The following is a 72,089-nucleotide window of genomic DNA, read 5'->3' as shown; positions in this document are numbered from 1 at the left end:
ACATTTATTTTATTGGGAATCACTAAAAAAAAACAAATGATTGACACCTAATAAAAATGTTTCCGACCACTTCCAAACGAACTGTAAGCTGCCACTAACGTGACATTCGAGTACAACGTTCGACCTTCGGAAAGAAAACTCACATTGCAAAATAAATATTTCAATATTTCAATTACCTACTAAACGAATCATGCTTTGTTTCTACACTATAGTAACTATATTTTCTTATCACGTAATCAAATTCGATAAGAAAATCTAGAAAAATAAATAAATATATCAAACATTACATTTAAGAAAAATATCTTTCGTAGTAGATACATTTTCTATAGCACTTTCGGAATAATAAATAATAGATATTATAAAAATGTCAAAAGTTTGGAAAATCCAAAAGTGCACGACTCATAATGCTCTAAATGAGCATTATGCTCTAAATGAGCATAATGATTATGAAATATAAAAAAAAAAAAAAACTTAAGTCGTTCAAAATTAATTGCCGAAAAAACAGCTGTAGTAGGAAGAAGGTACTGCACAAGCGCCCCTGGTGGAATAAATGTACATAATATCTATAGATATACAGTCTTGTAGTTTTCGTTTTTTATTAATTGCAATTAAACGATACTGAATTAATTAATCATTCGCATTCAGTGACCTACAATCGTCGATTAGAATTTTAAAAAAAAAAAAGTTAACTCAAATGATGGATTTTTTCACAAGTTACAGTATTTTCAGGTTTCACACATGACGGACAGGAAAATTTTTTGACCTATTTTGCTATTTTTTTCCAATTCTATTGCAGTAAATCAATTTTTTAAAAGTATGGAATTAATCTCCATTAAATTATCTCGACAATAGTATGCAAAATATCTTGATTCCGTGAACTATCAAGGCTATAATAATAAAAATAGCCACCAAAATGAAGCGAAAAAAATTTTTCGATCGTAAAGCACTCTCTGATGCTTCGTATCATGAGTCGTGCAAAATATGGTATTAAGAATATAGTCGTAAATATTTCATGAAAATAATCTTGGCTACAAGAACAATATGCGAATTTCGAATGTCACCTGGCAAGATTGCAGCAAAAAATTCGGGTGAACAGACATTGGTTATACGTGGTTGAAACATAGAGCAAGAATTACTGCTCGAAATAGTGAAATTGCAGAAAGCATACTCCAAATATTGAGTAGTGCGGTTCAGTGCATATCAGTTACCGAAACATCTGTTACCGAGGAAATTTTCTGAATGAAACGAAAATTTCCAAAATGTTATTAACACTGATCTGTTTCTCTTAATCTTAATACTCTTTACACATCGTATATTACATGTATGTAATTTAGCTCTCGTTATCTACTTTTATAATTGAAACAATTTATTATTTTTATCAAACAAATTCTTGTCTTTTACTGAGAAAGCTTTTTGACCCATATCATGGCCATGCAAAAAAAAACCAATAAGTATGGAATGAAGTTAATCATGAATGTATTGTCATGGAAACAAACGAATTTGTAAATTTTCAACTCAGTAACGGTTAGGTTAGGTTTTATTTACTTGCAAGATTTGACTTGCACGAACTAATGGCGATTCAATAAAAACTTTTAATAACATTCAAAGAATGAAACTAAAAAAATATATTCCTTAATTTAACATAACATTGATGAATGTGTTCAGAAACAACTGTTGTCAAACATAACAGTTCTAAATAAAATGTTATCGATCACTTGACATTGACAAGGCCAACGACCTTGACTATTAGGACTGGACGAACACGACAATGTACCCTTAGTATGAGTTTTTACGTTTTACAAAAATGACTGTTTTTGTTTTTTTTCTGTATTTCTCATATATTTCCAATCAGTTCTGATACAAACCACATTTGGGCGTTGATTGGAAATGTATGGGCAAATACTTAATTAAATACCAAAAAAGTAATTTTTGTAATGACTAACAGAAATTAGTCATTTTGGATTTATTGCTTGAAACATGTATTTCATGAGACATTTGTTTCAAATTACTTTATCCGTTCGTTTGATCGAATAATAATATTATGTAACGATATTTTCAATAACTTTGACTTTGACGATTTGACAACTTTTGGTTCTACCTACCTTTTGCCTACTTAAGCTTCCGTTTGTCATATTGCACGTATTTCTTTAAAATACATCTAAATTAGTCATTTTTGAAGTGACTAATATTAAATATAATAATGTGTTATGGTGGCAGTCGATTTTCAGGGTATCGACAGTCACGCCTGGGTTCGGGTTCGAATCTCTGAGAAGCAATAGTCGAATTCAGATGTCTATTCTGGGTTTGAGTACTTACGCATTATTTCTGTATTAAAATTAAACTGATTGCTTACAACATTTCATTATCTCCCTATAAGGGCTACAACAACATTATTTTCCGAATCATACATTAGGTACTCGTGTGCAAAATATTATGCGTAGGTTTAAGGTGTGTCGCCTGTCAGTTAGTTAATTTTATTAAGTATAAAATAATCTTGATCTTTAGGGTTGGTTTACATCAATATTTTTGGTCGACACAACTAACGTTCTTAACCAATTTTTGCCTGCCATAGTTCGAAATTTCACAATTCCGGTAGGCAACAATTGACAAATTTCGACCTTCGATAGACAAAAAAATGTTCACATAAATTATTACTAACAGACGTATATCTTATATATAAAATTCTCGTGTCACAATATTAGTAACCGTACTCCTCCGAAACGGCTTTACCGATTTTCACCAAATTTTATATGCATATTCAGTTGGTCTGAGAATCGTCTACTATATATATTTCATACCCCTAAGTGATAATGGTTGTTCACCCTTAACATTTTTTTATTTATATGGCAAAACAACGGTTGCCGGGTCAGCTAGTTTATTTATATTACTTTGAAAATAAACTTACGTTAGTCATATGTTAAGTAAGAGTAGTTTACCTAATTATTCTAGAGCATTTGGGTTTCCTAGCCAAAGAGCAAATGATAATTCATTTCAGTTGCAACAATTTTGAATTTGTATCCGCAAGATCCTATGGGACTTGTGGCTACAATCCTTCTCAAACTAAGAGGAACTTATGTATAACAACGGCTCAATAAAGGGTTTTAGGTCCATTAAATTAAACCTTTGAGCCTCTTCTAATGAATACTGAATGGCGGTAAACATGAAATGTATCACGATGAAACTTAAACCGTATCTTTGTTAGAAACTGTTCATAATTGTATTCACATTAATATCCTTGAATATAGTTTTATACGTAAGTTGCAACCCCCCATGTCACCTTATGGTAAGTTGCTATTTATATTGCTAGCAGATTATATATCTATAATCAACGCCAGATTAGGGTCAACTCAGGTCGGCCACAGATGCGTTGCTACCCCTGAGGACTAAGTTGCAACGCCTCGATCTATAAGATAAGTTTGTTTTGATAAGCATGTCTCTAAAGGGTTCTACCATCTTCGGATTAGTCACTTTGAATGTTATTGAATATATTAATGTTAGTCATTAAAAAGTAGACAAAATGAGCCTTTATTGTTTTAAGTTTATACAGTTTTCAAACAAAATTTAACAAAGCCACTTATATTATGTAGCTTTTGCCAGCGAATTTGTTAGCAAAGTGACCAATATATTAATTTCATCAGTTAAATCAACAATGCCTTTTTTGATGGAGACTAAATTAAATATAGCCTAATACAACACAGATTTTTATATATTGTTTCAATTAAAAATACCTAACTTGTACTATTTAACACTAGCATTATCTTTACGTAAAAGTCGCATCAAAATAAATTCGCTGTCATATAAGCACAAACATGTAAGTAAATATAAACATATAAGTCTTAAACGTAAAGTAACAAAAAATAAACAACTCTATAATAATTCAAATCGTCGCAAAATCGCATCCTAAAACACATTATACAAACAGCTTAACTAATAACATTATCGAAATATGTTGAAGTAGGTGCGAATCATTCTGTAAATGCAAGTCATAATTGTCTTCACCTTTAGCTTTTACCCTTGAAAGCTTGGCCCATCCCCAAATAACTTACGTAAGCTTATCTGCATTATTTTAGACTACCGAATTCGGGAACTGTCGAATAAGTTTTTAGGTAATAGTCTCATCGTTCAATATGTACTAAAATATGACGCTTTTTGTGTGTTTCCGTTTTCGTATATGTTTGTGTGTATGTAGACAAACAAAAGACCCCAAAATAGTATCTAAATTTTATTCAAACACATTTAGATATTTACCCTTCCCGGGAAGAAGTAGGAACTTTCTTTGTGCTATACTCGTACAGTGACAGCCATTAAAATATGCCACGCGAGTCGTAAAAATATCGTACTTTAGGTATTTCACAATTTTATAGCTTACAAACTCGCGATAGTACAGTACCCTTATGCCTGCAGTCTTTTGTAGTCTTTATAAGCCTCGCAGTAGAGTCAGAGGTGAGTTATGTAAAGCTGACATTTTATTTTTAACGAGCTGTGCCCCGCGGTTTCACGAACGTTTAAAGTGTAAATACTGCGATTGCATAGTTTTTAATTTTTCGAGCGGTACCCTAAGTATTTTTCTAAAATAATAGTAAACCAAATTATTCCTTATAACAACAGCTAATTGTCAATGGAAACCCAGTTAAAATCTGTCCAGCCATTAAGAAGATAAACCGGAACAAACAGACAGACGGACGAAAAAAAACAATTATTTAAAGTTATACATTTTTATAATTGTTTTTTGTTACTTTACAAACAGACAGTGGAATTTTATTTATTCTATATTACGTTACATATCATTTGAAAAGATCTTAAAAATTTTGCATTCTTGTTCTTTGAAGGTTCTTAAGCCTATTTGCATAAGCTTTGTAAGGAAATTAATTGCTTAGTTAAAGAACCATTACCTCCTTTTAATTCAGTACCTTTTTTGTTAAGCTTTTATTTAATTACTAGTTAAACGCCTAATCAGCAGTTCCACTATAAAAATGTATTTTGTGTATGTAATGTGGTTCCTAAGTTCTAAATAGTGCATAGGTAATTTTAAACATTGTCCCTGTAGTTCCGGGACTAGAATAGGGCTACGGTATCCCCTGCCTGTCGTAAGAGGCGACTAAAAGGGGGCTTCCGGGGTTGCGGGCGGCAAGAGTGGGAGCTCGAACCGTCCAGTATGCTACCCCGGGAAGGACGGCGGTATGTGTGGTCGCATACCGTCGTAATCACCAGATGTTGCCGGAGGAGCGAACGCTCCCCTAGGGCAGAGCCCGATTCGGGCATCGCGCTTGGAGGACTCCGGTTGTGTTCCGTTGGAAATCCCGGAGTTCTCCAACAAGCGCCGAGGACGGCCACCGGGGGGGTTTTAGTGCGGTAAAAATCCCACATAACCCGACGTCGCTCCCACGTCGTCGGGTACCTTTTGAAGGTTTCCCCCTCGAAAAGAAAAAAAAAAAAAAAAACGGTAATTTTAAACATAGGCTGATCCAATTATGGTGGGACATACGTCCAAATGTAAGGGAGGGATTATTTATTTCAATTTAATTTGGTTACAAAATTCCCTTTGTGGTTCGACTCCGGCGGCACCACCGCCACACCTATTTCTACGTAATAACAGCAGTGTTAGGCGCTGCTGTGTTCCGTTTTGATGGGTGTGGTAAGGGAGACAGAATTTTCCCAGGCGTTCCAGCTTAATCCTTAGTCGGTAGCGGGGCATCTGTGGCTGACCTCTGGTAGGAATATCTAATCCTATCTGGGGTTGATTACAGATGTCCATGGGCGGCAGCAGCCACTTACCCATCATGTGGACTGCATGCTCGTCTGCTACACCTCTATTTAAAAAAAAAGTTTGCTAATGTTCTTGACTATTATTCTTATAAAGTTATTTTTTAAAAGTGGGCAAAGGATTTTGTCATTGTATTTTTTTAAATATATAGTGTTTTTAAATATATACTGTTGAGTGTTGACTTTATTGTTTATTCTGTAAACATATTAATTATCGAAGTTTTGAATGCATATCATTTTTGTTTCTCTAATCTTTACCATTTATTTTTTTGTCTTTATATTTTTCTATTAAATATTAATCATCTTTCGTAGCCTCTTAAAGTACCTATAACTTTAAAGTTTCAGTATTGAATTTTACATTCACAACTATTATAGCATTTCCAGCCTTATGAATTCGATCGATTTGAATACTTTATTACCCAGGTGGTAGTTCTCAGAAGTCGGCTGACCCTTATCGATGTGTAGGTAGACAATATTTGCTGTGTAGTCGTCGTCAACCCATCACTGTGCCACTATTGGACACGAGTCTCAACGAGTGAGGGAAGATTGAGCAATAGTCCACCATGCTGGTCAACTGTGAGTTGGTAGACTTCGCACACTCTAGAAAACTCTTAGGCGTGCAGATTTCCTTAATATAATAATAATAGTTTATTTAATTCAGACAATTAAAATCCAAATGAATATGAATATGAATATGAATATGAATATGAATATGAATATGAATATGAATATGAATATGAATATGAATATGAATATGAATATGAATATGAATATGAATATGAATATGAATATGAATATGAATATATAAGAGCCCAAATTTCTAAAATTAAAAATATCCTTGGGTACCGACCTAGCGATGCAGGAGGACTGCACGCTCGTTTGTAGGGCTTCAAAGGATCTTCTACATGGTTATTTTATTTCAATAATTAGTAGATTTAAGTCTATAAGTGCATGCATGCACGCATGCATGCGACGTGGTAGTAGGTATGCTTTTTTTACTCCTTGTTACTAGCCTCTATTAATTTTCAGAGTTACAATTGTTGGAATATCGTATTTTATGTTCATATTCACCCACAGGACGATATTTTTTTGGAAAATATTTTTGAATGTTTTCGTCCATAATGTGATTGTTATTTCGTTAAAAAGAGATTACGAAAGATAAAACAACTCGTGAGTTAAGCACTTGTAATCTCCATTTATGCAGTGAGTCATAATCATGTGTAGCGCAAATGATATGAATAAATTATTGTAATAAACATTTATTGTATTAATTCGGGACATTTAATGCGCTTATGTGTTTACGCACTGCGGTAACGAGTAGTAAGTACTTGTGCTTTGACCCTGTAGTCCCGGGAATAGAACAGGGCTACGGTACCCCTGTCCTGTCGTAAGAGGCGACTAAAAGGGGGCTTCCGGGGTTGCGGGCGTAAAGTGGGGGAGCTATAACCGTCCAGCAAGCAACCCGGGAAGGACGGCGGTATGTGTGGTCGCATCCCATCGTAAACACCAGATGGTGTGGGAGGAGCCAAAAGTGCTCCCCCCAGGACAGAGCACGTTCGGGGCATCGCGCTTGGAGGACTCCAGTGGTGTTCCGTCGGAGATCCCGAATTTCTCCAATAAGCGTTGAGGACGGCCACCCGGGGGGGTTTTAGTGCGGTAAAAATCCCACATAACCCGGCGTCGCTCCCACGTCGTCGGGTACCTTTTGAAGGTTTCCCCCTCGTAAACAAAAAAATAAAATAAAAAGGTACTTGTGCTTTTTTGTAGGAAAAAATATATATTAGTACGAGTAATGCGTGGAGTTTCACTTATTTCTAATAAATACAGAAAACATATACATCATTATTATTTATCATTTTGTACAAAATCGAACCTGAGGCTATTTGACATACCGTATAACGTACACCGTGTTACTGTATAACATGTACTTTTTGACGGTATATTTAAAAGTACAGCGTTGAGAGTAAAATATGCTACTTTTTATCCGAAAAACATAGCCGCATTTCCGCATTAATATTGAAAAACTTTGCTTGGGATTGAATGTTGGCTTTTGTGAGTACGATGTAGCACCTCGATTTTTTATTTTGCATGTCAGTACCGTTCATTTATAATATTTTTATAAACATCGCAATTTTAACGCCACAGATAACCAATCAATGCACATAGCAATTAAAACTCAATTTTTAATAAAAGCAACGAGCATTCAGCCTTCAGTAAATGATCACTGTCATCTATAAATATCTATAGAACAGGTCCCACCTGTGATTACCGATAGTTTGCTACTCTCCTTAGGACTAAGGTAGAACGCTTCGTATAGTAATTTCTTATCACCTTCTTTCAAATTAGAACATAGCAGCACTTCATTGCTGTTATCAGTAGAAATAGGTGATGGTTTTGCAAACCTTCAATGGTGGTGACCGTTCACGCTTAAATCATAATGCTGAGCGGAGGTTTTCTTTTAGAGTGATGTTTAGGCCATCGACCGCACTGTCTAAGTGTAAAATGTTACACTTCACGCCCCTTTGAAAACTTATTTTAATTTTTTTTACAGAACTGTCAGATTTGAAGGTGGTTGAACCATTTGTGGTTCGACTCCGGCGGCACCACCGCCATACCTATTGCTACCTAATAACAGCAGTGTTAGGCGCTGCTGTGTTCCGTTTTGAAGGGTGTGGTAAGGGAGACAGACTTTTCCGAGACGTTCAAGCTTAGTCCTCAGGGGTAGCGGCGCATCTGTGGCCGACCTCTGGTAGGAATATCTAATCCTATCTGGGGTCGATTACAGATGTCCATGGGCGGCAGCAGCCACTTACCCATCATGTGGACTGCATGCTCGTCTGCTACTCCTGAAAAATGTGTGAGCTTCTTCAACATTGTCGTTTGCTTTTATAGCAAGCGATAAATATTTTTAATACGTACATAATTTTGAAGAACATCAGAGGTGCGTGTGGATTTGAACCTCGTTTCAATTCCACTAACACTGCATATATTCAAACAATGAACAGCCTAAAATATATTTAAAAGAAAAAAATATTTTTCTACAATTTCTAAAACGGTCGCTTAAGAAAATTATAAAGGTACTGAAAAACAGAATGAAACAAAAAGTTTTGTTCAAATAAATTTTCTTAGAGTATTGTTGAGATAGTGAAGTATCCTCTTTAGACACTTAGCGATTATATTAATTAAAATTTTGAGAAGCAAAGAATCTTTCGAAGTTTAATTCTGTATTGGCGATTATTTATTTATTTAACTAATCTATTAAGAACTTATAATTAGATTCCTCCTTTACTTTATGGCAAAAGGTGTTAAGTTGAATGCCCATTGATTACTTACGTGTTGTAGGCTATATTGTTGTTTAAGCGACCGAAGGTATGCATGTTTGATTTCGAAAATTATATGAATAGTCGAATGTAGTCGCTGAAAATCTTTTGTCAGTGGCTTTAACCACTACTTAATGCTAAAGTTATTGTAATGAGCGATCAGCCAAAAGATTTAGTCGTCTTTTTATGTATATCTAATATATTTGAGCCTAACAATAAAGCAGACGTGCTACCTGATGGGAAGTAGTCACCATCGCCTATGAACATTTGCAGCACCAGAGGAGTCGCCAATGCATCGCCGGCTTTGAAAGAGAGCTCTTTTTGCACCTTTTTTGAAGAGCCCCATGACTTAGGTCTACGGGATCTATTTGACCCTTGATTTTAAAATGGGAAGAAAATGGATGTGGACTACAATGATATATTTTATATAATGTGATATTTAAAGTGTAACACATATTTTTTATGTATTTTGTAATTTTTTTGTCGGATATATTTTATATAATGTGATATTTAAAGTGTAACACATATTTTTTATGTATTTTGTAATTTTTTTGTCGGAACCACTGCGCTTAGAAGCGTGGAATTAACATGAAAGATCCTTTAGAGAGCTTAAACAACTTTCTGCTAACTAACTTACCAGCTAACTGTTGCAAAGTAGGGAATTTAAATTTACTTTAATTAAAATCAGTCGTTAGAATTGGAACCATCTTAAAATTAGCAAGCCAAAAACATTTTAATTTATAGATACATGCAGACTATTGTATTATTTTTGTCTGTCAGCAGCAGAGTATGTTATTTAAAGACAGTGAGTAGTCAAATTTGCGTACATGGAACATTATAGATTAGTTTTTAGCAGCAGTTTTTGTGTTACAACGCAGTCATCATCATCATCATCATCATCAACCCATTATTGTCCCACTGCTGGGCACGGGTCTCCTCTCAGAATGAGAAGGATTAGGCCATAGTCCACCGCACTGGCCAAGTACGTATTGGTGGACTTCACATACCTTTGAGATTTTTTTTATAAATCTCTTAGGTATGCAGGTTTCCTCACGATGTTTTCCTTCACCGTTTTAGCAAGTGATAATTAATTCCTAATACGCACATCATTTCGAAAAATCAGAGGTGCGTGTCTGGGATTTGACCTCAGACCCCTCGATTGAGAGGCCGAGTCTCTTAACCATTAGGCTATCACTGCTTTTTACAACGCAGTAGCTAAATACAATAACATACCCATTATTTGTTAGGCATTCCTACTTCCAGTCTTCTAGGGTAGAAGGCATTGTTCATCTTTAGCACTATTCTTGGATAAATTGCCTTAAATCTACTTGCATTCCGTAAAAAACTGTAGAATTTATGACGTAATTTTGTGCTATCACAAGAACCCTGAATCCATCTGATTCTAATATTCAGCCCACGGTCAGTTCAGTACCTATGACCCATTGACCTGCGATTTGCGTCAATCTAAAATTAAACATACTCAATGTCACATATGAAAAGTATTTTATTTAAAAACTGTTTGTTTGCGGTCGATTTAAAATCTTCCGAGTATTGTTATTTTATGGAAGTTTATATAGGGACGCAACATCAGAAGAAGAAATTTTGAAAGTGCTTTTTTAGTAATAAAAATATATGATGTAGCCATGTCACTGTAGTGCACTCACATGCTACGGTTCAGAGATTCTCATATAAAAGTACGAATCTTAAGAATAGGTAGAACCTCTGTATATAAGTACTTATATGATGTACTTGATATCCTTCATACCAAATTTTAACAGCAGTGTTAAAAGCACCTGTAATTCAAATCCTAAGGGATACTTATCCGAGGAGTTCCAACTTAGATCTTAGGGGTCTCTCAGGGTTCTTCTCAGCACCGCATCTGTTCCAACGAACGATTTACAATTTAATCTCATCTGGGGTTCACCTGATTGCACCACCACTTACTAACAGATGGACTGCATGCTCATTACTATTTCTTTATTATAGGAACTAAAACAGGATACTGTAATCAATCAGAAATATTTACATAAGTATTTATAAAGATACAGCAGCGCTGCCAATTTTAAATACGCTATTTACCATCATAGCTTTCTTTCTTTTCGTGTGTTATGGATACTATGAACAAATGCAAAAATACACGTAAACAAATAACAATACGCAAAACAATACTCAACAATTACTACCACACGCTAGCACACTACACACTAGCCTCTTAGTTCTATACCATCTCAGAAAAATGTGTTATTTGTTAGTTCCTATTGTTTGTTATACATGAAATCAGTCGCGTGCCGACCTCTGTTTACCTTATTACAATGCTACCTTAATTTCAGCAGACTCAATACATTTCGTTGAGGTTATGGTCCTTAAGGGATTTGTTTGGCCTCGAGCGAGGAGCTAATTGAATTACGCGATAAATATCGATAGAGGACGTTGTATTTGATGAACTATTGGTCAAACAAAGCAAATATTAGTTTACAATTATGTGAGTAATAGATAAGCAACAGTATATTGGACAAATGATTGTTTGTTCTGTCAATTTGATTCTAGACGAGGATAAATTAAATTATCTCCAAAACATAGTCACAAATAGGTCACTGGGCTTGCTATTTATTGAACCAAGATAATTAAATAAACACCTGATTTCTCTACAGAGTGCGTAATAACAATAAACACTATAAATGAAAAATTCAAAATGAAGATTGGGCCCTTACAAGAAACCGGTATTTTTAGTGTTCTTCGTTTAAGTATTAAAGTTTCAAAATAACTGTAATGATAAAAAATACTAAAAATATTACTTTGGAAATTATAGTGTTGATATGTAATGGTGGTACGGTAGGTCATTCCATAAAGGAACTCTCGTTGGGTGGTGAAGTTATATTATATTTATAATTAGTATATGTATGTATGGCACACTTAATTCACTTCATTGTTATTAAACAACTCAATTTATAGGTTTTTCCATAGTTCAAATAGACACAATAAAAATGTTATTTTAAATAAATATATGATACAGAAGTAGCAGACGAGCAAGCTAGAGCATGTCCACCTGATGTTAAGTAGCTACTGCTGCCCTGCACCTGCCTTCAACCCAGACCAGATTATTACCTGAGATCGCCGCTATGCCGCTACCCCTAAGGACTAAGCTGGAAAGCCTCGAAAAATTATGCTTCCATTCTTTATTCATTCTTCCACTTAACACTGCTGTTATCAGGCAGAAATAGGTGTGGAGGTGGTGCCGCCGTGGTCGAACCACATAGGGTTCCACCCCATTATCTTTTATCGTTTATAGCTTAAGCTACGACAACTATAAGTCCTTTCAAAACAGTCACGACATTTTAACGATTTGTGTCAAGTGACTTTACTTATCAGTGGAATCCAGACAAAATTAAACTTTATATCAAACGAATAAAGGCCAATAGATGTTACAGGTTTCGTGATTGTATACATAAAATTATTTTCGGATTGATTCTTATATAAACATCCTGTACTTATTGGATTCTTGAGCGATTCACAAATAATTAACTCAATAGTGAAATCACTTATATTTTGACTGTATTAACTAAAAATAGAGACATTTTCTTATTTTTGAGATGCCGTAGGTATTTTTGTATGAAAAAGCCACAAGCGGCTCGTATTTTAGCTGGAAAATTATTGCATTAGAAACACTTTTCTCTCGCAAATATTTTTGAGTTTAGTAGATTTCAAACACTATTGGGATATTAGAGGATTCTCAGGTTACATACCTGTCCCTCACAATATTTTTCTTTATTATTAAAGTTCAAAAGAATAGGGTTTCTATCTGAGGCCAATCACAGATGCATGGCCACTCCTTAGACTAAGATAGTAGCTGCATATGTAAATCAGCGGGTATCTGCACCTTTTAACTGAAACGCAAGAATTGCTTCAAGTCAGATGTGGATATGGCGGTGGGAACTACCGGGTCGAACCATATTTAACGGCGCTTTAAAAAAACTGCTGGGGCTGCCATAGACAAATACATCCACGAATACACAAACACTACACTCAGAACAAGAATCTAAATTAGCATTTATCTGTCTATCCGGAGATGGAACCCGGGACCTTCTGCGCGTCAGACCGGTATGGTGGCCCTCCGCCACGCGGGTCAACAATATTGGTTCATTACCTTTCTGTTCAAAGCCGCTGCGTCACACTTTGTAGCAATTATTACACGAAAATTATTTGTAACAAACAAAAGCACGCTTTCTTTACAAAATATTGTATAGCTAAAATCTTGATATTAATATTTAATATAACAAATATGAATAAGCGAATGAAATGGAAATGAAGTAGCGAGTCATATTAAAAGACCATTTCATTCAAAATAAAGTTTTCATTTAGATGTAAATTGTATATTTAGAATAGAATATTCCTGAGAGATAACATTTGAAACAATAATTTAGTTTCTAAAATGATTTGGATATAGAATTAGAATGAAAATAAATTCTACTGCGTTTGTATTGCCGCCTCGTCTGCTTTATAATTAGAAATTAAACGAACTTACCTAAGTGAAGTTCCATTTCAATTGTACGAACTGCATAGTCTCGAAATGATAATGTTGACATGTAGTACACCGCCAGTCGCCAGCCTTGTGTCACGTATATTCAGAGCTAAAAACCTCGAATTCAAATAATTTAAAACAATATCCAACCTACTTATAGCGCCCCCTACCGGTAAATGTCATTAAGTTTAGAGATCCTGGGGTCAAGATGTAAGTTCATTAGCTCGATTATTTTACAACATAGATGATATTATGGGTAATACTTATCGTATATAAGTATGGGTGGGTGGGTTATAATATCATTTCGAGACTATGCAGTTCGTACAATTGAAATGGAACTTCACTTAGGTAAGTTCGTTTAATTTCTAATTGTACTTCACTGCATAGTCTCTTCAATGATAATGTTGACATGTAGATGTTTAGAGATTTGTAAAATAACGAGCGTATTAAACAAAATACAAAAACATTTAAATCCTACTATTTTTAAAATTCCTAATTTAATATATCTATTTAAATATTAATTACAGTTATCAAGTATACGTTTGATGTAACGTCTCTACTACAAAATTGAACTTAGATCTGATCCATTCAGATATCCTTCTAAGAGGGTCTTAACTGACACTCATATGTTTAGACGTCAGCGTAGCAGCGTGGTAATGCGTGCTCTCTAATGGTATGTATTGTAAAAAATGATATATCAATGCCATCATCTTCCGTGGTTGATAAAATCTAGAAACTGTCGTCTGGAAGGTCACTGTATTATGAGATTACATAAAAGAAATAAACTTATTCTTGCAACTCTCAAGTGTTACTAGGCCTATCTAGGTAATTTTATTAAGGATGTGCTGGACAAATACTATGATTACTATGAAATAATGGTAATACTAGATTGTTTGAACACTGGTTATAGTAAGGTTTAAATTGATGTGGCAATTTAATATACAATATCTTCCGACAAGCAATTTGGTTAATATACAATAATGTTATTATTATGTTTATGTATACTTTTTGGAAGTCTCGACTCAGATGTAGGCGAATCGGTAGTAATAATGGCATTCACGGGCTTACACCAAGTGAACGTCATAAAATATACGATATCTATTGTTTTTATATATTACTTATATATTATTATTGTTTTTTTTTTTTTTTTTTTACTTTATGAGTAATTACAATAACCAAAAAAAGTAAATAGTATTTTTTCTTCATCTCCATTAAATAATATAAAATATTTTACACTTAACTCGCTAAAAATATTTATACATCAGATGTAACTATCCCGAGTAATAGCATACTTGGGATATGGAGGATAGAAAACCTAAATATGCATTTTAAGAACAAAAATAATTCTAGATATATATATATCAAAATGAAAAGAATATTGTAACCAGTCTACAGATAGATCTAGTTATTTACACTGTTTAGGCCAAAATATTATAAGCACCAGCATCACGTTTTCATTATTGTGTCTAACATTGCTTGTAGAGCAACAAAATCTTGAGATTCGTGTATAGAAACGAAACGCTCCTCGAGGAAGCGAGTAACATACAGGGTAAAGCGTTGACGAAAAACAAATGGATTTAGATCGTTTTTTTTTTTTTTTTTTTTTTTTAAATTCATATGAGACCCAAAATGCAACCCTTCCAAAATGAAAGGTTTATTTATTTATTAATTTTTTTTTTTTTTTTTTAATACTATTTTTTAGGACTGTCTGGACCAGTCTGGTACTACCACAAACTCCCCAACCGTTCAGAGATAATCTTTAACAACAATTATTTTATTAGAAATAAAATGAATATTTCCATTTAAATAGTATAACCTTAGTCATGACATGTAAATAAATAAATAGTTTCCTAGTAAATAAATCTATTTAAAAAACCTTCAAAGTGTTAATTCGCAATGTATAATCTTGATTTAGTGATATTCATTCTGAATTCAAATTCATTCTGAAATTATTGAATGTATTAGGGAAATAAAAACATCTTTTGGGTATTCAATAAATCCAATATGTGCCTTGACATTACGGTTAAATGTGGGTATTAAACACCATGCTGTTTCTATATGAAATAACTGTGGAGTTGCCTACACGTATTAGGGTTTCACCGTGTTGAAGATGATTATTGAAAAAATATCTTTCAGCACAAGTAACGCTGCATTTAACTTTAAATAGTTGATCGGATTTGTTATTTAAATCAAATAACAAAAATACCGAGAATAATGACCATATGTTACATAACTGATTGTGTCCCGATAATAAAAATAATATGACAACTACCACCTGTAATTATATCTATCAGTAAGAGGGATAGTATTTTGATAAACATTATTAAAATTGTTATATATATATATATACATATCTTTGCATTTATTATAATTTTTATTTTTTAATATTATTATTATATATCTATATTTTTTTCTTTTTATTTCACCCTTGTGTTGATTTTTAATCTTTTATCTAATGGTAAAGCAATTTGATTTTTTATTTATTTATTGCTTGTATAATACAATGAACAACCTTAACAGTTGTATTATTTCCAATTATCAAACTATCTTTTAAGTAACCAATAAATCCTATAGAATGATATAGCTTATTATGTCTATGATCCTAAATTACTAAGTGTCGTTATTGTTCCTCCATTATTATGACATTTCAAATAGGAACTATGTTATATAAATATATAACTGACACAATGTCCCTAGATCTTAATCAGTTATGTATGGTCTTGTATCTTTTAAAAGGTTAGTAAAAACATAAATATAGTGTTCTGCTCAAACCAAAGGAAAGAACTTGAAATGCATAGCATTTCCATTTAACCATAGACATGTAAACACTGTTTAAGGTAATCATGAATTAGTATCCAAATATGCATTCTTGAAAACAATAGTAAGTAGTGAGTGGAATGCCAGGCTTTATTTAAAGCTCAAATTCAAATTCAAATCTCATTTATTCAAAATTGATTCATATAGAATACTTTTTGAAAGTCAACAAACTACCACCGCTTCGGAAGGTATTTCGCTATGGAGAAGAAGCGGCGCAAGAAACTCAAGCCAGCTCAAGATTAAGACCAAGATCTTCAATATAAACTAACATCACCATCATCAGGTGTTGGTAAAGTAAAAATATTGTAAAAAATTGGTTAAGAGTAAACAATATGTTACCACTGATGTGAGAAGTCTTTCTACACACATACCGAGTATATTTTGAAAAAATCTTCATTCCTTGAGAATAATGAGTTTAAGTGTTTATACAATTAGACTCTTAAAGCTAACCACTTGCAAAGCTTGGTTCAATAGTTATTTGTTACAACTGGTCTTTAAAATTATAATTATAATCGACCACATTATTAACCACTCACCTAAAAATCTGTTGTGATTGAAGATTTATTCCAAAGGAAACTTCGATCAAGCCTTTCTGTGACACAGATATTTGTGCATGAGGCTTGTTGTAAGTCAGATAATGACCCTATTTGGTATGAGTATCTCAAACTTTTGGATGAAGTTTATCATAGGATGAAGTGTAAATATCTTCGTTATATTTGTTATTATAAAATATTGTACTATATATATATGAATTGAACAATCATTGTTTCTTAAACCATTTTGCCGATCATTTGTTCCAGTACTTGTACTATGAAATTTCTTCTTATTATTTATTATACATAATAAATGACCAGCACCAGTAATAAGATAATTGATAGCAAATTATCTTTCTAAAGGCAAATAATTTAAAATTATTAAGAAACAATCATGTCAAATGCTCGAGAGCAGTAAGCATTCGCCTGATGTGGCATGGCTTTTGACTCTTTACAGCTACAATAGTAACTGCGACTTGTGCAACTTTTAAAGTCTAATCATGTGTTATCCGTCCCACAGTTTCCTAGAGGCTAGTGTTCTTCCTTTAAACTATTTTTTCCTTTAGTCTATCTATCACCATCTAGATAGATAGATAGTTCCTTTAGTTAATTACTCTTTAATATGCTGATCTACCTAGATACCAAATTCTTATGAATGGTTAAACCAAATTTAGGTTCTTCTAGAGTATTACAAAAGGATATAAATTGTCATCTCTATATCCTGTATCATGTACATTATTAATCTGAATGATTCTTCAATAAAATGTTCATTCATTGAAATCATTACACCCACTCGATGGTAATAGTTGAGTCTATCTACTGATTATTAGTATTTTTTTTATATATGTTATTTACCCAATGTGAAGGACATAATACCCTATTAGAATGGGTGAATATCCGTTGTATCCGTCTACTTAATAGTAGTATCTTGTTATAGCTGTTATATAGGTAAATATCCAATATGTAAGGGTCCCTTATTTGAACGGATGAATATCCATTAGGTATATTCTACTCAATAGTAGATTATTTTATGTGAGTAAATACTCAATATAAACAGGTTAGTACCCATGAACGGGGCTAAATAGCACCCTATTTCTTGTAATGTAGGTAAATATCCAATATGTAAGGGTCATAACCTTATTTAAACGGGTGAATACCCATTAGGTATATTCTACTCAATAGTAGATTCTTTTATGTGAGTAAATACTCAGTACAAACGGGTTAGTACCCATGCACGGGGCTAAATAGCACCCTATTTCTATGTTCATAGCTTTATATAAGCGAGATTTATATAAGGATTTAAATAAGCGAGATCACCTAAATAGGTGACAAGCTTAGTTAATGAACATAAGACGTCAAATTCCTTGCTACAGAACAATATGGTAATCTAAAAATGCTTTGCTTGGAAAAATATATATGTAAAAATTTACCTTGTCATTCCTCATTAATATATAAGATTATCATCTTATCTTTAATAAATGAAAATAATACATTTTCAATTTGCGACGGCATTCGTAATGGCCGCCTAGTACAAGTCTTCAGAATAATTTCGTCAAAATTCTTTATTTTCCATTGTAACTTTTCTGCACAATATATCACACCTACGTCTTTTATAAATTATTAATTGAAATATTTGTTATAAATTAACATTTTTTACTATAAATTACTTATTTTATTTCTTATTTTGAAAAATCATAAATGTACACAGGCTGCACGAAAAACGATAATGACATTTACCGGTAGGGGGCGCTATAAGTAGGTTGGATATTGTTTTAAATTATTTGAATTCGAGGTTTTTAGCTCTGAATATACGTGACACAAGGCTGGCGACTGGCGGTGTACTACATGTCAACATTATCATTGAAGAGACTATGCAGTGAAGTACAATAGCGGTTGTAGAAGTTGTTCTGTTTTTTAAAGGCGTTTCGTGCCTGGCGATGTGATTAGTAAAAAAAAACGATTCATTATTAGTCGATTATTTAACCATCGATTTCAACTGAATTTTAAATTGGCCGGCGAGAAAACGTCTTTAACATTTCCTGACATTTGACGGCGAAAAAGTTAGTTTATAGAAAGACCCGCGGGCACAGATTAATAAATATGCCGCGGGTCATAAAGAGACAGTCGATTTGCCGACCGCTTATTTAAATAATCGATTTATTAAAAATCGATTATGTTAAATATCGATTTATTAAAAAACGATTATGTTAAATATCGATTTAGTCAAAAACGATTATGTTAAATATCGATTTATTAAAAAACGATTATGTTAAATATCGATTTATTAAAAATCGATTATGAATATTATAAGAATGTATATATTTTTCAATAATAAATCTTCTACATCCAATTTAATGTCGGGCTCCAGTCTTATTTTGATGATTAAAGGTGTTCTTAGGTGACAATAATTATTTACCATCAGGTGGCTAGGTGCGAGCTCTTACTACACTATTTTCTTAAAAAAGGTACGATTTGTAATAGACCCTCATACAAAGGGCGTTACATTTAAAAATTAGCCATCACACCCTTTCAACGTACTACAATGAATAATATAAATGAAAGCCTGTATCTAGATCTAACCCAGAACCAAGGTTTTATTACAGACTAAACATAAATAGTATCTAACAGAAATACCGTGAGAAGTATTATGTTTTATGCCAAACTTTAATTGTCTCTCAGAATATAATGACGTAAAGTTAAATTCTATATAGTGGAAAAATTAAATTCTGTATAAGTAGTTTTGATAATAGGCCATGATTTATGACTTTTGTCCTATCGTCTGTTTGATGTAAGAAAATTATACGTTTTCGGCGTTTTATTTATAGGTTTGTTTATACATTAATACACACACATACACACGCACTCATTTACTCACATAACAACTAAAGTTAAATTGTATACTTTTATAAAATATCCCCACTTTAAAGAATATTGATTATTTTTACGGCGCATTTAAATTGTCCGCTCTGTACTTCCACCTCTTTGTCCGGACTGCGGCAACCTTGGGGCGCATCGATCGCCACCACCATTACACAACAGTCCGTTTGGTATCCAAATTTCCGTTCCATTCTGCCAAAGGTCAACTCGGCCACCACAGAAGCCGTTAAGTTTCCGCATTCCGTGATGGGTGGTGAATGAAGGACGTCGCCTTGGCAGAGAATTTGCAGCATTGTTATATAAAGTGAGTATACTTGACAGAGATTACATATATCTAGATGGAGTGGGATCTTAAGTCGACCACTTAATGCAGGTACGTGGTTCTACGGCACCTTGTAGGTTTGTAACGAACATTTAATGGTCTTTTCATCACTTAATTATAGTATGCATACTTGAGGGCTGTTATGCACGCATTATTGAAAAACTAACTATATTTCGTGATCTGTTTATTCTTTTAGAGTTCACGCGAGATATTGTAAAGCTTGATTATTATTGCTGTTAGTTTTTAAAAGATATTCTTTTACAGTACATAACCTGGTGACCAGTCTAATAAGCGGTCTACTCACATTTGGTCTTCTGATCTTTGGTCTTCCGGTAACTTTGGTCTTTCGTTTTTATATATTTTTAAATGCTATCAGAAACATAATAATATCTCTATTTCACTGGTTTGATTGTGTGTTGGTTATATGGTTTCCAATTAATTATCATTTTTTTTTTCATGAAAGCTTCGTCACCACATTTCAGTCAATGTTATAGCGTAGTCAACCTGATTTATGAGTCAGATACTGAGAGTATCTGATGAATATGTTATTTCATTATTGACATTTTATACTCCTTCAATTCTTTTATTACCATTCTTATATTGATTCTTTCTCATTTAAAATTCACGAGTAAGTCCATTAAATTGAATATTGAAACAGTCATGCATATTATATCATATAACAATATTATTACAGAAGTAGACCAGGCTAGGGGGGAAAAAACAAATTCAGTACTATACAAACACTAAAATATTTAAATGAGGCAAATATCATCAAAAGATATTTACATTCCTCCTCAGTACTTAGCGACTAAATTATCTAAATTGAATATATTATTGTCGGAATCGAGTCTCGTGAATAATCCTAATAACGTGGTAAAATTTGGTCTGAATATACTGAAGCAATAGTGTTAGAATACAGTAGGAAACGGTGACGACGAACTATATACGTTCTGGAGTATAACTGCGCCGCAAAATCCTAGACAAAGATAAGAAAAACTCAATAGACAGATTGTTCAAGATTCTATCGCTCAACGTTATCCTGACTACGTAAGCTACAATTGCTGTACTATGAATCAAACGACAATGAACAGCACTCGTGCCGGCTCGAGTCAATTATTCATTCATAATTGCGACGCGCAATTGCCAAGACACGGCAACGGCGTATCCTTATTAAGGCGGCGCTATCTTCTTGCCCAACATTGTTCCTCTTCACGCTGACATCGAGTGACTACATTCTCTATGATACGATTCAAGGTCCCAGCTTTAAACATTTTTAAACACTTTAATATGATTTTTTTCGCGAGGAAAGTAGTGTTGTAATATTTTTTTTCTGCTTTTATGATTATTGTCTTTAAGAACAGTATTATTTAGCCAGTTTATTTGTATTTCTATTGTACGATACTTCGCATAGGCGAAGCAATTACCATAATGGGTTCACAAAGAGTTTTGGGTTTGATCACAGCTACCTGCCACAGATATCTGAATAATAAATTTCATTCATTTTTCAGACAGTTGTCCTTCCTATATTACCAGTTCGTCAGTTATTGATCAAATCTTAAAGGGACTTTAAACTTTATATTAATCATTATCCGTTAAGTCTGAAATCCGTCCGAAAGAGGTAGTTTCGGAAAATCTCTTAATACTTTTTAATTAGCACCTTTACATTAAGATATCGTTATAATTAATTCTTCTGAAATAATTATCATTGACCACACATATTTATTCTCTTGATATATTTAAACAGTGAAAAAACTTTTTCTTTTCGTACTCTTCATTGTCATTTGTTCTACTTCGCCTAAGGTCATTCACAGTTCTTTTAAACCATATCCCGACGTTTCCTCTCTAAATCTTGATCTTGGTACAGCGTAATTTCTTTAACAAATACGTTATGTGGTTAGTAGACAGAGTACGAACGTCGCCGTTTGAGTAACGAGCGACCAATCTAACGCTTCCCGTTGACTGAGTGCTAAATGCACACAACAAAAGTGAGCCAAGTTCAGGGGCACGGCCTATTACACTTTGACGTAGATTGAAATCTTTCATAAGCCTATCGTATAGCTAGCACGAAATTAAAGGAAATGAACGGATCAATTGCTTTGACTTCTACGGGTTTTTTGATGTAGTATCTTTGTGAGGGAACTTCATAAGGAAGATGTTTTTGGTTTGATGATTACTTATTTACAAAACATCATTCAGTGTTGTTTTAAAATATTTCTTTGTATTTGTTGCAGTACACACTTTATCCAAATTCGGTGAATTCCGGTTTGTATTTTTATGTAAAATTTATTTTATACCCTGAACGGTTTTGTATAAATATATCGTATCCTCCTTCGTATTTCTCGGGGAAGTACCTATAAATTTGAATTAATTTCAGAAAAGAAGGATTATCTGCATTGATTTATTTTCAAAAATGTATTTTTCATACAAAGCAATCGTATAAATACGATTTATTCAAATTACTAAGTACTTCTTGCTTATAGAACCGATTTCAGAAAATAATGTTCTGGATCCGTTATTTTTCGAAAATGTATTTTGCGTCTTGAAGGGTCTTACATAAATATGATTTACATCTAAGTATGACTTTGAATTCACTTCTTGGCTATTATTATAAAGTATATCCTTCTTTATTATTTAAATTTTAAAATGAAAAACAATATTCAAATGATTCAATATTTAACTAACTTGATGGCGACTCTATCCGTTTTCCAACATCATGTCGATTGTAACAATATCCGTTTGCTGAGTAAAGTTTGAATAAAATTATTCCTAAGAACTTGTAAATTTTAGAAAATTCAAGTAACTACCTTTGTTAATCTTGTCTAGTTTCATAAATTAACTGTAACGATTGCCACTAAAACTTTATCAGGCTGAATAGTAGTAGCTTACCATGACAATAGGAAATTTATGGCCAGCGACATGCGACACTACGAAATTTATTAGGTTCAGTCTGAATAGCTAGTATCGATAACTAGAGGCAGCATAAGTTCAATGCTTGCACTGCAGTTTTGTTAGTACCATTATATTCATAATAATACCTACTAGCTTGCTCGGCGAACTTCGTTTCGCCTAACAATGAATGTGCAGCGATTTTAAGATTAACACAAATTATTTAGTTTATTTATTTTATTAAATTTCAGAAAACGAAATAAGGGAATTGGTGCACTTTTCAGTGAATTTATAATACTATTATCATTATTTATATTAAAGAAATAAAAAACGAGTCTTCAGTTCACTTGATGGTAAATTGCAACTGGCGGTCATGAAGATATCTTAGTAACCCCAGATACGATTGGAGTTCAAATACATACATACAAATGCCTTTCTACTCCTGAAGATTAAATTAGAATGCTTTTATAAGTCTTCTATTACCATAGTCTTCAAATCAGAATACGTCAGGGCTTAATATTGCTGTTTTTCAACAAAAATGCCACCGAACCATAATTCTCATCATAGTGTGACGTGATTACATTAACGTACCTTTGAGAGCATAATTAAGAATTCTCAGTAATTTAAGAAGACTTGTGACTTCATTCCTATTTGATATAAGTAAGAATTGATTTATGATATTATTAAAAACCTTGACAATTAAATTTTCTATTTTTTACCGTCGTTCCTAACAATATATTATGTACAGATACTCTAACATATTTTAGGAAAACGTGTTCTAAAAATATGTCTTTATTTGTAAACGGCTAATATTCTTCATCGAATCACGCCTAAAATGTTGTTCAAAGAATACATACTTTTTGTATTCCTGTTGTCCTATAAATAACCATTCACTTTTGAATAAAAATCTTTCTTGTGATATATTTTTACACATAATCATTTTATTTTCTTCTTTTAGTTGAAAAAATAGTTACCTCACCCACGATATGAAGTCTTATAAAACAAGTACAATAATATCGAATAACAATAAATATAAAAATGTAACTGTAAATAGAAAGCACGAAATTAATATTCTTCTAAGAATCAGTCTAGCATTTATTTTCTCCTTAAGGGCCTTTTGTTCTCGGTAAAATAATACAATACAAATAAATGGTTCTTTTATTTCTTAAATGTTTAATTGATTAAATTAGTACCTTGACAGGCTTCCGAAATATGGCACTGTAATATACAGCCAAAGGTTATTCCGATTTTTTATTGAAGTAGGCGACCTAAAAATACAACAAAAGAAATTTCACTTATATTATCCAGGTTTTATTGACAGGTAACCTAAATACCCCCAGGAGGTCAACAGGTCGAGAGATATTTGTAATTTACAAAATTAGATCAGTCAGGCAATCAGAACATAAAAGAGCGAATTCCAATTGTTTTGCGAAAGTGCTTTTGTAAAATAAACTGTTTATATTTTTCAGATCGTTGCCAGCTTCTCAAAATTGGGCATTATGAAAAATAGAACAGAGATTTTTTCACGATTACTGTTCGCGTAGCTGTCTCCAAATTTGAACAGCGTGAATAAGATTCTCAGGTACGATCCAAGAGTTCAAATGATATTATATATTGATGTAATTCCTCTACTTCAGAGGTTATATTCTGTTTATTGCTCTGGTCAACTTAATTATATTAGGGAAAATCGATGTATTGGAAAAAGACGGAATAGACATCCTCGTCAATTCATTATTCTCCTACTGCTGGGCACAGGTCTCCTCTTAGTGTGTGGAAGCCTGATTAAGTGCAAATTAGTAGATATCACTCACCTTCTGCGAACTTTATTAAAGAACTCTCCGGTGCGTATTCAATATTTCAACCACTATGTCACCATTAAAGTACTCATAATTGATATTTAATTTGCATGTAACCTTAAAAAAATTAGGAATACGTGTCTGGGATTCAAACCTGGGATCCACCCATCGAGAGACTGAGTAACTACTAGGCTATTAATCTTAGTAAGCTAGTTAAGAGAATATATAGGTCATATTGTGACCTTATCACAGCGTTTCTAGACTATATTTTATAGAAGGTCGACTACAAACTACAAGTAATTTTGAAAAATTGCGCTCAAGGGAAGCTCTTCGCAGTAAATCTCTGTAAACGTTGGAAACATAACCAATCTTAATTATTGGTAGACTCATAAGGCTAAATTACTATTAACTAGGTACGCACGTAGCTTCGCTCGGACAGACTTATTTAGAATATTGAAGTACAAAATGAGCGGTACCTGATTGGTGGCTACTCTTATCCATGGATATTTGTTATTAATCCCAAATAAGATAAAAGTCCTACCTGAAGTCAGCCACAGATTCTTTGTTACCGTTAAGGACTGATTTAAAACGCCTCAGAAGCAGCGCAATTAACTGCTGCTAGGTATAAAAGGCGTTGTCCCTGTAGTTCCGGGACTAGAATAGGGCTACGGTATCCCCTGCCAGTCGTAGGAGGCCGCTAAAAGGGGGTTTCCGGGGTTGCGGGCGGCGAGAGTGGGAGCTCGAACCGTCCAGCAAGCGACCACGGGATGGACGGCGGTATGTGTGGTCGCATACCGTCGTAAACACTACATGGTGTGGGAGGAGCGAAACTGCTCCTCCAGGGTAGAGCCCGATCGGGGCATCGCGCTTGGAGGGCTCCGGTTGTGTTCCGTCGGAGATCCCGGAGTTCTCCATCAAGCGTTGAGGACGTCTACCGGGGGGGGTCTTAGTGCGGTAAAAATCCCACATAACCCGTCGTCGCTCCCACGTCGTCGGGTTCCTTTGGAAGGTTTCCCCCTCGAGAAAAAAAAATAAAAGGTATAAAAGGCGTGTTGGTTCTACCATCTTCAATTTACTGTTAAGGTAAGGTAAGCTACCTATCATAAACAAATGCATAATAAAATTTGGTCATTTAAGGTTTTTCCATACTGAATTGTCATGTGAATCGGACGAGTGATTTCCAATTATAAGTGAACAAACGTAGAAAATTGGAGGAAGATGTTTAATACGTAAGGCCGTACGCTAGTAAATTACTCTATATTCGCTTCTTCTATTAGTATTAACGGGTTTTGTAAGGTACTCGTAGCTTACAAGGTTCATGTATAGAATTTCAACAAGGGGATGTAAATTTATACGCCACACGACCTTGGAGTTATAATCTAATTTTCATTTCATTATGATAGGTGATTACGATAGGTGATTTTAATTTCCTTAAAGTCAATATTTCCACTCAGTTGCAAGAACGTCGTCAATCTTTTAACGTCCCACTGTTGGGCATGTCTCGCCTCTAAGGGAGAGGGACACACTTAAGTGTTATATGATTGAGAAAATCATATAACACTTAAGTGTGATTTTGGTACATTAATATTAATACCGCCCACAGACCACATGTGTATTAGAATTTTCTTTCACAATATATTATACTTGCAGGCGTTCGACCGCGAAGTTTTTCACATTCTCCTCTCGAAAAAATACACGTGCCTCCTTTGAACTCTCGTGACCCTTTAACAGTTAGAATACTTGAACACTAGGTTTTATTTTGGTAATATTAACAAGAATTTATGGGTTCGTGATATGAATTTCGGCCTTCACAACTATTTCTATGTCTGTCCAATATTAGTAGTGTTCCTATTTTATGTTAAGCCCTGACAGTCTACTGGCTGTAAACTAGGCCTCTCAATCCTTGGGTCTAAGGGTCCAAACCCCAGACACTACTACCCCAGAAACTACTGATTTTTCAAAGTTAGGCGCGTATTTCAAATTAATTTTCCCCGCTATATCAACAAAGGAAAAAACCTACACACCTGAGAGTCCTTTAAAAGGTACGAAGGTATGTGAAGTCTACGAATTAGTTTATAGTTTAATCCTGCTTGGTCTACAAAGAAACCATGGAGACAATACCCATCAGACAATAATGGCTTGATAACAACAAAAAATATTTTTTCGACCATCAGTAATATATGTACAATGTCTAGAGATATTTTCCGAATATATTTCTGGTTCTGATAATCTGCACGGGCTTACCATTGTATAAATCATACACACACACTCGTATGGGAATAAAGTTCTAGAGAATAAAGTTCCTAATGTCTTAAATTATTTATATTCATGAACTAACAAATATTGTACCTATCATATACATGGGGATAAGGTACGACCGTGACGTTAATCAAATTACCCAGCTATTCGTTGAAACCTTTCAGTATTCCTAGTGACCGCGCGATATAGTGACTCCGTGATGGATGGTAAGAAACCTTGTAAACTTGTAGCATTGTTTTCACAAAGTAATTACAAATACTATTGGACTTGTGGAAGGAATTTATTCGCTTCTGGCAAATCATGCTTGTGACGAACCGAATTCAGTTGTTCTGAGGTTGTTTCTTGGACACAAACTGGAATTGTTAACAAAGGAACCATTTTATTGATGTCTATTTTATAATTAGGTATAATTAGGTATTGTAATTTTTGTAGTATGTATCTATTTTTTATTTATGTAATGTTATGTGAAATTATTTTATGAAACAGATTTTATATTATATTAAAATGACAATACAGCTCTCATAATGTGGTATGATCACTAACATCGTATTTAAATGGATGAAAAAATGGTAACTGTGTGACTGCTGCACTAATTTTGCGGTAAGCATCTTCCTGATAAACACAATCTTAATAAGATTAAGGCAAGAGTGAAATGGCATATTCTATGTAAGAATTAATTTAAGATCTGGGTGTTTGTACACTTGTCTTTGTGTGCGTTTATAGCATTCAAAGCATAGGGCGCAATAGTGAAGGTCTAGTTGGCTAGAAAGCTTTTTAATAGAGGCTGTGTAAATAAATGAAGTCTAAATAATTTGGTTGGAAGACCGAATTGAACTAGAACATGACAATTCTCAATAAATTAGTTTCAGACTCTGTCAATATTCGAACTCGCTTCTACCCCCTCAAGATTAAATTGTAGTACTCAAAACAGATATCTTAGAAGAAATTACTAGGAGTTGTGATAAATTAAACTTAGGCATATTAAATCTCTTGAAATAGTCGAAGTTGGTTTTAATCAAAAGTTGACGTTGTTTTAGTTCTTGTTTTAAACCGATTAAATAACTTTGTATTACCATGTCTGTTACTAGCTAAGGTATTATTTCATTTAATTATAAAATATTTTCTTGTGTTCGATTTACCTATTCATATTATGTACAAATCCAAAGTAATAATTTAAGCAAACAGAGCAGTAATTAACAGATTCAATAGACAGGTAAATATTAAAATTTATAATATCACAATTTAAGTCATTCATTCTGGAAAATTATCTCAGTTCTGAATATCTAATTAGACTTAACTTTAAAGAGGGATTGCGAAGTAGTTTTAATCCTAACTTATTAACCTCCGCAAAGTAACGCCTGATACAACTAACTATCTAAGACTTAAAGTTTCAGAGATAAGATATTGCAGTTAAAAGTAAGCCAATTCCAACAACTAATTCACTTGTTCAAATACATTTCAGTCGTAGATCCATCCGTGGTGAAGACAGGCGCGTACAGATACGAAGATGGAACGCGGTATGTTGGCGAGTGGAATGCGAGGGGCCAGAAGCACGGGATGGGTCATGTGGTGCTACCTGACGGCACGCGGTATGATGGCTCTATAATAATGGGCCTCTGTTCCGGGCTCGGAGTTATGACTTTTCCGGATGGAGCCAAGTGAGTTACATAAATCACGGTTTTCACTTCGGATCTTTCTGTCTTTATAAAAGACTAACATGAAAATTAAAAGCTTTCTTACGAATTTGATACGACACAATAAAACTATAACATGTATTTATCTCAAAATATGTTAAATTGATCCACCAAATAGAACGTGAATGAAGGTTGATTTTAATTTATAAACCTAATACTAAAACGGGCTACCAAATGGTAAGCAGTTAATGTAGCCTACGGACGTTTTGCAAAAGCAGAGGATTCGCCAACACATAACCGGTTTTAAGTAGGAGCTCTTTTTACACCATTTTTGATGAGCCCCACGCCATGATTCGCCTTAGAACTTTTTAATGGGTTTATCGACGGGCATAGGTTTCTCCTTACAACCAGGGGAAACCTGTATTTTAGTCCAACATGCTGTTCCAATGTGAACTGATGAAGTAAGGAACAGATCAACGAGTTTTCAATTCGCTAGTAAGCCCTCCGACAGAAGTTACTATACAATGTTAACAACATGCGAAACGTGTCCACGGAAGCGGGAAATATTTTGCGTATGAAATTTAATTAGTAGCAGTGCTCCTTTCAACACCCTACGAGTACCTCGCACTACAAGCTGCGAAATGAGTACTATATATGTATGGAACTGTTTATATAAGCCGTTTATATACGCACCACCGCCACATATTTCTGCTTAATATCGTCAGTGTTAAACGCTGTTGTATTTTGATTTGAAGGATATTATGATACGGGAGACATATTTATCCGAAGCGTTCTAACTTAGTCCTCTGAAGTAACAACCCATCTGTTGCCAACCACAGGTAGGAAATTAATTTAATCTGGGATTTATGACCACTTACCATTAGACGGACCGCATATTCATTTGATACTTTAATTTTATAAAAAATATATACGAGGATACTATAAATGATTAATATTTATGCAACGAAATTAGAGATTGTGTTTATATTGTTTTCAGATATGAAGGAGAGTTCATGCAAGGATGGTTCCACGGCCATGGAGTGTTCTGGAGAGCTGATGGTATGAAGTTTGAAGGGGAATTCAGAGGCGGAAGAATTTGGGGTTTGGGTTAGTAAAACCAGTGATCCAATATTTTTTGGTTGTTTCGTACTATGATTATTGTACTTTTTTAAAAATATAGGAGTAGCTGATGAATATGCCGACCTAATAGTAAGTGGCTACTGCCGCCAATGGACATCTGTAATGAACCCCAAATAGGATTCGATTTTCCTACCTGAGGTTTCTATTGCGGTACTGCAAAATTCCTCTTACTGCTTAATAATAGCAGCTTTAGCACAACTGCATTCTGATCTCAAGAGTGCGCTAAAGTCGATATACTAACATAAGGCGTTTCTACTTAGTTCTCAGGCGTAGCTTTTCATCTGTAGCCATGCTAAAGTGAGACCCCAATCATGTTTAGGATCGATTTTACAGATCTCCATGGGTGTCAGTAACCATTAACCACCTCTTCCATCCATCATTTTTACTCCAATTTCATAAAAAAGTATGACGATCCCTAAAACATTTGAGTTAATCTTTAGGGGCATCTGGTAGGGGCCCCTCGGATAATCAGTCAGATAAGTTAAGACACATAATAAAAGTTAAGTTAGGATAGTTTGCCAAGTAATGAAGATTGATGTAGGTTCACTTGAACGGGCATTGCTTGATGAATATCTTGATTTAAGATTGTTTTCTAATATTGAAGAAGCAGGTGAGAATGCAGTGTACTTGATGGTAAATGGCTACTGGCGCTCATGTACACCTGTAGTCAACCCTCCCTAACCTCCCTAAAATTAGATTACTACCTAAGATTGGCAACACTTGCTGCACCTGAGGACTAAGTTAGAATGCCTCGGAAAACTACTCGGGTAACTACTGTCTAATAAATGGAGCTGATGTTTTCACAATTTCTGATTTTTTAATTTTCTGTCTACATTTCTGACCTTTTAATTTTTGCTCTGACATTACAGGAAAAAAAAGACAGGAAATATTCCAAAGAAGTTTTCAAAATATCACTTATGTTTCCCAGGTTTGGTGACTTTTTGCGATGGGAGCAACGGTTTCCCTAGGAATGAGGGTTTCTTCCAGGACTGCAGGATGTTGAGACGCAAGAGGTGCCCCGAGGTTATTCAGAGAGCCCAAAAAGTTGCGTATATGGCCAGAGCGCAGTGTCAGAGAATGTAAAAAATTTAAGCGTGTTTTAAAATGTATTGATTTTTTCTACAAAAGTGTTAAAACAATATTAATTGTATAATTGTTACAGCCTAAGTGATAAATGGGGAAATTATACATAATATCTAGCCATTACGCAGGTCGAATAATAGACATGTTGAGATGTTTTACGCCCAGTCTTTGTACACCATGTACGTAAATCATCTATGGGGTGGAGTATTAAAAATACATGTGTTACTATTGTCTCTGATCGCTTATTTATATTTTAAGAACGATAAAGTGATTAATTTATCACATTGTCTGGACAAATTAGTTGTTATACATAATATGTACCAGTAATTATGTATAATAGCTATTTGATCACTTTGACTGTAACATAATAATAAGTAAGCGTTAGAAATCATTTTAATAGTTTAAATGTTGAAGGAAAAAGTCATGAGGAAACTTGCCTGAGAGTTCTTAAAAACGAATAAATTCATGATGAGGACTGGCAGACTTCACACATTCATGAGAATTCTCATGAGTGTGTGAAGCCTGCCAGTCCTCACTTGGCCATCGCAGTGGCCAAGAGTTGACTATAGCCTAAACCCTTCTCACTCTGAGAGAAGCCCTCTCATGTATTACAGCTTCTAAAAATAATGTAATTGAAAAACTCTCAACATTTTTTACCTCTTAGGAAGACCGTAAGATGGAAGTTCCGCGAGAAGAGCCTGTGCCAGGGGTCTTAAAAGATTTAAGGCTTACAGGCTACAAGTAGGTGTTCATTGAAGTATTTTGTGATGATTTGTCTTATAGTTATAATTTTATTCAAATAGTCCTACCTTATGCAATTATATCTGGAATGTATTGTGAGAAAGGGCATTATGATTTGATGCGAAATTGTGGTTTATTTGCTAGTTAGTGATATTTTACCTATTGTTCATAATTCTATTGAAATTTCACTATTATTGTATTATGATACACAGATATTTGTATAACAAACTATTCAACATTCGAATCACAAAGGTATCGCGGAGAATTCAGGCTTAGTGCACTCGTGTGTATATTCAAAATGTTTGAAACAGCGAAACGTAACGTGTTTCAAATAACATTGTTGTTATCTAACGGTATTTCGTATAACTATTTATTTGGTAGTTGTAAACGAGCGTGCATTCCATTGGATTAATTCAAATACACATGTAAATGGAGATCTATTTGAAGTCAATCATAGATTATCATTTAGTGATGTTTTAACTCCTTATAGTTTAAGTATATGTGATATACATCACCCTGAGATGGAGGAAAACGTCTTTAAACTTAATCATTTCAACACATTTCAAAAGTCTGCAACGATAGCAATACATAACTGATTTCAAAAAGGGCTTTAACCCTACTTTGGATTGATTGCAGATATTCATGAGAGGCTATAACTTCATCTTCAGGTGGATACATGCTTGCTTAATAAATTATAATTTTCTGAGAGTTGTAGGGTTTATCAAAATCAGTTGGCCATCAAATTGGTCTATTGGCCAAATCTTATTCAATTAACATAATTAATATAAGAGCCAAATAGACAAACCTAACAGTTAAACATGATCCTTCAAACATAACAGTGGGAAAATCCTCTCCCAAATATTGTTTATTACTTAGTAATCAAGTTTAGGTAAGTTAGTTGTTCGACTAAAGTTTTCATACATATGACGCTGATTGGGTGCGTAATGAAGCGTTATTTGTTAAGGAAAACCTGATTTAAGTTGGAAATTTATTTGTGATGGATTATATGAAGAACAGAATTTGATCTGAATATAGTATTTATAAGAAAGATGAACGATATTCAGTAGATATATCTTAAGGGATAAACATTAGAGGAAGTATATGTTGTCAACCGTCGAATATTAGAATGTTGGTGTAATATATAATAATATTGAAAAATGTTTCTGCTCGCTTTTCCCTTCTACTATTCAATATTTTTTCCTGGAGTTCTGGACTTCCAGGAATCGGCTACGGTTTCCCGGGGCTTTCAATTAGGCCCACCCAACTAGCGACTCCGGGAAGACGGTAAGTGTGGCCGCATAGTGTTGCAAATACTCGACGGCGTTGTAAGCTTAAATGCTCAGCAGGGCAGAGCCTGATAGGGGTACTGAGCTCGGACGATTCCCGGTTGGGTAGCTTTGTAGATTCCAAAGTCTTGTACGCATGGCCACCGAAGAGCCTTTAGTGGGTAAAAATCCCACAATCCGCTGACGCTCTTATGGCACTGAGTACCTTTTGGAGGTATCCCGCCTCATCAAATAGAAGAAAACGATACTACTCAATCTACATAATCATAATAACACCGCAAATATAATTATATCAATGAGAACAGGGTCAAATAAACCTTATTGGCGAATGAAACCGTAATTAAGTAGGACTTTTTGAGATAATCTGATTGGATCCGGAAGTTTGGATGTTGGATTACGTAATTATAAGAGGATTGTTTTTTGGAACTGAGGAGTTGCGTATGTGAAATATTTATTAATTTATTTGGAAGGCGGTAGAACCCTTTGTGGCTCGACTCAGGAACTACCGTCACACCTATTTCTGCCTCATAACAGCAGCGTTAAGCGCTGATGTGTTCTAGTTTGAAGGATGTGGTAAGGAAGACATACTTTACCGAGGCGTTCCAGCTTAGTCCTCAGGGTAAGGGAGCATCTGTGGCCCAGCTCAGGTAGGAATATCTAATCCTATCTAAGGTTGATTAGAGATGTCCATGGGCGATAGTAACCACTTAACATCAGGTGAACTGCATGCTCGTCTGCTACTCGTAAAAAATTGTTATCATTAATATGTTACATTACTGGTACCTATATTTTTACTGTTCCGTATCCAAAGGTTTAAAACTAAACCCTATTACTAAGCCTCCGCTGTCTGTCCATCTGTCACAGGGCTCCATCTCTTGAACCGTAATATATTGGTTGATTAACACTACACTTGAGCCCCTACACTTGATAAAATAATTTATAATATATAAAATTATTTTCTTGTTTAAAGATATGATAGACGTACTTGTCCGAGGCTTCTTTAGTCCCGGGGAAAGCAACACATCTGTGGATTAACCGTATCTGGGGTTGATTACAGATGTCCATCGGTGGCAGTAGCCACATCAGTTGGACTGCCTGACCGAATCTACGAGTAGCTTGATCCATGTAAAGCAATGTAAAGAAGATTAAAACGTTATAGTTCGACTACAACTCCGATACAAGGTCTGCCACATCTATTTATTACCTATAGGTTCAATGTACTTAGGAATATTGGCTTTAAAAAGGATTTATAACAGAATGATTAAAAAAGGCACATCAGTTAGTTAGACTATGACAAATGCGTTGCTACTTCAAGTCATTTATCATCGTTCTAAAGTTATTCTCGTATATCAGCAGCTGTTTAAAGAGGTCACTATATAGGTTTTATTACAGGTGATCAATTAATTTGCCTATACATTTGTTTTTTCAATACGTAAAAACAAAAATATTCTCGTAAGCCCTTTATATCGATCTATGTATATATTTTACCTACCAAAGTCCGGAATCTGACAATGTATATTATAACAGTTTATTAATAAATCAATGTATTAAAATTTTGCTTACTTAAGATCGAAATTTCATAATTTCTAGTATGAAGAAACTGTCAAATGTCTATCTTTAGTAGTCAAAACATTGGATAGATCGATTATTAATAACGGGCTTTAGAAAAGAACAGGTTTTTGGTTTGGTCGATTTAAAAATAGACATGTTTCTTCAAAACAAAAAAATCAATAAAATAAACCCAACAATTGCTATCCTTTATTAATACATATATTTTTACAAATATTACAATAGGACAATTTTCGTCATAGGTCTTACGTCATACATTTTATTCGTTTACATAAAGTACAAGCACTCGTAGATTATGTATTTAAAGTATCCGTTATAGTGAATCTATTTTAGGGTTATGAGTGTAGTTAACTATATTATATTTTAATGGGAACAAGGAAAATCGTATCCCTTGATATAGTGTATAAATACTCGTAATAAAACAAAGAATAAATACGAGCAATACTTCTCAATATAAGGTTATGTAATATTTCACCTGGGGTCAAGTGAAATCTGACAAAATTAAAAATCCTGATTGAAGCTCACAATGGCTTATGTCCTTCTTACTAAGACTACTCTAGCAGTGAGACAAAAATAGGTTTATAAAGTTTACCCAGGTCCTTGACCAAAATTGCCCTACAAGCTTAAGCTACTTATATCTACTTAAGATTAAAGATTGAATAAATTATGACGATAACGAGTCGATTAATTGTCTTTTAATTTCCTATTTTGTACCGACTCCTCGTCGTCCAAACATTGACCGTACCTCACCTCCATACATTTGCTTCCCTGAAACAAAAATAAAATAGAATCAGCTTTCAAAACCTTTTTTATATAATATAGGAGTAGCAATCAGGTTGACTGCATGTGCGTCAGTCCACCTGATTGTAAGTGGCTACTGCCGGCCATGGACATCAGTAATAAACCCCTAATACGATACGATATTCCCACCCGAGGTAGGTCACCATGCGCCGTTAGACCTGAGCACTAAGCTGGAACGCCTGGGAAAAGTATGTCTCACTTACACCCTTCAAACTAAAACTCAGAAGTGCTTAGCACTGCTGTTATGAGGCAGAAATAATTATTTTTAGAACTGTTATAATAAATTGTCAAGAAAGATTCATGACCGAGAGTTTTCCAAATGATATCAAATACTTGCCAAGTCTTACAATAAACGTAGTTAATAATGATCATTATGTTAGATAGCTATGTGGCTATTTACCCATTGTAAAATAGCAAGGAATAGTTTTTGCGGTTCTGGTTTGAAACTATTTAGGAACTACTGAAAGGGTCTCACCGCCACAAAACTATACAAATTTATTAACAACACATCATTCAAAATTGTATACCCACTTAATAGTAATGCCCATAGATTATGTGGCCATAATACCACTATTATGTATGTTGTTTATAGCCATATTGTAGTACCATTACTAAAATATGGCTATAAACAAGAAATTATTGGTTTTATGAATTGTTTGATACTAACATTGGCGATATACTGGACAGTAATGTGTATATCAAGCATAATAAGGGCTTTAACCTTTCTATCGCGCGTTTATTTACATCCTATCACACACATAGTCGCAAAAATACTTAATTCGTGTTTGTATGTGTGTGTTATTCAACAGTACCTAAGATAATTAAACAATAAGTCATTGTACGAAGATAATTATGTTATGCGATACTCGTACAGGTATTAAATGGCGCTCGGAGACTAAAATAACGCTTTCTTTCCATATAATATCTGATATAAGATGTCGTAGGTACAAGTCTAGATATATTTAGACGTTATCTAGACATCGAAGCTGAGGCTTTTCATATAACAGAAGCCTCATCATCATCATTGGTCTTTGGTAGACTTCACATACCTTTGAGATGTTTTTTTAATCTCAGGTGTGCAGGTTTCCTCACGATGTTTTCCTTCGCCGTTTAAGCAAGTGATAATTAATTTCTAATACGCACATAACTTTGAAAAATCAGAGGTGTGTGCCTGGGATTTGAACCTCAGACCTCTCGATCGAGAGGCTGAGTTTCTTAAACACTAGGCTATCACTGCTTTAATATTATAACACAAGTAATTAATTTAAACATCTGCTTAATCGGTATTGTGACCTGAGACCCTACATCAGATACTACGATCTACTTAAAACGAAATCTGACCTACAGAAGCATCGCCCGTATCGGATTCTTCTTATTGCCCCGTTCCGTATGAAAGTGAATTACGCAAGACGTCGTTACGTTCGCTTTCACTTTACGTAACGCTGACGTAACGTAATGTCAGCGTAATGTAATGATTAACAAGTGTAAGTTAATAGCGTAGACAAATTTTGATAGACACGTTCCGTTTTGGGGTTACGTAAGTTGATTTTTATGGAATCAATTATGGGTAACTATGAAAGTGGCTTTGTTCGCTTCTTGATTCGTTCAGTCGATTTGTCTGAAGCCGGATGGAAGTGAATTAACATCATATACCTAACTTGATTTAATAAATGTTGTAATCAAGTTTGGTGATGTTTAACATTATATATCATTTCAATAATAATACGCCAATGCAATTTGTGTATTAAATTACTTGAATTATTTAATAATACGTTCAGTATGTTATTTGTATGTTTTTTTTGAACAATTCATCGTGATTTGGTAACGAAGAAAATATAAGTACTTCAGAAAAATAATTTGAACAGACAGTGACTAAACTGTGTCCGAGATTTTAAATCAACATTTCACCTATAAGACCACCAGGATGTGTCGGAGAATTTTAAACCACCCATATTCTGGCAATGTTTATCGGCATCTATGTATTAAAAATAACCGGGATCCACGGTTTACCCAATCGAAGTAAGCGCAGGCACAAAGTTTTTAGTTTAGCCTCTAGCGATCAGTCATTATACTCCCGATCATATCTGACATTACTTAAATTCATGCATCATTCATCATCTATCAATTATGATATCATTATTAGTAATAATCAAGCAAGCAATTACCTTCGCAAGATAAGCCTTCATGTAGAAATTGCCGAAGAGTACAATGAAGGAGATCATATAGATGATGAGGACGTAGTGCATCCAGAGAGGGAATTCACAGCCAGTCCTGATACCGTTGACACCCAGGATCAGAGCGCAAGTGAACTGGATCTGAAAGACAAAATAATAGTTAATCTACTTGCATGCTTGCAAGGAGTATTCGATACACACCTATACACACACAATAAAAAATATCCTAATAGAACTAGATTCTACCAGATTAAAATTCGCGACACAAGTATGCAACTGCTTAACACTGACCTAGAAAGTGTGCAAATGTGGTCATTAACCACTTTTATTAATTCCTTATTTACATAACACAGGACTGGTTTTTAATTATTCGAGAATTTACTTCAAAATCAAGTTTATTTCTGACGTCTTGTACGTAATTTATTCCACTCTGAATAATGTTTTTGAAGATTTAGGTAATTCGGGCTTTTTGCTTTTTTATTATCTCTATCATGTCTACAATCAGTAGTTTCTGATGTTATTTTTAGCTTATTTTAGTTCGTTTGGTATACATAAAGATTTAGGTAATTCGCGCTTTTTACTTTTTTATCATCTCTATCATGTGATGTCTACAATCAGTAGTTTCTGATGTTATTTTTAGCTTATTTTAGTTCGTTTGGTATACATAAAGATTTAGGTAATTCGCGCTTTTTACTTTTTTATCATCTCTATCATGTGATGTCTACAATCAGTAGTTTCTGATGTTATTTTTAGCTTATTTTAGTTCGTTTGGTATACATAAAGATTTAGGTAATTCGCGCTTTTTACTTTTTTATCATCTCTATCATGTGATGTCTACAATCAGTAGTTTCTGATGTTATTTTTAGCTTATTTAGTTCGTTTGGTATACATAAAGATTTAGGTAATTCGCGCTTTTTGCTTTTTTATCATCTCTATCATGTGATGTCTACAATCAGTAGTTTCTGATGTTATTTTTAGCTTATTTTAGTTCGTTTGGTCTACATAAAGATTTAGGTATTTCGCGTTTTTTGCTTTTTTATCATCTCTATCATGTGATGTCTACAATCAGTAGTTTCTGATGTTATCTTTAGCTTATTTTAGTTCTATTGGTCTGTTTTATGTATCGCGGGTATCGAACCATAGGGGTGTATAAAAATGAGTTTTTTGTTTTATTACGTCATTCATTTCTAAAGTCAATAAATAATCTCTCAATAGAACATTATAATAGGGTAATTGATTTTAAAGATAACAAGAAATAACTTTTTTAGGTTGAGAAAAGTTATTTAATTTTCTCCTGAAGCTTGAAGATATCTGTGAAGATATCGACGAATGTGATATCTGTTCTGTTTTCAGTGGTTTTCTTGTTGCGACGTGATCCTCAATCGAGGATTTGCGTAACCATTACTTAATTGCTAATCGTCACTTTTGTATACAGTGTCAATTTAAACTGTTAGTTTCAGAGCTATGTCGATAAGCGTTGTTTGTATACGGATTTCATCCTTACGAATATTGTCACGTAGCGAATATCTAACCATATGTACGTAACTACGTACATTATAATACGTCGCCTTGAGCTTTTGGATGAAGCTTAACTTGACAATTTGTTTTACTTAGGAGTTTGATCAAATAAAATGTGTGTTTTCAAAGCTTTGTTTCGAAACCTACAATAAACCGAAATTCCTATTAATGAAGTCAAAGGAAGTCATGTTTGTATGTGAATACAGTTAAACAAATATTATTATTTGTACTGAAGGAAAAGTGAAATAAGTTTACTTTAGTAAGTCTAAGTATCGTAAAAGTTTGTGTTAAAACAAGACAAACATAATTTCATACTCGTATGTTTATTTGACTTAACCTGAAACCCCATAATTTAAGAAAGTGGAAAATTCTGATGAAGTAAATTTTTATTATTTACTTTATATTTTTATGACTATAAAAATCTGTATTTCTGTATCAATGTAAGAAAACTTAGCCCAGGGTAGACCTAGGGCTAACTCTTGGGCAATGTCTACCAATGGTATTTAGTAAACCTAATTATGATTTCCCTTTTTGAGATGGCATCTGTGTAGGTCTGACTGCACTTCTCTTTATTATGTAATAGTTACTTTTAATTGGAAATACAAGATAAAGTGCTTTCTGAAATACGAACTAAATATAGTTGTGACAAATAACAAATATAAAAGAAAACGGACTCTATGTCAGAGATTCTAAGAAATAGTTATTTTCACGTCACAAACTTTGTTGGCAACTGGACTTACGAGTATGTTCAAAGAATTATTGTACCTTAAGATTATTGATTTACTTACCAATTGTAGTATAGTCAAGTACTTCTTCCACCAGAGGTACTGGCTGACGGCTGGTCCAAAGACGGAGAGACCATAGTAAGTGTACATTAGCACGTGGATCCCACTGTTTACCATTGCTGGGAGGAAAGCTGTTGAACGAAACAGTTTAGTTAATACTAGCGCAAAAACACTGTATTACTCTTTTTATCAAGATCAAGTCATGAATCAAGTCAACGTAAAATCGAGTTATTATTGGAAGCATATGATATGTTTCTTTACTAAACCCTAACTAATGTTAGAAAAGTATTTGCGAAAAAAACCTGATTTAATCTTATTCCGAGTTTTCGTTATTTTATCTTTCTTAAGCAGGATATGACATCCCTAACTACCTGAAATAAGCTGCAGATACAATCATTTTGAAGAATAAGTATAAAACAACCATCGAACTTCACAATAGTGCTACATTTACTTTCATGGAAATCAATTGCTAACCCCACGTGGATTAGGAGTTTTATCTGTAATTTACAGTTCATTCAGTCGAGTTTATTTGCCTTTTATTGAGTTTTCATGCTTTGCGTAACTCTGTTATACCACAATCCTATTTTGTATAATATTAGAATAGGAGACGCGTAGGCAGTCCACCTGATGTTAAGTAAGTACCGCCTACTCATGGACATCTGTATTCGGTCCCAGATAAAATTAGATTCCTACCTGAGGTTGGCCACAGACGCGCAGCCTATCCCGAGGACTAAGTTGGAATGCCTCAGAAAAGTATGTCTCACTTATTACCACACCCTTTGAACCAGAATACATCAGCGCTTAACATTGTTGTTATTAGACAAAAATAGGTGTAGCGGTGATGCCGCTTTAATCGAACCACATAGAATCCTATCACCTTCAAACTTATTACTCAAACCAGAAATTATGAATTTTACAAGACTCAATTAACTGAATAAAATACAGTACTCACTAGATCCACTCGGCACCCACTTGATCCCAATCCACCAGAAGCTGAACATGGTGGAGTGATGGTACACGTGTAAGAAGGTCAGCTGCTCGTCCTTCTTCCTCAGGATGAAGAAGAACGTGTCGCAGAATTCTAGCAGCTTCGAGAAATAGTACCACCATACGGCGTCGGCTATCTGGAACACAAATTATATGTTTTTAAATCTATTTATTTAAAAATGAATGTTTGTCTATATGTCCCTTATAGAATCATAATATTTTTCTATACGTTCCTTATAGAATCGTAGACTATGCATTTGATCATGTGATGATCTTTCTCGCAACGTTGTTGTGCATGAGCCCACGAAGGTTACTGAGTTGGTACGACCAATTTTCACAGATGACGCCACTGTCATTCCAATGAGGGTACAATTTTTCAGTCATATGTATGTCATGTTATTTTATTTAAAACGCGGGCGAAGCCATGGGCTCCACTAGTCTTTTATATATTTTTTTTATTTTTTAAAGATATAAATACATTCTATTACAATTCTCGTAGGTCTCACATTGAAATTATGTGTTAAGAATATTGACACTCAAAGAAAAAGTAATAAACCCTCCGTAATCGTCAAAAGGCTTTTCATTCGTCCGTTTAGTGGACAATTAACTGACTTTATTCATAGCAAAATATTTTATTATAGATGAAAAATCTCTCTTAGATAGATATGTAGATTTCTTCGCAATATTTCCATACATCGTAAAATAATGTAATCCTTACTAATATTATAAATCCGAAAGTAACTCTGTCTGTCTGTCTGTCTGGTTGTCTCTTCTTCACGCCTAAACCACTGAACCAATTTTGATGAAATTTTGTACAAAGATAGTCTGAGAGCCGAGAAAAGACATAGGATAGTTTTTATCCCGGAAATCCCACGGGAACTAAGGATGGCGATCTAAGGTCGATTAATCGGAGAATCGATCTTTTGGACCAAAAAAACGATTATTTTAATCGATATTAGCAAGGATTTAATCGTAAACTATGCATTTGATCAAGTGATGATCTTTAGCAAAGTGGTTGTCCATGAGCCCACAAAGGTTTCAGAGTTGGTACGACCAATTTTCGCCAGATGGTGCCACTGTCATTCCCATGAAGGTACGAATTTTCAGTTTTACGTATGTTAGTATGTCATATTATTTTCTTTTAAACGCGAGCGAAGCCGCGGGCAAAAACTAGTCTTATATATAAAATTCTCGTGTGACAATGTTAGTTATCGTACTCCTCCGAAACGGCTTCACCGATTTTCGCCAAATTTTATTTGCATATTCAGTAGGTCTGTGAATCGGCTACTATAATACTCCTAAGTGATAAGGGTTGTTCACCCTTAACGTTTTCTTATTTATAAGGCAACACAACGTTTGCCGGGTCAGCTAGTAATATTATATTTTTTACAGACAGACAGGTAGATACACATGTTTTAACTTTGACATAGGAAACCTTAATAAGTATAACTAATCATGTACGCATATCACTGGGTTATTACTGTTACTAATATTAAGAACAAAAAAATAACTTAAACTTAAATATACACTTCAACAGAAAGAGATACACCATATTTCTTTCAAGTTTATTCTGGGACATCTCTCTCTACACAGATTGAGGGTAAAAAATACAACTATATTTTTAAATGTACGTACGATTTGTTTAATGTGTGTAATAACGAGTGTTAGAATGAGTTTATTTCTACATCCACATTTAATTAGTCAGATATTTATATGAATATTTGATTAATAATTGGTCCGGCAGCGCACTTAAGACCTACATAATGAGTATGCATCATAATAATTATGTTACTTTAATATTTTAAAAAGAAATAGTTATCAATTATGATAAGTTAAAGGTGGTAGAACCCTTTTTGGTTCGACTCCGGCAGCACCACCGCCACACCAATTTATGTCTAATAATAATAAGCGCTGCTGTGTTCTGGTTTGAAGGCTGTGTTAAAGGAGACATACTTTTCCGTTGTTTCAGCTTAGTTTTCAGGGGTAGCGGCGCATCTTTGGCCGATCTCAGGTAGGAATATCTAATCCTATCTGGGGTTGATTACAGATGTTCATGGGCGGCAGTAGCCATACACCATCAGGTGAACTGCATGCCCGTCTGCTACTATTATAAAAAAAAAATTACCTGCATCTCATCCGGATCATATTTCTGTCGACAAGGTTCACATATATAACTGTACCGGAGTCTAAACGAGGCGGTTAGAAGTCTTATTGCTATGTACGCGTTTAAAGCAGCCATGGCCAGGTTGTAGGGCACCAGTAACCAGGTCAGTTTGAACGGCTGCCGATTCTTCATCAACTTGGGGCCAATCCATACTATGAATAAGTATAAAATAGTATAAAATACTGTAGGTGCTGGCGAGTCGACTAGCGGCCAACCTTCTGTCCTTTTATCTGTAACAAAGAAAAAAGATAATTAGTATATTATAAGGGAATAGTTTAAAAAAAACACAAGATAATAGCTAATCAAAGTCTAATTACGAAAAGTAAGAAATTGTAATACTGGTTTAATATATACATTTTTATTAGATAATATTATTTTGAAGTCGCTGCTAAACATAATTATTATTACAAAGAAATTAAGAAAAATATCTCGAGGCTTGTATTACAAATTACAATGTATTACAACCTCACTGTACCCCTACCAGGAGTTTTTACGTTTCGACAAAAATGACTGTTTTGGTATTTGTTTACGTATTTGCCCATACAAATTCCAATCAGCGCCCCTAGCGGATTGTTTCCGAAGTATAGTGTCGGAACACGAGTTACAAAAACGGTTTTTTTACAATAATTACGTTACGTTTGAGACATAAACAGCCGTCAAATCGCGATTTGGCATTATGAGTTGCTTATTTGACAATTATCAATCCGTAAAATACGTCATGACATTTACATTAACGGACAACCGAGTTGTCAGTCAGCGGACTTTTCGCCGTGTTTTGTGTTTTGCTCATTTTGTTTGAAAATGTTTGCCGCTAAATACCATTTTGCTGGGAAGATGATTGAGCAGCAGGAGGAAGCAGACCATCGGGCGAGGCAGCGGCTATATTTAAAGAAACGGGGCAACGTATCTCGTGTCTCGGAGAAGAAGTTCATCCAGTTGTACCGGCTCTCAAAGAGGGGGTTTACCTATTTGTGCACAGTATTAAGGGAAAATACTGATTTAAGGAAATCACAAAGGGTGTCGCTGGAGACTAAGGTAAGAATTTGTTTTCTATAGATACCTAATAGTTACTTGTCGTACAATACAATGTACAAAATTGTTATATTTCTAGGTTCTTAGCGCTTTACTATTCTACGCCAATGGCGATTACCAGCGTGTCATTGGCGAGGCTAATTATTTACCTGTCGCAAGAGACGATTAGCGGGTACGTGCAAGAGGTCACGGAGGCATTAAATCACCCTCATGTGACAAAAAATTTATAAAATTTCCATGTTTGCCTGAAGATAGACAGCGTACCACACAAAAGTCAGTATTTAACAATTTATTTATACCATCTACATTTTAGGGATACATGTAATTTTAATTTGAATAACCTTTTGAATTACTTTTAGTTTCTACAACAAGTATGGCTTCCCGGGTGTCTTAGGAAGCATTGATGGCTCCCATTTCAAAATAAAAAAACCCAAAAGGAACGAGGAACACCTTTATTTCTGTAGGAAACATTATCACTCCATTAATGTGCAAGTAGTAAGTATAGGCATTAATATGAAATTTATATAGCAAGTGACTAAATTGAAACATACAAGTTTTTGTTTTGCCAGGTTTCGGATCATGAGGGCAGAATATTATATGTCAATCCCAAATTTGGTGGAGCAAGTCATGATGCCTTCATATGGAATAATAGCACCATTAACACATTTATGCAATCTTTACACCGGAATGGCGAATCGGTTTGGCTTTTAGGTAAAGCGATATATGTTAATAAGTAGGTCAGGTTTCAGTTATTATGCTTATTAATAATTTCGATTCCATTAATTTTTACAGGTGACTCTGCGTACCCTCAAAGACCATGGCTCATGACGCCCTACATAAACCCAACACCACATTCTTCTCAAGAATCATTTAATGCAATACACAGCAAGACAAGAGTCATAGTTGAAAATACATTTGGACGACTCAAAAACAGATGGAGATGTCTGCATAAAGACAGAGTATTGCACTACAAGCCAGACAAATGTGCAAAAATCATTGTTGCATGTTCAGTGTTACATAATATTGCACTAGACTTTAAAGACTTCCTGTCTGATGAAGAAATACTTGGTAGTTGTTAAATTCCTTGTAATATATATATTTTTTGTATGAAATCAATTTTAATTTTTAAAAGGTACATAATAAAATATTTTGTTTTCAGAAACTCCAGTCATTGCTGTGCCTTCATTGGATCCACAGCAGGCAGAAGATGACATGCTGTTCCTGGGTCGCCAGATACGCGACAGGCTGGCTACCAGGCTACACGCAGCAACCACATAGTTTTTTTTTTACTTATTCTTCTTTCTCCTACATATAGATAAGATACCTTCCGAAGCAGTGGTAGAATAAAAAAGTATGAACTGCAACCCGGCACTTTCATTTCCAACCTTATCATCATTATTGCTTTGTAAGACATTAGTTTTATACAATAGGTGCTATAATATGTAATAAATACTCATTTTTTAAAAATGCATAGGAATGTAGAATATTAATAAAAATACGGTTCTCTCGTAACTATATATATATTTATTAAAGATTTTTTAATTTGAAAAAACACAATTGTTAAAGTTTTTTTAAAGGAAATAATGTTATAATAACATTAATAGAAACGTTAACCAAATTTATATATATAAAATTCAAACACTACAATTTTCTGTGGCCGTCAGAATGGCCGGTCATTACCCATATTATAACATCGAAATAATTACTAAATTACTATTTCGATGTCTAAACGCCTGTATGATGTAGTTTAAAAACGAATTATGTATTTAATTTCGTATTTGTTCATTTAATTTAACAGGCGTTTAGACATCAATATATTTATCCTCGCTGCGCTCGGGCGCTAACTTCACGCCGTGCAGATAAAAGGCAACTAAGTCACAAGTATTGTATACTATTTTATAGCTCGTGTGACATAAACCCGCTTATACTTGTCAATTCATATGAAAAAATATGATAATTATTTTCAAAGAAAAGATAACTTATAAATGATTGAAATTAAAACTATGAATTAAAAAAAAACAACAAAAAAAGTGACAGCCAAAACCATTGAAATTTAATATAATAATGATAATAATATAAATGATAATACGATGCCTTCTCGTTCAAACAGTTTTTTCTTTTATTATTTTTGACAGTTACAAACTTCGCAATGAAACTTTGTATTTGAATTTTTTTTTTAAGGCGGCAACATAAACCTTTTAGTCCAAATATTTATTTAAAGTGTTATATTGTTTTTTATATTAAAATATTCATTTTTAAATTATTTAAATTTGCAAATGTGTTTTTGTAAATATTTGTTATATAATTAATCAATAATATTTTGGCATAATGTTCATATAATGTGGTACAACATTTGACGCGGTACAAGAAATACTCAAAACATAAAATTAAATGTCTAAATTGACAGAATGGCGCTTTATGTTTTGTCTCACTTTTTTGCGAACATTTGAGGGAGACAAAAAGTTCAAGGTCACTTGAGCACTTACTTTTGTTATGTTTACTCAGTGGTGCGTTTTTGACAAATCATTCTACTGAATCTAACGGAACAGAAGAATGGATTGAGCATACATAACGTAAACATTTGCGTTGTTTTGAAAACTCCTGGTAGGGGTACTGATCTACGATATTAAACCATTTCATTTAATCACATAGAATATTGGCAAATCAGATGAGAATTTGTCACAAATAGTTTTCTACTCAATATCGCAAACGAGCATTCATTTCACCTGATGGGATGTTGCCACTAACTCTCATGACTGAGATTTCTATACAGGAATAAAGTTCTATCTTTGACCTAGTTTTAATAACCCTCATAAGATGTCTCTGTTATCTCACCTTTCAAACTAGAAAACAGCAGCGCTTTTTACTGGTAATTAGGCATAAATGTGTGTGGCGGTGGTACCACCGGAATCGAACTACATAAGATTCTACTACCTACATAACCTCTAGGCATTTTAATTACCTACACTTTTCACTGTCATAATTACAGCAATTACCTCAATCTCGCTTTATTAGTAGTCGGAATAATTTCCAGACGTCTGGGTAAAATTAAATAAAACTTTATGAAATATCTTGTTACAATGAATAACAGAATAACATTTTCATTGTTGATTGCGAATAAAAGTGGCTTTTGATTTTTAATAATAAAAAGCGCTACCAATTAAAAAGCTATTGTAGATTTTATATCGCTTACAACGTCTTTAAAGCCGAAGCTAAGTGGTCTAGCGGGTTATTATTTATATTTTCTGTTATTTGAGGACAAAACAGCGCTTTATTGTCAGAAGTTAAAGTGATAAATATTTTATTTTTCAATCCAAAAAAAATATCAAAATGGTTAAAACATAAAATCTATTTCATTCTTGAATCGTCAACAGATCTTCTATGTCCTGTTACACGATATGTTCGACATAAAATAAGACGATTGTACGACCACTACTACGAGTTCTATATTACTACTAGACATGTTTTTCTTCATAACATTACCCAAAGGGCGAATCTATTGGTAAAAAAATAATTAAGTTTTAACAACTTCGAATAGTCTTTACGACAATATTGCATATATTGTAGTTAAATATGTCCACAATAGATCAACCCGACAGTTTTACCGTTCGCCGACTCAGACCCAGTCATGCTGTTCACACTTCAATGACACAAGTTGCCGACATTTTTACCGAGTCGTTCTAATAGGAACAGTATTAATTATCAATAGATATCTGGCATACTTAGCATCTGTATAAAACTGTGGACTTAATGTGAAATGGCGTATACAAGATGCATACCTACTTTACTTCCTCGTATCATTATCTGTTAAATATGATTTAAACTTTCTCAAAACAATATAAAATGTTCGTAAGTATATCATAGTTTGCAAGTATATCATAGTTTGCAACTTCGAGCGAAACTACAGATTTACTTTTATTTTTGTCAACTTTGTACTTTATACTTTACAATACTTACATTGTCGAAGATACTGCACAAGTTATTTCTTATCTCTTAGTAGTTTTAAAGTTGCTTTTATTTTTCAACAAAAATAAGTTTCCACACTTTAAGCAATATTATAGACAACAGAGCTCATTACGGGCTACATTTGGATACAGTAAAACCATTTTTGTATTAACCACGATGATTTAAGATTCAGTCTAGAATAGTGAGAAGACTCTTATTAATTGTTCCAGCATTCCATTATTTCGGTAACAATAGTGAATTAGTGCTATAGCTGAAAGTGCTATTAGCAAATATTCAACGAATATTATAGACTCGAGAAGCCGCTTGTTCTAAAGTGATCAATTAAGAGGAGCAACGACCAAATAATGTAATAAAATGATTGTGAATGCTAATGAACTCTTCTCTGATATAAAATAGTTATTTTGGTGGATAGTTATAAGATTATTAGATAGAAATTTCTCTTTCATTATGTCATCGTGTATTTATGTACACGATTTAATCAATGTATTAATTGCATTATAAGAAATTTAATAAGTCGTGAATGCTGATGGCTTAATGGCTAAAACTTGGCCTCTCGATCGAAAGAAAGTGCGTGCGTGAGATTGAAATCTTACTTTACTATTTATTACAAATTAACACTTATTTAATCGGTGAAGGAAACTTCAAAAATTAACCTCCACTCCTGAAAACAAATTGATTTACAGAATCTGGCATAATTTCTAAGTTATATTAATCCAATGCTTGTAGACATCACGCCAGTAGGCACATTAGCAAAATCCTTAAACGTTTTGTCCTCGTCCGCGACTAATCCTACGCAAATCCGGGCGCATAACAAATAGCAAGTCATTTGCACGTGTGTATCTGGCTTTAAACATCGTTAGGCAGGTCTTTCATACTAGCGCGATGTTGACGGTTTACGGCATCCGCTGAAACGGAGCGGGCGTCTGCTCCGTACAGCCTGCAACACACCGCGGGCGTGTGTCCTGTACACCTCGCGATGATTGATAGCGCTTAACTGATTTAGAAAAACGGTATACGAACGGGCGCCCGCCACGTAAGAACGCACCGTGAGCTAGCCGTCCGCCGCGCCTGCATGTCACTGATTAAATTATTTTTTTAAACAAACTTTTTTAAACAAATTACGTTTGCTGCTCTCGGAGGCTCCAAAAAAAGATTTACTTTAGAACTAATTTAATTATACTAAAATTACAATAAAACTCTTATATCTAAGCCTAATGATTCCTATCGAAGTTGGAATGCACATTTTAATGTTGCAATATTTAAAGAAAACATTAATTGGTAATTGCCAAATTGCTAATCTGCAATAAATCTAGGTCTAAAGTCAGTGACTCACCAATACACGTGTTGGTAGCGTCACTGATCCTCTTAGGGCTGCTATACGTAATTCGCACCAGATTTAGAGTGTGCAATTTAAGTTGAAGAAATTTTATTTCACAAAAGTAGGCTGAGTCAATTCATTATGAATTGTTAAGTGCGGTAGATGTACACAAATAATCATCGCCATTAGTTGCAGACGTAAATTAATCAATAAGCCAGCGGCTCAAAAACGCTAGTATGAACGACTTGCAAGACATTAAGGCAGTTGGATCGATGTGATTTGAGAATACTCACCTTTGAACAAAGTTTTGTTCAAAGTTCGTTGTACCTATTATTTATGGGGGAATATATTTCATGTAATGATATACAGCTTAAGAATTATACCAAAATTCTGTTAGAATTGTGAGAATTCCGTTGGTAATAGAACTATCTCTTGAGAAATTCGTCACTTATTTTATTTTATCATTGAATTTATCATATTGGGACCGAGGATCAATTCCCAGGCACGCACCTCTGAATTTTTAATGTTATGTGCGCATTAGAAATTATCACTTGCTTTAATGGTGACGGAAGAAATCTTAAGGAAACTTGCAAGCCTCCGAGTTAAAAAAGTTCTCAAGGGTACACATTTCACACCTTTGAGAACATTTTTAGAGAAGTTACTAATCCACACTTGGTCATCGCGGTGCACTATTAGCCCTCTACACTCTGAAAAGAGACCTGTAGCACTACCATGAGTTTACAAAAGTATTACTCGCTAGCGACTGCGTAAAATAAATGTATGAAAAATTGTACAGCGCCTCTGGTGGTTACTCGTAGAAGTAAAATCCGTAGTGGCGTAACTCGATACGTAAAAAACCTATCGAAATCAAATCGCTAGCGAATGTCATTATGATCTATTGCCATACAAATCCATAGATATACGTCAGTAGGATAATATATCTATGGTCCCATGAGTCATTAATTTGACAGAGGTTGCTAAGAAATACCGTAACGATAGTAGTTATGTTATTCACTAGCAAAATGACAATAGTTTTCTATTTACAATTTCTATAGTGCGTTTCTATGCCAACTCATGGTAGTGCTACTGTACCCTTACCATGAGTTTTTACGTTTTGACAAATATGACTGTTTTGGTATTTGTTCACGTATTGGCCCATACGATTTCCTAGTTCTGACACAAACCGCCAGGGGCGCTGATTGGAAATTGCATGGGCAAATACGTAAACAAATACCAAAACAGTCATATTTGTCAAAACGTAAAAACTCATGGTAAGGGTACTGTGCCCAACAGTGTGACAGTAATGGGTTGACGACGACTATTGTGCTTAGCATTATTTTTTTAAACATTGCAAGTATTAATCATATGCTTAAATTATAAGCATGTAGCTATATAATAACTTTACAGGCACATTTCACGGCAACTTTAACACGACTATATAATTTTTGTACTAACTATTAGTGTCTGGGAAATTAACTAGGTATTTAAGTTTAATGTTTTATGTCTCATTAAACAGACTTTGTAATTTAACCAGCAATAAAAATCATGGGAATTATGTGCAACTTTATTGCTTCAAATTTGCATATACACGTGTATGTACGGAACATGGTAAAAATTAAAAAAATAATTATCACTTATTTTCTTACTTTTTCAGTAGCGGAACAGACTATAAAATGTAATAATTTTATCTTACCTATAGATTTTATTTCGAGCAAAATATTATAATCATACCTATAGAGATCTTTCTTGCGTACCAAAATCTAAGAAGACATTTCTTCCGATAGAATAAGAAATATTTTTAATACAATTATTTTTCGATTAAGCAATACGGATTTGCCTTGTCGCACAAGTGTTATGACTGTACCTATATCAAGTTGGGCCTATTGTCACGAAATAGACATATTTTCGTAACGATTTCCTTGTAATATTAGATTATGTCTTTGAGTTTATTATTCTTTATCAATGGAGTGGAAAATCGTATCATCCTCGGACGATTTTTGTCCCATTGTTCGGCATGGGTCTCGCTTTAAAGTGAAAATGGTTATGGGCGTAAAGTACTTCAAACAGAGGGATCTTTTTTGTTTTTCGTCAACTTTCAGTGACTATTTCGGACACAGCCCTCTGTGTAAGAAAAAAAAATTATTCCTAATTTTTGTCTCCCTAACAACCAACCAAACGTTTGTTAAGAATTACTTTGTAGGTTTCATCAAAATGTTGTTGCATTCACAAATAATACGCACTAAACACAGAAAAAAAAAACAAGCGTATAGTTCCTTTTTTAATCGTAAGAAAATAAAAGGTGCGCTCTGGGATTTCTATCCAAAACTTCAATTTGATTTCAAACGAGACTATCCCTGAAGAATTAGACTAATTCATTGTTAAACCTAAATAAATTGATAGACATAATATTTTACAAGGCCGAGCAAAAATCTAGCTTGTTTTTGGCGCGTCATTAAGAGAAAAAGTAAATGTTTTCCTTACATTTAGACATCCCATAACATTAGAAAACCCTGTAATATTCCGAAGAAAGAGAATACAAAGTTATTTCTCAAAACATCTGGTGTGGTTCAGAGTTGGTTGGGTTGGTTGGTTGGTTAGTGGCGCAATTTAATGTACGCTTAAATCCCTTAGTATCCTGTATGTCCGTTCACATTAGGCCCGTTTGACCTAACTTTCTCTACCACTGTTCTTGCCGTTCACATTATAATGCCAATCCTCCTACGAGTCCAGCCTAATGGGAACAAAGCCCGCTCTAATCACTTAGTGTGAACATCTCTTAAGTGAACAGTAAAACTGTCGAGTCGTGATGCAAAACTGGCGTATATTTCATGAAACAGTCAACAAGAATAAAATGTTATAGAGCCCTTTAAATAAAGACATTACTTAGTAACTGTTTTCCTTGTCATCATCCCGAATATCGTGTGTGGGAAGTTCTTAGAACAAACTTATATTAAGTACCTACCAGATAGTGATAGAGTCCACAGATAATAGTCGTAAGTGTCCTTCAAGACGCTTTGTGTGGAGTTCACGATTGTCGTCGCCATGTTGATTCACGCCTGAAACAATGAAAGATTTTATTACGATAAATATCGCGTAATATGCCTTTGTTGTACATATGTTTTATGGGCGCCTGGTCGTTTGAACAGTAAAACGGGAGTAATGTGGTCGTTTCTATTTAACATTTTCAAAAAGATTAGCGTTGTTTTTGCTTTTGCTAATCATTTTTAGTGCCACTGTTAGGCACGGGTCTCTTTTATGTAAAATTGGAGACGACTCGCATACTCTATACTGCCTGAATGAAGGCAGGAGTTAGTTATCAACCCAAGGATTCTACCCGGTTTTCTAACCATCCATTAGAATAAGATTGTCTTTCCACTAGAAATGTGCGCGTTGCAAAGCTTTGGATGTGTGTAAAATCCATAAACGGGATTGCATGTTTTCATTCAGCAAATATTCATAAAATTAAAATCTAGTGCCATTTGTGGATTTGATACACATTTATAGCCTACCACACCACTGTACATCGCTGGTGGAAAGGCGTCTTAACAGCCCGGAAAGGCTGCTCACTGCCTATTTATATGTACCACGCTAAATCGCAGCAACAAAAATGGGAAAACGGATACGTGTGAATGACATCGCAACAGCTTCTTGTAGTAACTATAAAAACATGTCTCTGCGAGTGTTTCCGGTCGCTCACGCGCAGTGCAATTAGTATTTGTCACCCACACTATCTGTTTGGATGGCAAAATTAGTACGAATAGAAGTATGCTTTTCACATAAAATGCCCGCCCACGCTGTTATCGTCGTGTTGTGACTATAGTTTGTGTGCTACATGTGAATAATCTTAATGTGCCTACCAAAGCACGGAAACGCACATGAAACTTAGCCACAACCGTTAACGTTTTCAACCCCCGGCGCCCGATGTTACCAACTTTGTACATCACTCAGGTCCGGATTTAGATGTCTGGAACCCTCGGGCAACAAAAGAGTCGTAGCCCCCAATTATTTTCTGAATAAAACGATCAATTTTTTGCTTCAAATCTTTCAAAAATTAATTGTCAACATTTTTTTCCAACAGTGTGCAACAATGTGCACTTATGTGAAAGTTTTATCGATAAGAAACAGAAAAAATACTATAATAAAAATAATCTGAAAATTGCTAGCCAGTTAAAATTTTACATTTTCTCCATTGTGGGGCTCCTATCTTGTGGAGGCCCTTGTCTTGGGATACCCTGGGGTAGTAGCCCTGCTGGCCTTCTTCAAATGCCGCCCTGACATCAGTTCAATACAAACTATTGCGCTACGATGCACTTCAAACTTAAAGCAAACAATAGCTTGAACTGACTTATGAACTTTGTAATACCATATTTAATATCTTAAATGTTTGTTTAACCGTGATCTTGAGAGTTTCTTGTACTCCTAAAGCTTGTACATACAGAGGGAGTCTAGACGAATTAATTTTATGGCAAAGAAAGCGAGTAGAATGAAAGGAAGTTCATCTACCCATCTCAGTCACTTTTTAATTAAAAGATTTATTTCTAACATCTGGTTCGGACGTAAGAATTATATGCGTTTAAACGATATTCATATATTTTTTTAAATGTACAAGTTATTCGAAAATTAATAAAAATAATGAATGAAAGTCTCGTGTACAATTCGGATTTTATTGTAGATCAAAATTTTAAAACTGCAAAATATTTCGACCTTACTTATTCAAAGTTATTACAATAAAAATACAGTTGTCGTCGTCAACCCATCACAGTCCCACTACTGTGAAACGGATCTTCTCTCATAGTGAGAGGTGAATTCACACACCTTAGTAAGAACTCTCAGACAATTAATTCTCTTGACGATATTATACTTCACCATTTAAGGTTTAATTAATAATCCGCACATTATCTTTAAAATCGATTGGTTTGAACTGGGATTCGAAGCTCGATCCCCTCAATTGAGGGGCCGAGTTTCAAACCATTAGCCTACCACTATTAAAAAACACAATAAATAATTAAAATTATGTAATTATCCTTTGTATACTAAATTTCTATTAAAATTAATTCAAAAGCGATCTCAAAAAATGTCACATTCTTACGTGGGACGTGCAACTTCGCTTGATTGATGAGTGAACTTTGGAAGACTTTCAATTTGCAAAAAGCTTTGAGCAATTTGCGTTTAAATGTTTCCTTTTAAACGATAATGGTCGTTTATTAAGCACTTGACTTATTGTTTTCGGATGAGATGTTTTATCGTAGTCCAAAAATCTAATTAACAGATTAACTTTAGGTAGAACTTTTGGCCTGTTTGAACCCGATTTAATTTCTATGGATTGTAAAGCGTTGCATTTTGTTTCTTATGTAAGTAGCATTATATTTTAACTAGTGTAAGCAGTTAGGAAGCAGAAAAGGTTAAAGGTGGAAGTGTTATTCGTAAGACTGGCTTATATATGAGGTGTCCATCTTACTTTTTCCTAGATTCAGGTAGCAGCATCACCGCAAAATTGATTGTATCTTATAACATCAGTACAAAGGTTTTGAGCTCTGGTTTAAACAGTTTAGTAAAGTCAGCATACTAGTAATAGGTGTTTCATCTTAATCAAGTAATATGATCTATCGTTGCTAAGACCCGTATTGGAGCGATAAAATATATCTTCATAGAATAAAAATGATTTTTGTAAAGGATAATACTGAAAACCTTTTAACTATGTTGATTTTCCGGATTTTCGCTCCACAGAATACTATAGTAAGAGTACATTTACTTGAGAAACAGGCTGCTCTTACTTTAAATATATCTCAGACACGTTTATTCAAATAAAAAAGAACACGCCATATTCATTAATAAAGGTCCATTTAAAACAACATCAGTAGAAACTTCATGTGAGCATCCCATTATGTTAGAACATTATTTGTAAAACCTTTGTCCTAAGGCATGTCTTTTTTAAAGATTAATGACGACACCTATACACTGATAAAACAATGAATGAATAATGACATCCATTGGATGCCCTCACGTCATGACCAGGAGGCTTGGATGCGACACACCCTTTGATTGATGGGTAAATACACTTAAGGGAAGTTATTAATATACAACTGTCCACCTTCAACGTTAAACAAACACCAAAACCTACTTTACTTTTTATCGAAATTATGGCTTGTTAAAAGGGATGTCCTGGTTTGAAATTTGTATTCACCTGGCAATAACCGATGATTTCTCAAAAGTGTGAATCGTCGTCAACCTATTACTTTCCTATTGCTGGGCACGGGCCTCCTCTCAGGAAGGGAAGGATTAGGCCATAGTCCACTGAGCTGGCCAAGTGCGTATTGGTAGACTTCATTTGCTTTTCAGGTTTCCTTACGATGTTTTCCTTCGTCGTTAAAGGAAGTTATAATTAATTTTTAATACACACAAAATCAGAATTAGAAAAATCTGTGATGAATACCTGAGATTTGAACCCGGGATCCTTTGATCTAGACGCCGAGTTTCAACCAGCAGGCCACTGAGAAATAATTATCAATGGAAAATATCGCGAAGAAACTTACAAACCGCGAAAAGTTATCTAAGATGTGTCAATTTTTTCAGTCTGCACTTGGTCAGCGTATTGAACTAAATCCCTCGCCTTTGATAGGAAACCTGTCTCCAGTAGTAAAACGGTAATAGATTGATGATAGCATATTATTGCACGGTTTTTAAGATTCCGCATCAGTAATAAACCTTATAAGATCGATTGTGTGCAGACAATGATTGATCGCTTACAGAAAGGAAGAGGAATCGAACAAACACCAGGTGATATGATTCTCAGATTTATTTTTTCAAGGAAATAATACTATTTTTAGATGATAATTTCGAGGGCTCTTTATCGGTTTTGGAAATAGAGATGGCAAATTCATTTTTGCATATCTTATGGTAAGTGCCGTATTTTATAATAATTTCAACAAAATCAGCTCTAAATAGGATTAAATTCCTAACTGAGCACCGTTTTGAGAGTCGGTCGTAGATACGTCGTTACCCTGAGAGCTAATTCTAAGACCTTCTTGCTACTCTGACTGAAAATGTTGGTAAAGTAGATAATTATACCAAAATGAAGGCATCAACTTGAATTCTCAGGGGGAACGTAGTGCAATAAACTTCCAATATAATTCCTATTCAGTATCGGGCCCTCTATATATGTTTTCACGAGCTGCAAAAACCATTCGACACCTGATAGGCTACACAGTTATTTAAAGCTCCGGTAGAATAAAATAATCCACTAATTTTTATTATAGAAAACTGAATACTAAGAGCGTGATAAAGCATTATTTCCGTCGATTATTCGTTACTTTCTGGTAAGCAAAAGCAAAAACAAATAATTCGTGACCCATAGCATGTCACAGCGGCGCGTCAAACTATTTTCGATTTTACGTTTTGACACATAAAGTTTATTCTATGTATCTTTGTGAATGTAACTACGATAGTTGGTTTCCCTTCAAATTAATGCGAGTAGACGTGCGATAGTAATTGATACAAAATAGGTCGTGTATAAATATTACGATAAAGGTAGAAAGTCTATTCGATACTCGTATGATCGTAGGTGAAAGCGATGGAATATGATCCGGATAACTTTTTAGCTTACTTGCAAAGACTTTTGGATGGCAACAATCTTGGATTTCTAATTCTTTGTTTTATCACCACTACTTTTTAGGGTTTCGTACACAAATAGTAAAAACGGGATATTACTAGCTTCCAGTCTGTCTGGCACAGGGCTTTATAGGTACCATATTATTGTATTTGACAGACATTTAAAATTTTAAGAGCGTGTTTATCTTTGGTTAATAAAACAACAAATATATAAAATATAAATGATAAACAAACATGACCTATACAATAAACCGGTATTTTTCGGCGATTTTCGATGTTTAATATTTGATGGGTCAGAATCCTCACTGTGCAAAGTAGACTTGCACTCGGTCGAGTTTATTTTCTTTAAAGGAGTAACTAAAGTTTAGTCTGCGAGGTGTGAAAAGACAGAGCAAGCTACACGAGGTGTTCAAACTGAATTCTAAAGGGGAGCGAAGCATTCTATAACTTCACTGTGTTAAGACACTTACACGAGTTAGTTAGTTTGTACTTAGTTCTCAGGGGTTGCCCCTGTGTTGTTCGAGTCTAATTAAACATATCCATGTGTAGCAGTGACCACATAGTACTTCTACAAGTACTAGCCTTTACACGCGGCTTTGCTCGCAGTCAGACGTTATTATCTATTTCACAGGAAAGGTACTTTTTTCATCATACAGGTACTGTATGTGCCTTTCTGACTGTCTGACAACGTTTGTACAAAGTTTTATAACAATTGATTATGTAGTTAAGGCATGAAAGTGTAGCAAACAAACAAACTTACATTCGCATTTATAATATTAGTTAAGATGTTAGGATTTCGATTTAATTAAAAATACACCAAGTTATAGTAGTACAGTAATAGAATTGCTAAGTAGGTAAAGATCAAAAGTCATTTGATGTATTCAATTTTTTGCATGACAAGCATCGTATAGAAAATAATGGGCGCTTCACGATTTTGGTTTTGTAAGCAGTAAAAAATGATGGAACCGCCAACAATTTTTGCCAAAATGAATTTTGTTTTATGAGTTATTTTATGGCTTTCGTTGGTCCCATAGCACTAAATTGCTGAGGAATTTTATGTTTGAATAACCACCGATTCGTATGAAATGACAGGGCTTATATTTTATTCGTCTTAAATATAAACCCTTTTTAAATGTGGAAGTGAACGCGATTCACGTAAAGTAAGATTCTTTATAATAATAGGCCCTGTTGCTAATACCTCAAACTTAAATAATTAATACTTCCAGGACCCAAGGTTAAGCTAGAACACCTGCAAGTGTATACGACCCGCGTCACCTTTGACCTTGAAACAAACTGTTTTGAAACAAACTGTTTTGAAATACCCATTAGCCCTTACTAAACAATCTTGAGTTCCTTCCTAAGGATTAATGAAACATAAAATTTAGTGGGAATTTTATTCCTTATGAAGTGCTCAAAAATAATTTCAGATAGTAATTGCTTAACAGTGTGGAGCAGATTTTTTTTCGCGATTTTTCTTTAATATTAATCGTTTTTTAAGTATTCTTCTATTCCGAAATGACCTGATATTTAACTTTTTGATATTTCTTCTTTTCTGTTACGATATTTTAATTTCGTATCTTGATTTCTTTTTTCCTCGTTTCAATTTCTGTATAGGTAAGCCTTTGACCTCTACCTTTCGTTTCATTGTTCAAAAGTTTAAGTTCGTCTATTGTATAATATATTGCATAATGTGACTGTTCTCCTTTCATCTTTACAATGCTTTACAATGGTGAGTGCTCCGAGGAACTATTTGACCTGATGCCTACGTCACCATTCCTCCATCGCACCACTCGCCGAAGGATGAAGTTCCATCCACACCAACTGGACCCGTGGCGGTCCTCCACAGTTCGGTTTGCACGGACATTCTTGCCACGAACGTGCAAGATGTGGAATGAACTTCCTCCTGAGGTATTCCCAGAGCGCTATGACATGGGGCTCTTCAAAAAAGGTGCAAAAAGAGCTCTCCTTCAAAGCCGGCGATGCATTGGCGACTCCTCTGGTGTTGCAAATGTTCATAGGCGACGTTGACTACTTTCCATCAGGTAGCACGTCTGCTTTATCGTTAGGCTCAAACATATAAAAAAAAAAAATCTTATTATTTGCATGTGCAATATATACGTATTCTTTGGTGGAAGCTACCAACCAGGTGCATATTCGTGCCCAATTTTGTCACTTGTCTGTTAAATTATTTGCATAACCACAACACATAATTCTGAATAGCAGCGGTTTTTAAACATTTATTCACACTTCAATAAAATGTAAATAAATATTTACAAAAGCACACACTTAGAAATCGAAAGTGTTCTATTGAATAAGCACTCCAATTGGAAAGCTGTAAGTGTTTGTTGAGTCCTTAAATGATATAACCTCACTACAAACTTGCTGAATCATGGAGAAATCAGACAACTTTATCAAAGTCAGTATTTTGAATAATTTGCGTTACGTACTTTTCATCGTGAGTGTAAAGAAGATCTTTGCTTTTGTTTTCATTTTTTAACCAAAAAAATATTGTTTGAAGAGTGTTATCAGAATGAGAAGGGTGTGTTAGTAGACTTGACAAACTTTTGATAAAATTCTACAGATGCCTCGAATTTGAATTCATACTAAAATCGGTAGTGGCACAATTTAATATTATTATTTTTATTAGTATAAAAAAGGAAAAGTATGCAACACATTTCTTCGAGTCTCGACCGCGATGGCGTTACAGTGAATTTTTTGCTTTAACAGCAGTATTTTTCACTATGACGTCGCTTGAAAGGTTCGCAAGTAAAACCGTTAAGCGAATAAACGTTTAGCTAGAATGCCTGAATACATGAAACGAATTATTTACCCCCTGGAGGATACAAAGTTAAGAATTAATTAAGTTGGTTATGCGTGGCCACAGTCAGACATGTATCCTATGTCTACTCGTAATAAATGACTTGCAAAATTGCAGACACCAGAAATCTAAATTCTAAACTTGTGTAACCAAGAGGATTGTTGAAGTCCGCAGTATTTCTCAGTGGAAATTTGAATTTCCATTTTATTCGTAGCACCAAATGTGTCCTCTTTACTGGATTTTACACGACATAACAAAGTACAATTGAAATCTTTGTTCCTGATGTTGTAACGTTAGAGAGAACGTGATACGAATTTAAATATATTACAAATTTTGTAGATTTTCATAAATGTGTTGTTATAAAATTGGTTCAATATTTCATTACTTTAAGAAATTTACTTACTCTATAACTAAGTAAGTAGCGATGAAGGAAACGAGTCGGTTAATAGAAACTAGTTACAGTCGCCCTTAGACATTTCCAACATCAGAAGAATAATTAAAATCAAAGAAAAATATCACCTTATTTTAAAGATTAATTAAGAACTATGATTATTATTTTTATAATAAACGCAACTACTATTATTATTACTTTTGTAATAGGCACATAGATTTATGTCTATTGTATGCAAGTAGCGTACAATATACATACATCTATAATATCTTATATATAAAATTCTCGTGTCACAATGTTACTTAAGGTAGGTACTCCTCCGAAACGGCTTTACGGATTTTCACCAAATTTTATATGCATATTCAGTAAGTCTATTTTTCATACCCCTAAGTGATAATGTTGTTTGCTGGGTCAGCTAGTAATATTATAAATTTTTATTTATCTTGCATCGTTCGTAAATATGTGCGCGTAAAATCTTCCCTAATCAGAATTTTAAACCCAATTTTAAGCCCAAACGATTGAGCTGATTGAACTGATGAGAATGCATGATCAGTTTAATGACGTCACTCCTAATCTAATATGGCGGAACCCCGAAAATAGGTAACTTATTTTTTTATGTAGTATGATGCCTGTGATGACGTGTGTATAACGTAAAGGCGGTGTCTAAAAATAATACGAAAACTAGTTTTTATAATTATCACAGTATAAACGTTTATCAAAAAGAAAATTACAACATATTTAACTTATAACTTACAGCGAAATAAAGGCTATGAATAGATTTCTAATGAAGTGGAGTACAAATCCCCTTAATTGCACGTCTTAGTAAAGTTGAATGAGAAACTTATTCGTAAGTTCTTGGAAATTCTTAATAAACAGTGCTAAGTAACCCTTTCGTAAATAGGTACATGAACACCAATATGTTAAAATGTAAAGTTGGGCGGGTGAAAATTAATTTCGTTTTCTTTGTTTAGATTGTACAACAGCTGATGATTCCAAGTATTATTACGTTGCTCTACATAAATTAAGACCTTAATTTCAAGAATGTTATAGTATAAATCGTAAAAATAAAATCTTATTACAAGAAGGCTGGATTTATTAATGTATCTAATACATTATTTTGACTTTTAAATAAGGCGTTTTTGAAAAAATACACTTTTAAGTTTACCTTTCGTATACGGGTTTAATGTATAGTGCACCGCACAAGAGCGAATTAATAGTCTTTCCACACCCTTGAAATGTTGTTTAAGAACCAGAGTTTTCGAGAGGAACATAGATTTCCTTGAGATGTTTTCCTTTACCATTATAACAAGTGATAATTAATTTCTTATACGCATATAGCATTGTTAAATCAAAGGTGCGTGACCCCGGATTCAGTGGTCGACTTTCAACCACTGGTTATCACTGATAAAGGCAGTAAAAATTAAAAAAATATAATAAGAAAATCCAACCGTGTAAAATACTTGCGTAATAAGAGAAAAATAGGTACTTTAATAATGAACTACATAATTTATAAAAATACAATTGAAACATAATACATTTTATTCGGGTCGAGTTTTTGTTTTTATTATAATTAACTCGAATTTGACCGGATACAATAACCGTTGGTTATGTTTAATTGTATAATTATTCCGTGAATTTTAAATACCTCAGAAACAAATAATGTTAACCAAACAACTCAATATTTACATTTCATTGTACGAATTAGCTCCAAAATTATTCAAATGTAGAACAACAGATGTATTTTTCAACATATATTTTACATACATACTATTTAGTCGCATAATTAGAACCATAGAGTATCAAGTTGTTTGTTGTTAAATTTGTAAATTATCCAAAATACTATTAGTATTTTTTCCATTATACTTTTTCGTTACGCAGTTATACATTACAAAATTGTTGTTATAACATTAGATATTTAAATTTAATGATAATTTATTTTCTTTAATTATTCCAAAGGAACTCTCGAGATTGAAGTCAACTGAGAAGACAAGAACTGAAGAGATGACGAGAGAAAGATAATTTATTTTAACAATAAAAAAATATTTTGAATACAAAACATTTTCTATAACAATGTTTTTCGAAATGCATTTACTAATATCGTTTCTGTTTTCTTTCCTAAGCTATCCAGATTTCTGAATGGTAGTAGAGACAATATGATTATATGTACTACTGCCAAACAAATTTCGAGCGTGAAGCAGTTCTGCTTTTCAGATGGAGGCCGACTGCCTTACATATAAATTATAGTTTAAAAACTAACAACCACGCTAAAATCGCACAAGGAAAATCGTTAATCGTGATTCCTGACGATCCTGATGAGGAGAATGGGATAAAATTATTAAAATCGTGTATTGTCATCGGTTCTTGATAACTATTCAAAATTTTAATTTAATCAATTGAGTTCAAAGATTCCGTTACATACATACATAGATACAACCCAAGCTAATAAAGCGTGGTAATTAGAATCCTCAGATTTTTACAATTACAATATGAATCCTTAGGAGTAGTCAGCATGGTTACATGGAGAATTTGCTCATTACATAAACTCAACTCACCTCTGCGCTTAACAATAAATGGATTGGACAGTTCCTACTCCAATCTTATAAAGAAAATGTCCAACAATTATTTCAGTACTTTTCTCATCGAGTATACTGTTTTACCATGCAGTTACAAATAATGAGCGTGTCCAGTTGTTTTTGGAGCTCGGAGCACGCCAAAGCGGTCTTTTGTGTCCGAGATTAACACTTCATTCTTATGGCGAGTGAAAGTGACTAGAGAAAAATAGGTTTGCATCATAAGGAGCGAAAGGTCTTTGTTGTGTACTGTCTGCTCGTTTCGTGTTCGATATTAATGTTTATTTACCCCCAACAGTGATTAAATACATAGAGCGACTATACTCACGATTTTCATACAAATCTTTCATTCCACTTTATACTCGGAGTTATACTCTACTAGTCGAAGAATACTCGGATTTGTGATAACAACCTGTTACCTATTCGAAATAAGTCGTGGATTTCAGTTTTCCTCCCTATGTTCCCTCCATGTCTGTTAATACTACATAGTTGAATGTCTTTGATTTACGTATAGGATTTATCCTATTGTTACGAACTAGATTTAGACCATTCAATCAATTGTCAAAATATCAATTACGCCCTTTGAGTCTTAGCGGTTACCTGGGTCGGTGACGTCATAGACATAGACAAAGACGAGTATTCAAATAAAGATTTAGAATGGAAATAGAAATTCAAATCCTGAACCCTCTACGTTCTGAACCCGAATAGTGGTAGAACCGCTCCGCAAATGATCTTCCAAGCATGATTTTTTAAACATTCCTGTATGGGAAAATCGAATCAAAATTCTGTATTGAAACTTCCACGCGAAGCAAAGAGGGCCTCGATTCTTGTAGGCTTCTACCTTGTCGAGAAGACTTCTTACAACTTACAAAGTCCTTACCTTGTAAGTTGTAATGAGTCATGGATTTCTTAAAAACTTATACATGATTTTCGATGTTATTACATATTTAAAATTGGTCTCCCTATAGTTGTATTCCTATGCGAATATTATAATGAAAATCATGCAAATGTGATGCCGTGGCACTAAAGTGCCAAAAATACTTTGGACTCTTTACAAAAGTATTTTTGGCACTTAAGCGGATATTTCTTCAGATATATTCACACAAGTCAGAACTTCAAGTCATTTTGTACTTAGGAGTGAGAGTGCTTAATATTACACACGCTATTTTCCTAAGACTAACAAGTTTCCACGCTTCACGAAAATTGCATTTGCACGCCGAGATAAAATACAGACAAGTGCTAGTAAAGTAGGTAATTTTGAAAATCATTGTAAATAGACAGTCGCTTCCAACTTCGACAGTTCCTTTGGAATGATCTAAAGAAAATAAATTGACGTTAGCTTTATATAGCTAATGTTATAATAACAATTTCACTCTTTCCCGGTAAAATGGAACTTAAAAAAAGTCAAGACACTTTTATGTAGGAAGAAAACTTGATAGTATAAACCGTATGAAATTACGAAAATATTATTACCTAAGTTGGCTTAATCTGACACATAAGTAGGTTGTTAAAAAACTAAATTCATTTAAAGATTCGCTGCTGGATTTAAACCTCACCTAATCTGAAACCTCTGTTTTCTGAATCCAGCGGTTGCTTTCATTGCTACATCCTCCTTTGTTTACTCCATCCATTATGTCTACAGCAAATATCTAACATGCCCGCACTAATCCTCATGTTTACCCATTACGTTCTCCGTCCCAATTGAGCTACAATATTGGATTGCAGTAGTTCAACTTGGATAATAAATGGGTCTGGCCAATGGCTTAACGTGTTCTCGGAAGCCTATACACGGGCGAGCAATTTAGGTAAACACGCTCGTTCAACTCCCAACCGCATAGTGAGGTTAAGCGCAGTTTCAGTGATAAGACAAATCTATATTTTTATGTTATTTAAATGGATATCTGGTGGCTGCATGTACTTGACCACCCACCCACTAGTGGAGACCCATCCAACATGCGACCGCGATTGTAGTTGCTTAACATTTACCTCTGTGAAGATTCCCACAAGCTGGGAGCTTCGATTTATGTATCATAAATTATCTTCATATATTAGGCAAATATATCGAAAACATTTGAATTCAAATATTGTAATTACTGTGTTTAAAGCTTGACTAATGAGATGGGACGAGACATGACTAATGGTGTTAGTCACAGCCGGGTTGCTTATAATTAAGGCGTATGCCCATACTGTCCGTTAAACAAATTGTGTAAGTGAAAGGTTTTTGTATAACTAATAGCGGCCACAAAGTACCATGTCACAGAGAGAGCCAAACTTTTTACATTGTATAATTGAAGAAAGCGATGTACTCATATTTGTTTTCTTTTTAAATATATTTACTTTGAATGAATATTTGACACACCCGAGTGTGTCGCATGCCCGAGCGTCGAGTGTGAGTGTATATGCACCCGAGGTGCATTTATAACTTGGCAGGAAGTGGGACCAATTAAAACATTGATTCAATATAACACGGATGAATTCATAAACCACAAATTTACATTACAGTCCCAATCCCAATTATGTATAACGTAAAAACTGCACTAATTAATTTCATCATCATCATCAACCTATTACTGTCCCACTGCTGGGCACGGGTCTCCTCTCAGAATGAGAAGGATTAAGCCATAGTCCACCGCGCTGGCCAAGTGCGTATTGGTAGACTTCACATACCTTTAAGATTTTTTTTTTTATAAATCTCTCAGGTATGCAGGTTTCCTCACGATGTTTTCCTTCACCGTTTAAGCAAGTGATAATTATTTTCTAATACGCACATAAATTTGAAAATCAGAGGTGCGTGCCTGGGATTTGAACCTCGGACCCCTCGATCGAGAGGCCGCGTTTCTTAACCACTAGGCTATCACTGCTATTAATTAATTTAGTTTCACTTTATTATGTTAATTTTCAAAAATTTAAACTGCAAATTTAGCAGATTCTATTTGCAATACATTACCTGAACTAACTGGTGTTAAGTCAAATGGAAGGCATCATTGTTATCGCTAATTGGACTACATATAGCTATTATTTAAAATATCAATATTGATATTAAAATAAAATAAGAATTCCCGCAACATCTATTAAATATTACGTAACTCAGAAAATCCAAGATGTTTTAAACAAAAACCTATTAGTTGGTATCATCCATCTTCAAGCCTTTAACTTCAAGATATTTCCGCATAATTTGCTGAATACTTTAATATATTACAGGGATCACAACGACACGTGCCGCTGTCTGTGTCTCTACTTTGATAAAAGACCCGAGTCAGTTAAATATAGAGTCACGTATACAGCGAGAGATATTTTAGGTTTATACAAAGTGAAAACTCTAGGTATGTTATATGAAATTACGTTTTATATTTTTCATTGCCTAACATTCTATTTGATCTTTTAAGGGAATTTGTTGTACAATAAAATAAATAGGCCCGAAAGTTAGTATTTTCCTTCACTTTGGGTCCTATCCATCTATTTGGTATTTCTCCTTGGCAGACTATAAGAAGACCTATTGACTGAATTGATTTCGAATTGCAAAACAATGCTGATTAATGTGACAGCTGATATTTTTTCGCAAAGTATTTGTAACTTTCTTTATAGCTTCGTAATACTAGAAAGACCTTCTATTTCAAAGATTTCATGTTTAAAAACCTTAATAGTTATCATAGTCTGCTTGAAAATTGTTGGGCTGCTAACTATACAATATAAAAGGGATACCAGATTCCCTGAAATCGAGAAAAGATAACGGAGACTATAATATACCGATAAAATCGACACTTTACGCGACCCTCGCTATAAAGTTAATGGACCGTAATAACCTAATAACGTACACATAATATAATATCTATGTAAAACCAAAGTGTCTATCGTTATTAATAACCAATCTAACCATCTAATCGTTACTAATGATCAAACTATGGGTAGTTTTGTGTACTAAAGATTGACATTTGAAGATGGTAGAACTTTTTGTGGCCTCCGGCGGCACCACCGCCTCACCTATTTCTGCCCAATAAGAGCATTGTTAAGCGCTGCTGTGTTCTGGTTCGAAGGGTGTGGAAAGAAAGATATACTTTTCCGAGACGTTCCTCCTTAGTCCTCATAGGTAGCGGCGCATCAGCGGCCGACCTCTGCTAGGAATACTTAATTCTATCTGAAGTTGTCGTTTAAAATTGTCAAATGGCGCTTCTAGAAATTGTTACAGTTCTAACTTTGGTAAGCAAAATTTGGATTAATTATTGATAATACCCGTTAATCCATGTAGACACTAACTCAATTTCAAAAACGTATCCAATTCATCGAACATACACAAAATTCAATCTCAAATTTTAAATTCTTTAAAGATACGAGTAGCTTTTAAGATGAACCGTAATATTTCAAGTTGATAAATGACGACGATTTGTACCTTTAAGATTAATGTTTTAGTTAACGAATAAAATTTACGGATGAATAAAATTTTAGCTATAATATAATTAAAAGTCTTCAATGTTGTACTTTTTAAGAAACGAATAAATAAATAACGCCTGAACACAATGTGTCTCATTCTCGATGAACATAAATGATTAAAACTACTAACATATGCTGTCTATTTTGCAGTTGATAGTTCAGTGGAGTGGCATTTAATTCAGAAGTTGGAGATCACGTTTGTAAGTTTAGATTGTTTAATATTCACTTTGAAATCACATATACGTTAACTAGCTCACCCGGCAAACGTTGTGTTGCCATAATAATAAAAAAATGTTAAGGGTGAACAACCCTTACTACTTAGGGGTATGAAAAATAGATAGTAGCTGATTCTCAGACCTACTGAATATGCATATAAAATTTGTTGATAATCGGTAAAGCCGTTTCAGAGGAGTACGGTAACTAACATTGTGACACGAGAATTTTATATAAGATTGAGAATAAATATATATTTGACAGACAAGTTGTTACTAACCATAACGTTTTCAAAGACGCATGACGTCACTAAGTAGTAACTGATAAACGTGATAGATTAGTTTACTATATCATGACCATTTTTAGTAAGTAAAAAGTAAAAGTATTATTATATAATTATCAGTTATTATGTTATACACAGGAATCCATTCCTAAACTGAGACTGAACCTCGTGCTCAGCTATGGGTTAGTAATGGGTTAATAATATGTTACGACCCTATACTTAGCTTGTTCAATGTTTTGGCGGTAAAAGATAGAGTTGGTGTAACACGCTGTCCTCTGTAATCACTATTCCTAACAGCGTTTGTTTTGAAACCCAATTAAACCGTAGCACATAAATTTAAATAGTTACCAAATTAAAATCGTTGAAATCTTAACAATTGTCATCTTAGTCAAAATAATAAATGAAATTAAAAAGATTTTTCTTCAGAACGCTCCAAAGAACTGCTAATTTAATCTGACACAAAAATGACTAAAATCACACTAAACTTTACAGTTTTACACATTTTTTTAAATTTCAAAAATATATTCTCACCGTTATCCTCGATAATAACCACGTAACATTCACAACACAACACTATCGCGGACGTGTCGCGCGGCCCTCAACCTCCGACTGCGCTTGCGCGTCATCACAGCACGAACGAAAGCACTAACATAGGGGTGGCGTGCACTTTCATTTTCAACTGGAAGGAATGTTTGTATTGAGGACAAGTACGCCTAACTGACGCCTAAACATGCCTACGATTTTTCAAAGTTGTGTGTATAGTCGTCACAATTTAATAGGCCCAGTTTGACACATGCCATCGCTACGGAACTAAGCATGTTATATACAATTCGATAACCAAAAAAAAAAAACGATTTTAACGACAATTCGATTACAACCCCATATCGTATTGTACAGATTACTTAATATTTTTTACATATAATATTTGTTTGTTATTTTCTCAATCATCTAAAGATTTAATAAAATGGTGAAAAGAAAATAAATTATTTCGTAATTTAAAAATTTAATAATTTTCAGAAGATTAAATAAAGCATCGTTCATGCTATCGTAATCTGATTTTTTTTATTGTATCATTCACTAAGGAACAATGTCTCGATTATTTTATTAATGGTATGATTAAAAAGTGATAAATAATAAATCATTGGTAATTCTAAGCTTCGATTATTATCCGAATGGCTTGCAGCCGCAAGCTGTAGCCGTAAATGGTCGAAAAATGCCAAATACCCGACTGACATAATGTTGCAACGACGCCCTATAATACTTCTTGCCCATAATGATAAATTGGTTTCTGGACACATTTTAAATTAAATAAAATATGTAATACAATTTATAAATTTTACTAATCATTCATGTTTACAAATTATTTCTATTTTATTCAATTTTCCAAAACGTGTTATACTTTCGTATAAAGTTGGTTCAAAGCTTTAACGACATTAGGATGGCATGTATCAAATGGGCCTATTAAATTGTGACGACAAAGGAATTAATTGTCACTTGTTTATTTAGTGTAGGAAAACATCGGAAAACCTACACCCCGGAGAGTCATTTAAAAGTTCTTAAAGGTGTATGAAGTTTACCAATTCGCACTGGGCCGGCGCGGAGGACTACGGCCTGAACCCTTTTTACTTCGAGAGGGTACCCGTACCCAGCAGTGGGACAGACGACGACATCTAAGTTATCAGAAATACACCAGACAAATAATTATTATTACTTGTTTGAACCCGCGAGGTAAGGTGTGGTAAAATATACTTAAAATATGAACAATTTAAACTTAAATATCAAGCGTAATAAGTTAGTACCAGCAAACACTTGCGAATTTAAATAGGATTTGTTGTATTTAGAGTTGGTTGCAGATGTACGTAAAGATATGGTAAATGACTTCTAAATAACTTAAGTTGTACATCGCGGTTGCCCTATCTACAATAGTCCTAAACAGTTCTTCAGCGTTCATTACAAAGCCTAATGTTTGAAACTAATTTTGATAAACCAGAAGAATTACATACGCATTACATAACACTTAACGTATCTAACATTACCTATTATTATCTTCTACACGCCTATTAATTTTCATTATTGCACAACCCTTTCAACTCATTAAAAGCATCTTGTCTTTTGATTAATTACCGGACAAAGCACTTTCTCAGTAATGTCTTGTATTTCTATGTAGATTGCTAATTAGGCCTCAACACTAAGTTACATCACACGGAAGTAAATTGAATATATTGTATTCGATGTAATGTTATGTTACACACATGTGTTCTGGAAAGCGATGGGTAGTAACTTTTCATGTCGCGTTTTCGTTTTTAAGTAAGTAATAGCAACTATTAACGGAAAGAAAAAAATGATTGAACATCGAAAGGAGTTCTTTAAATATTATGGAGCGAATCATGATAATTAAAAAAACAAGCGCCCGCCTTTAAGAAATAACAGTATTAAATTAGCTTAGTTAGTTATAAAATACTCGTAGTAATAGTCTTTGCTAAGTATAGAATTATTATAACCCTTTGTTCTAAATTAGCAACCTGCGAATGAAAGTAAACCAGGTAACAAGCTTAATACATTTCGTACCGGGCGTGAATAAGTTAACAAGTCGAAAACACACTTTTCATTGCAGCTACTCCTATTTGACTACTAGAGACTCATTTAAAATGTTTAAGGTGCTTGTGTGAGGTAATAAATATCTGTTAATTTATCTACTTATTCACCCTATATAAACAATCCTAATGCAATGTAGTATTTTGTATTTAAATAATAATAATTAATACTTTATCTTTATAATATTTTTACGTCAGTGATGAAAAAATGTATTTTATATGTATATTAAGCATTTGACAAATAAATTTGATTTGATTTGCTTCATACGATTAAAAAATATAAAAAATATATAGTCTCCCATGGATATCGATAGTCGATTACAAATAGACAATGAATGTTACTCAGTCGGCCACATATGCCTTACTACAACTGAAAACTCAGAAAGCTTAGTGTAAGTATATTTATTTATTTAAATTTTCATTTAATGAAATATCAATAAGGATTCATTAACATAGCATAAATGAATAAATTAAAAAAATACATGACAAAGATTAAAAAAGAATGGTCGTGTACCCGCAATTGTAGGTGAACACCACAGTTGACACTCTAATAAATTTAAATAGATTAAAATCGGCATAGGTATAATGTAAAATTCTGTAATAATGTAAAATTATTAACTGCATTGAATTCATTTGAACGCATTGATTTGAAATGAGTATTACAAATAAGGATATTTTTCCTACTACTGTGAATTTACCTAATATATAACTTTAATATTTTTTATAACTACTGCTTAGACTTTCATATACATTTAGTGAAGAAGTATTATGTTCACATTATGAAGACACTTCAATTTAATTTATTTGTATAAATGTTGAACGTTTTTCCTACTAGTTATCCACAACACAAGCGAGCGATGCCAGCCACCCCAATTCAGTCGACGATATTTACTTTCGTTCAGGGGGCAGTTGTCCTTATTTTTTTATATAATATAAGAGTAGCAGATGAGCATGTAGTTCACCTGATGGTAAGTGGTTAGTGCCGCCATCGACCTGTAATTAACCCCGGATAGGATTAGATCCTACCTGTCGCCCACCGATACGTCGCTACTCCTAAGTACTAAAATGGAATGCCTCGGATAAGTACTCATATGTCTCCTTTACCACACAATCAAATTCATTGCTGGGTTTAATCATAAAAACATAGCTGAACCAGTTAACACTTTGTTCACTTAATGGACCAAACCATGTATAATTAATTTTGCGAAACCGTATGTTGAAGTTTATTAATTTTGGAAAGGGTTTTATGGGAAAATTCCTAACAATTATAATGATTGAAGGGTTAAAAAGTTAAATGAGATTGTGTGGTTTCCTATAACCCAGGAAATATATTGTAAAGTGTTGTAAATATATTCGTAACACGTTTTAAAGGTTCTTTGAGGTTTGCTTACGTTGAAAATTTACACATAATCGTGGTGGATGACTGTTTTCTGATTTAAATGCAAGGCAAAGCTTTCAATGAGGCATTTTAGAATACGTTTCACGGGTTGAGCGCATCTGCACCGCTACCCCTGAAGACTAAGCTGCAATGTCTCGGAAAAGTATGTCTCCCTTATTATACGCTTTAGACCAACACAGCAGCGCTTAACACTATTGTTATTAGACAGAACTAGGTGTGGCCGTGGTGCCACCGGAGTCGAACCACAGAGGGTTCCACCACCTTCAAACTTATACTGATGACCTTAGAACTGATACTTATGATAGTAGGCTAAGTGCCATAAATTTTTCGGAGTCTCTTAGTTTCCGAAAATATGTTATGACGTTAGCATCTCGGAGCCCCTCCGTTGTTTGTCGAAAGCCTTGAGGGTTTCCCGTAAAAGCTTCGTTAACAAATATTATACTTCCGCGGACTTCACGCTCAGTACACGGAAAGAGTGACATGTGTTTATATTTG

The 72,089-nt window shown here is 34.1% G+C and overlaps 2 protein-coding genes and 1 long non-coding RNA gene across 3 annotated transcripts; 2 read left to right on the top strand and 1 right to left on the bottom strand.

Annotated features, from left to right (window-relative positions):
- The first annotated feature begins 27,246 nt into the window (after positions 1–27,246).
- rtp (MORN repeat-containing protein retinophilin) lies at positions 27,247–32,852 on the top strand. Its single transcript, XM_073085594.1, has 4 exons — positions 27,247–27,298; positions 28,555–28,750; positions 29,724–29,833; positions 30,795–32,852. Exons 1-4 carry the CDS (start codon positions 27,292–27,294, stop codon positions 30,947–30,949), a joined length of 468 nt encoding a protein of 155 aa, XP_072941695.1. The 5' UTR covers positions 27,247–27,291; the 3' UTR covers positions 30,950–32,852.
- A 2,113-nt stretch (positions 32,853–34,965) lies between these two features.
- LOC140751625 (very long chain fatty acid elongase 4) lies at positions 34,966–68,281 on the bottom strand. The gene is made up of 7 exons (XM_073085593.1): positions 68,133–68,281; positions 52,253–52,346; positions 42,936–43,204; positions 40,776–40,947; positions 39,827–39,954; positions 37,512–37,661; positions 34,966–35,313 (listed from the first exon to the last, which is right to left on the bottom strand). The coding sequence occupies exons 2-7, from the start codon at positions 52,332–52,334 to the stop codon at positions 35,230–35,232; spliced, it is 885 nt and encodes a 294-aa protein (XP_072941694.1). The 5' UTR covers positions 52,335–52,346; positions 68,133–68,281; the 3' UTR covers positions 34,966–35,229.
- Positions 35,275–39,352, top strand: LOC140751626 (uncharacterized). Its single transcript, XR_012103368.1, has 2 exons — positions 35,275–37,975; positions 38,422–39,352. It is a non-coding gene; the product is annotated as an uncharacterized LOC140751626 (long non-coding RNA).
- Positions 68,282–72,089: the final 3,808 nt, after the last annotated feature.

This window comes from Epargyreus clarus, unplaced genomic scaffold (genome assembly GCF_041222505.1).
Source record: "Epargyreus clarus isolate Ecla_fem2 unplaced genomic scaffold, WU_Ecla_fem_2.2 ptg000023l, whole genome shotgun sequence".
In the NCBI taxonomy this organism is placed as follows: Eukaryota; Metazoa; Arthropoda; class Insecta; order Lepidoptera; family Hesperiidae; genus Epargyreus; species Epargyreus clarus.
The sequence above is the reverse complement of the archived record's forward strand: the minus strand, read 5'-3'. Positions and strand labels throughout refer to the sequence as shown.

Excerpts from the sequence above, each read along its gene's own strand:
- rtp (XM_073085594.1), top strand. Across the intron at positions 28,751-29,723 it reads ACTTTTCCGGATGGAGCCAA|ATATGAAGGAGAGTTCATGC; the intron begins GTGAGTTACATA and ends TATTGTTTTCAG. Across the intron at positions 29,834-30,794 it reads CGGAAGAATTTGGGGTTTGG|GTTTGGTGACTTTTTGCGAT; the intron begins GTTAGTAAAACC and ends TATGTTTCCCAG.
- LOC140751625 (XM_073085593.1), bottom strand. The coding sequence starts at position 52,334 with ATGGCGACGACAATCGTGAACTCCACACAAAGCGTCTTGAAGGACACT. Across the intron at positions 40,948-42,935 it reads ATGATCCGGATGAGATGCAG|ATAGCCGACGCCGTATGGTG; the intron begins GTAATTTTTTTT and ends TTTGTGTTCCAG. Across the intron at positions 35,314-37,511 it reads TGAAGGCTTATCTTGCGAAG|GGAAGCAAATGTATGGAGGT; the intron begins GTAATTGCTTGC and ends TTTTTGTTTCAG.